This window comes from Phaseolus vulgaris, chromosome 1 (assembly GCF_000499845.2).
Source record: "Phaseolus vulgaris cultivar G19833 chromosome 1, P. vulgaris v2.0, whole genome shotgun sequence".
Classification (NCBI taxonomy): domain Eukaryota; kingdom Viridiplantae; phylum Streptophyta; class Magnoliopsida; order Fabales; family Fabaceae; genus Phaseolus; species Phaseolus vulgaris.
Genome location: NC_023759.2, coordinates 2,815,811 through 2,876,758, shown reverse-complemented (window position 1 = coordinate 2,876,758; position 60,948 = coordinate 2,815,811). Strand labels below are relative to the sequence as shown.

General features: G+C 30.8%; 4 protein-coding genes across 5 annotated transcripts; 1 reads left to right on the top strand and 3 right to left on the bottom strand.

Moving 5' to 3' along the window:
* Window positions 1-9,092: 9,092 nt before the first annotated feature.
* Window positions 9,093-9,545, bottom strand: LOC137815344 (uncharacterized). The gene has a single exon (XM_068618489.1). The coding sequence runs from the start codon at window positions 9,543-9,545 to the stop codon at window positions 9,093-9,095; it is 453 nt and encodes a 150-aa protein (XP_068474590.1).
* Window positions 9,546-22,209: 12,664 nt separating this feature from the next.
* Window positions 22,210-27,088, top strand: LOC137816590 (uncharacterized). 2 transcript variants are annotated; one of them, XR_011081829.1, is made up of 5 exons: window positions 22,210-22,479; window positions 22,572-22,767; window positions 23,486-23,572; window positions 24,086-24,357; window positions 25,702-27,088. XR_011081829.1 is itself a non-coding variant. In XM_068619788.1 (4 exons), exons 1-4 carry the CDS (start codon window positions 22,238-22,240, stop codon window positions 24,236-24,238), a joined length of 678 nt encoding a protein of 225 aa, XP_068475889.1. In that variant the 5' UTR covers window positions 22,210-22,237; the 3' UTR covers window positions 24,239-24,410. The 2 variants fall into 2 exon arrangements, 1 of the variants encoding a protein (XP_068475889.1); XM_068619788.1 differs by lacking the exon at window positions 25,702-27,088 and having other exon boundaries at window positions 24,086-24,410.
* Window positions 27,089-28,362: 1,274 nt separating this feature from the next.
* Window positions 28,363-29,958, bottom strand: LOC137816589 (protein PELPK1-like). The gene has a single exon (XM_068619787.1). It carries the CDS (start codon window positions 29,852-29,854, stop codon window positions 28,763-28,765), a length of 1,092 nt encoding a protein of 363 aa, XP_068475888.1. The 5' UTR covers window positions 29,855-29,958; the 3' UTR covers window positions 28,363-28,762.
* Window positions 29,959-31,999: 2,041 nt separating this feature from the next.
* On the bottom strand, window positions 32,000-36,608 carry LOC137816588 (transcription factor bHLH74). The gene is made up of 8 exons (XM_068619786.1): window positions 34,462-36,608; window positions 33,924-34,157; window positions 33,759-33,824; window positions 33,577-33,645; window positions 33,363-33,434; window positions 33,135-33,275; window positions 32,771-32,852; window positions 32,000-32,675 (listed from the first exon to the last, which is right to left on the bottom strand). The coding sequence occupies exons 1-8, from the start codon at window positions 35,062-35,064 to the stop codon at window positions 32,653-32,655; spliced, it is 1,290 nt and encodes a 429-aa protein (XP_068475887.1). The 5' UTR covers window positions 35,065-36,608; the 3' UTR covers window positions 32,000-32,652.
* Window positions 36,609-60,948: the final 24,340 nt, after the last annotated feature.

The window sequence follows — 60,948 nt, the reverse complement described above, 5'->3', positions numbered from 1 at the left end:
TTCACTCGTTGTCTTCTACTGCCAATGATGGAAATGTTCATAGTCATAGAGCTTTCCAACAATAAATACATAAAGGTACTATGATGATTCATCTAAAAAAATTGAAATATTATGTTTTTTATAAGAAAAAATGTAATAAGAAGCAGTATGATTCATGTAAAAAATTAGTATAATTAATTTACTGGTATATAAATACATGAATTAATGAAAAAATAACATCACAAAATAAAAATATGTTAATACAATTTTTGTTTTAATTTTGAAACGAAAAAATGTATAAAAAATAAAATTAAATAAATTGAATACGCAGGTAGCAGATTTTTCAATCTTAGATGCAATGATTATGTAAGAAGAATAATCACACAAAGATTTATATTGGTTCACTCAATATTGAGCTACATCCATCCCATTTCACACCAAGATGGATTCCACTAAAACACAACAATCTTTTACAAAAGATTACAAACAAACCAGTTCTTGAACCCTTCAAGAACCAATGATACAAGCTGAAAAACTCTATTTCAGCAAAAATTTTACTTCAAGAAACTCTATAAAAAAGCATATGAATGCACTTTTACAAAGAAATGAGTTTAAGGAAAGAAAACACCGTGTTATGCAGACTTTAGAAACTCAAACCGGATCTCCACAATTGCAACAATTTGATGAAACTTCTAATCTCAAGCCAATGTGAAAACAACACAGGAACTTTCAAAAGCTTTTAAAAAAAACTTTAAAAAACAGAACTCACTTAAGAACCTCACAAGAAAACTCTTGAAATTAATAAGCAAATTGTAGGAATGATTTGAATTGTGATATAACTATCCTTTTTATAGGACTCAAATCAAAACAGATTTCTCAAAACAATTTTGAAAACGGTTATAAAACAATACGTTAAAGCTTAAAATATAAGGTTGTATTTTGAAAATGCACTTGATGTTAACATAACCAACCTTTGGTTATTTAAAAATAGAATATGTGAACAAAACTGAATTTTGGATACAAAACAAATTTTTAAAAAATCAAAAACAGTTTTAGTAACAAGTAACAGGTAGGAAGTAACAAATAACAGATATCAGGTAGCATGTAACATGTTTAATTTCATATGTCGGGCTAAAGAAATCTTTGTGACAATTCCACTCTCATTTTGTGTTGAGATGAGTTGTGATTTCAAACTACAAGTTTCAAGTAAATAGAATTTTAACTTAATAATAGATATAAGAAATTAAACATTTCATCGTGTATAAAGTTCAAATTGTTCACTCCTATAAAACCTTTCACTCTAATTTTTTAAATTTGTTACTTTTACTTTTTTTTTATCATGTGAGTTTTTATATTATAAAATAATGTGATGAAGAAAATATATGATAGATAGAATCATGCAAGTAAATATAAAAACATAAGCCTAAATTTATCTTTGGTCAACATTTTTGTAATATAAAAACTCACATTATTATTACTAGCTGCAACTAATAATAACAACTGTTCTTACAAAAAGGGACCAAGAACACTCGAACTAAAATAAGATGGCCTTTTACACAAATCTTCTGATTTCGGGCTATACTCTCGGGTTTCTATTGGGCTGGATTACTTCTTGGGCTGGACTCTCAACTGGGCTAGGCTCGCGATTGTTCCTCTCGGCTGCTTCTCTTGGCTATTCATCTCGGCTGCTCTTCTCGGCTGCACCACTCGGCTACTCCTCTCGGTTGGTATTCATCACAGGTGGGGGGATGTACCTGCAAGTCGCTCCGATGCCAAAGTCAGAAACAATGTAATGGTTTTTCAGATAAAATCACTCTTACCTTTTTCTTGTGCTGACCTCCTATTTATAGAGTTTCGTTGATGGGCCTTCTACAGTACTTTTGGACTTTCTTATCACACCTTTTTATTACTTTTACACCCCCTTGTGCAAGTTCCTTATTTAAATTGGGCTTTATTATGATTTTTATTATCCTTTCAGGTTTCGGTCCAGACCTTTCGGTTCTAATTTATCACTTTGATTATTGGACATGTAGTTCTCGGCCTATACCTCTCGGTTTTAGGCTACCAGTACACTGGCCCCCGAGACAAAAATAATTGATTTAGATTGAAATGATTTGTGTCTTAATATAATATAATAGTTTTGTGTGTTGATTTGATTTGGTATTTAATGCCTTGGTTTTCGTAATATACTTTTCTGAAAATACATGATTTGACATGAGATGTCCATTTTAACCGTTAGATCATATATATTTTTGAATAATTTTGTGCGATCATAACGTTTCAAATTCTAGGGTTCGCGTGGGTTATAAATAGGTTCCTTTCTGAGTCTTTTTATGATTGTGAAACTTATCGCTATTAACAGAAGCTCATTTTTCATCTTCAGTTGATTCTGGAAAGGTAATGTCTCTTTCAAGCTTTTCTGCTAGTGATGATTGTTCGAGCGCGGGTGGTGAATCAACTGGGCGAGTGGTTCGGGAAGAGGATCATCCAGACTCAAAGTCTTCATCTGCTACCCCTTCTTGCATGAATGATTCTAATGGAGCTCCTACTGTTGATGTTCCTCAAGAAGTCGATTTTATGTTGCCTCGGAAAAACCTTCGTCCAGGTTATCAGTGGGTTAACCCTAGGGTTCGGGAATATTTTTCGAAGTATCGTTCTGCTACCGAACTTCGTAGTTTTCTTTCTCATTCTCAGATTTATTATTCTGATATTAAAAACGATATTATTTCCTTTCGGCGTGTTGGGGATGTTGATAATGTTTGCCATGACCGAGAAGATGATAGTTATGAATTTTTCTATTTTTATGCTTGCTTTTTTAGAGACCTTCATATTCGATTGTCTTTGAACAACTTTCAAATAGGCGTTCTTAATTTTCTTAATGTTGCCCCTACTCAGCTTCACCCTAATGGTTGGGCTGCCATGCAAGCTTTTAGTATTTTGTGTAAATTACTGTCGCTTTCTCCTAGTCCAGCTTCGTTCCTGTATTATTATAGTTCTCGGCCTGGTAAACGACCAGGATGGCTTTCTCTTATTAGTAAATCCAACGTTTGCTTCCTTAAACCTTTTACATCATCTTATAAGGATTTTAAGGGAGGTTTTTTCAAAATTCTAATAGAGCCGATAGGGAAAGAGTATTTTTTCAATGGAGAGTCTCCAAAATTTCCTCTTTACTGGACAAGAGATCCGGTGAAGTTTAATTCAATATCTTTTCACTCAATGGGGGCGGCCGATTGTCATGTTATTGAAGTTTTCAGTCACCTCTCGTACCAAGTTCCCACTCGCGCCTTGCTACAATTGTACACTTCGTCCCATCCACGAGAAGATCTTATTGGTAGGTGGTTGTTCTTCATGTACTTGTTTGATAGGATGTGTTTTTTAACTTTGCTAAGTTTTTTATTGATTTTCAGCTTTGATGGCAAGCACAAATCCGAAAGCTCGGTCTTATTTTTCGAAGCTGCTAAACAAAGTAGGTGATGTAACTCCTCGACGCGAAAATGTGGTGAATCCTGTTGTTGAAACGGAAGAAGCAGAGCGTGTTGCACCTGTTGAAGTGGTTGAAGTTGCGCATCATGTTGATGTTGCTGGGCCTTCGAAAAAATCAAAGAAACGAGATAGAAGCAGCAAGAGATCACACTCTTCTTCTCGGCGTCATCGTCGTGTTGAGAATGTGTCATCGGAACCACTTTCTGAAACCATTTTTTGTGCATCAACTAAGTATGCGAAGTTTGTCCAAACTTCTTTTAATGAATCGTCTTACAATATGTTGAAAAATATGGATGCTGCTTCATTGGCTGATTCGATTATTGAATTGTCGAGTAGAAGTTTGTTGATTGGAAAAATGATGAAGGAGAAAAATGGAAATTGTGTGTCTTTATCTGAATTTGAGAAATTGAGGACTGACCTTGCTGAATACAAGGAGAAAACGAGCTCTTTGTTCGAGCAACTAGAAGAAATGAAGAAACAAAAAGGTGAACAAGAAGTTGCAAAGGAAGAGTTTAAAAAAGAAATTGTTGAATTGAAGAATGAAAGCTCGAGGTCAAGTGAAGAAAACGCTCAACTCCGTAAAGAGAATCAACTGCTGAATGAGAAGGTGTTAGCGTTATTGTCTACGAACGAAGCCGACAAAAATGCCATCAAACTCATGGATGAAGAGATAAGTCAGCTGAGGACCAACGTTTTTGAAGCCGAAAGCTTTATATTTGAACAACATCAACTTGGTTTTGAGAAAGCGCTTCAACAAGCCAAATATTTTTATAAGATTCCACTTGATGAAGGCAACTTTGATGTTAAAAAGGATTTTTACAAGGGTGAATTGGTGCCGGCTAATGAAATCCCAGACACAGATGCTGAAGATGTCAATATTGAGAGCTAGAAAGGCGTAGGTGTGCTTGCCGAAAGTAGATTTATTTTGAACTACAAATCCATGTATGGATGCTTTTTGATATGCTAATCCATGTGGGGGGATTCGTTTTGTTAAATGTACTGTCTTTTTGAAAGTCTTAATACATATAAAGTTTGTTAGATTGTCAACTGTTATATTGTTTTGCATTATTGGTCGTATTCTACATAATTGTCACCTACCGAGTTAATTGTACTATTTTTAATGCGATGATGTTTTGTTCATACGCCGAGTATCTGTCGGTTTTTATCCGAAAGTGGTTTCGAAATAACGGATTCTTTGCGGATTTTGTAATCTATGAACACATGAAATCAAATTTATGTAAAATATCATAATGGGTATTGATTCATAATTTATTAGTGGTTTTATCCAATTTATTATCAACAAAAGTATGGTATGCGAGTGAATTTTTTATTGGAAATGGAAGCGTTCGAGATCACAAGTTTTTATGAATATACGAATTTTCGGGTGGATTTTCTCTTAGAGTGAAATCATCTAAAGCCGAAAGTTTTATGAATACATTGCTTTTCGGGTGGGTTTTCACTTAGAGTGAAATCATCTAAAGCCGAAAGTTTTATGAATACGTTTCTTTTCGGGTGGGTTTTCACTTAGAGTGAAATCATCCAAGACCGAAAGTTTTATGAATACGTTTCTTTTCGGGTGGGTTTTCACTTAGAGTGAAATCATCCAAGACCGAAAGTTTTATGAATACGTTACTTTTCGGATGGGTTTTCACTTAGAGTGAAATCATCCAAGACCGAAATTTTTATGAATACGTTTCTTTTCGGGTGGGTTTTCACTTAGAGTGAAATCATCCAAGACCGAAATTTTTATGAATACGTTTCTTTTCGGGTGGGTTTTCACTTAGAGTGAAATCATCCAAGACCGAAAGTTTTATGAATACGTTTCTTTTCGGGTGGGTTTTCACTTAGAGTGAAATCATCCAAGATCGAAAGTTTTATGAATACGTTTCTTTTCGGGTGGGTTTTCACTTAGAGTGAAATCATCCAAGACCGAAATTTTTATGAATACGTTTCTTTTCGGGTGAGTTTTCACTTAGAGTGAAATCATCCAAGACCGAAATTTTTATGAATACGTTTCTTTTCGGGTGGGTTTTCACTTAGAGTGAAATCATCCAAGACCGAAAGTTTTATGAATACGTTTCTTTTCGGGTGGGTTTTCACTTAGAGTGAAATCATCCAAGACCGAAATTTTTATGAATACGTTTCTTTTCGGGTGGGTTTTCACTTAGAGTGAAATCATCCAAGACCGAAAGATTTATGAATACGTTTCTTTTCGGGTGGGTTTTCACTTAGAGTGAAATCATCCAAGACCGAAAGTTATGTAAATGAACGACACATTGTTAATGGATAATGCTTCTTCATTGATGGATAGATATATATACAACCTTCTTTGTACATCTTCGAATTTCAACTAAAATAAAACTTTAAATGACTTGTATTCCATGTTCTCGGTACTATTTTTTCTTCTAGAGTTTCTAATCTGTATGCTCCATTTTGCAAATTTTCGAGTATCCTGAATGGACCTTCCCAATTAGAGGCCAATTTTCCATGTCGCGGATCTTTTCGTGCATCAGTTCGCATTCTCCATACTAAGTCCCCCTCCTTAAAATCTCTGAATTTTACTTTCGCATTGAACATTTTCATTGCTCTTCTTTTTACTGCTGCCTCTTTTATCTTTGCTCGTTCTCTAAGTTCTTCAATGAGATCAAGGTCGGTTCTCAAGCATTCATTGTTAATATTCCAGTCTTCTATCTGCCTTCGTAACGTTGGTTCATTCACTTCTACAGGTAACATTGCATCCGTCCCATATGTGAGGTTGAATGGTGTTTCACCAGTTGAAGTTTGTGGTGTACATCTATATGCCCATAAGATCTCTGGTAACTTCTCTGCCCACAAACCTTTGGCATTTCCTAACCTCTTCTTCAATTGTCCCAAAATAACTTTGTTTGCAGCCTCCGCTTGTCCATTCGTCTGCGGATGTTCAACTGAAGTACTTGTTGACTTGATTCCCAAATCTGCATAAAATTCCATAAGTTTTTTGTCAATGAATTGTCGGCCATTATCAGTTATTATGGTGTGTGGGATTCCAAATCGACATATTATATTTTTCCATATAAATGTTTGAACTTGCTGAGCTGTTATCTTAGTCAGTGCTTCTGCTTCTATCCATTTTGTAAAGTAATCTACAGCGACTATCATGAATTTAGTTTGTCCTCGGCCAAGTGGAAATGGACCGAGTATATCAATTCCCCATTTTGCAAAGGGCCATGGAGAAGTAATTCCTTGTAACGCCTGTGCTGGTATATGGTTCAAACTTCCAAATTCTTGACACTTCTTGCATGTTTTAACATAAATTTCACAATCTTCTCGGAGTGTTGGCCAATAATATCCAGCTCTGCAAACTTTTGTTGCCATTGTTCGGGCTCCACAATGTAAGCCACATATTCCTTCATGAATTTCTTTCACTACATACTGAGCTTGCTCTTTTGAGAGACATTTCAACAAAGGTATCGAATATCCGCGTTTGTAGAGTTCATCTCCAATTAACACAAAACTAGCTATTTTTTTGGTCATTTTTGTATCCAATTGAACACCTTGCTCTTGATTCTTTATGGCTTCCAAATATGTTTCTATCCATTCATTTGTTGTTGTGGTGACGTTGCAACATTCCTCGAAACCGACTGTCGGGTGACTGAGGGTTTGTTGTATAACCGAATTGTGTTGGAGTTGCCGCTGTTGACTTGCCAATTTGGATAATGAATCTGCTTTCATGTTTAGCTCTCTCGGAATATATTTTATTTCAGCTTGTTTGAAACATTGCATGACATTTAATACCTTATGATAATATTGCATCAATAATGGATCTTTTACTTGATAATCTCCTCGTACCTGTCCCACTGAGAGCTGAGAATCACTTTTGCAAATGACGTTTTCAACTCCCATGTCTCTCGCCAGTAGTAGTCCTGCAATAAGAGCTTCGTATTCGGCCTGGTTGTTGGATGTTCTGAACTCGAATCTCAATGCCATCTCTATTTGGAAGTTGTCTGGTCCTTCAAGTACTATCCCTGCTCCGCTTCCTTTTTTGCTTGACGCGCCATCTACATACAATATCCACTGCTCCTGCTGTGCTGTTGTCGGCATCTGGATGATGAAATCTGCAAGGGCTTGAGCTTTGATTGGTCCTCTCGGTTCATACTTGATTCCATATTCGGAAAGCTCCATTGACCATGTCACCATCCTACCTGCAAGTTCTGGTTTTCTTAAGATTTTTTATATTGGATAATTTGTCCTCACAATTATCTGATGATTCTGAAAGTATGGCCGAAGACGTCTTGCGGCGTACACCAAGGTTAAGGCGACTTTTTCTACTTTGGGATATCTGGTTTCAGCATTTTGGAGGGATCTACTTACAAAGTATATTGGTTTCTAGTCTGGATTCTCTTGGATTAACGCTGCTCCTATGGCTTCATTGGAAGTTGCTAAGTAAACTATGATGGGTTGGGTCAACTCAGGTTTGATTAGGATTGGTGGTTCAGCTACCATGCTTTTGATTTGAGAGAAGGCTTGCTCACATTTTTCATTCCACTCAAAGGTTTCAGATTTTTTTAACAGGCTTATTATCGGTTTAGTTTTTTCGGCTAAGATCGGTAAAAACCTTGACAATGAATTTAGCTTTCCCACTAACCTCTGCACCTCTTTCAGGTTTTTCGGGTTCCCCATCTTCATAATTGCTTCACATTTATCAGGATTAGCCTCAATCCCTCTGTTGGTCAACATAAAGCCTAGAAATTTTCCACCTTTGAGGCCGAATACACATTTTTCTGGGTTGAGACGTATATTGTACTCTCTTATGCGTGAAAACACCTCCTCAAGATCTCCCAAATGTTTCTCCACTTTCTCTGACTTCACAACCATATCGTCCACATATACTTCCATGTTTCTTCCAATTTGATCTTTGAACACCTTATCCATCAATCTCTGATACGTTGCTCCGGCATTCTTTAAGCCGAAAGGCATGACTTTGTAACAATAATTTGTCGTATCTGTGGTAAAAGCTGTTTTGGGCACATCTGGCTCATACATCTGTATTTGGTTATACCCTGAATAAGCATCAAGAAAACTCATCATTTCTTGTCCAGACGCCCCATCTACCAATTGGTCAATGTTGGGCAATGGATATGTATCTTTCGGACAAGCCTTATTTAAGTCTGTATAATCTGTACACATTCTCCACGTTTTTTGACGAGCACCACATTGGACAACCATGTCGTATATTGAGCTTCCTTAATGAAACCGGCTTGCATTAACTTCTCAGTTTCTTCCATTGCTGCCTTTCTTCTCTCTTCACCCAACTTTCTTCGTTTCTGAGATATCGGTCTTGCTTCTCGGCATACCGACAACTTATGACAAATTACCTTTGGATCAATTCCAGGTATATCAGACGGTGTCCAAGCGAACAAGTCTTTGTTGTCGCGTAACAATGTGACAAGTTTGTTTAACAATTCTTCGGGCAAACTTCCACTTATATAAGTGCATTGCTTCTCATCCCGGCCTAATACCACGACTGTAGTCTCTTCTTTCGGTTCCAACCTTTCATCATTTAATCTCGGGTCCAAATCCGCCATTGCCACCATTCTTTCGGTATCTTTGTGTGTTTTTAAATTCATCTTTAGACCGGCTGCATAACATTCTCAAGCATCTCTTTGATTAACATAAACTGTTGTTATCTCCCCCTTTTCTGTTGGAAATTTCATTGCTAGATGTGGCGTTGAAACTATTGCTCCCAACTTATTCAAAGAAGAACGTCCTAACAACACATTATACGACGTAGAAGCATCCACCACCAAATATCTGATTTTAATCTTTTTAGTCTTACTTCCTCTTCCGAACGTAGTCATCAAATCCACATACCCTTTCGTGCTGACTCTCTCCCCTGAAAAACCAATGATTTGTTCTCGGAAAGGTACAATGTCTTCTTCTTTCAGATGCAGTCTTTTGAAAGTATCCCAAAACAGAATATCAACTGAGCTGCCTTGATCAACCAAGGTTTTCATGACGGCATATTCGGCTATTTCAACTGTTATCACCATAGGATCGTCGTGATCGGGATCAATTTCTTGGAAATCTTCATCTGTAAAAAGCATTGGTGGCAAAGTTCTTCTTTTAAAAATGTGGTTAATGGTCCTTATACTTCTCTAATGTTGTTTCCTTGCTGATGATGATTCTTTTCCAGAGAAACCACCTGAAATAGTGTTTATAAACCCCCTGACAGGTCTCCCCAAGCTTCGTTCCCTACTTCTCCTTACTGATTGTGTGTTTTGATAAACCCTGTCATTTCTTCCTTCTGATCTTCCACCTCTTCTATCATCTCTTTTTTCTATTCTTTTTTCTCTTTCAAATCTGTCTGCCCTTCTTCCCCCTGTTTCAATTCCTTTCAATCTTCTCTCCGGACTGGTCCTCAGTCTAACATTTCCTCCTTGAACAAAACGCTTCAACTGCCCAGCCTGAATCAATTCTTCTATTCTATCTTTCAACCCGACACACTCCTCTGTATGGTGGCCATGATTCTTATGATATTCACAATGTTTGGTGTGGTCGGCCCTTTCCGGTGTTCGCACTTTTCTAGTTGGTGGTATTATCTCTGCCGCCATGGCTTCTTGTAAGACTCTTGTTCTGTTTGTATTTAAGGGTGTGTATTGCTGGAACTTTCGGCTTCTGAATTCTTCCCTGGCTCTTCTAGCCATAGGTCCACTTTCTTTTTCTATCACCTTTTTTTCACCTCCATCCATCCTTGCCTGGTTCCGGAACTCTCTCAGTTCTTCCATTTGCATGAACTTTGACGCTCGTTGTCTACTAGTCGCAGGTTTCTTGCAGAGACTATCAGCAAACGGTCCCGGCTTTAGTGCTGTTATCATATGATGCATGGTAACCTCTGGGCTGAGGTTTCGAATTCCCAGGGCAACCTTCCCAAAGCGTTCCATGAACATTCTTAACGACTCTCCCTTTTCTTGCCTTATATTCACCAAAGCAATCGAAGTTAAACGATGGGGACGACTAGTTGCGAACTGAGCTCCAAACTTTTCCACCAATGTATCAAAACAATCTATGCTCAAAGGCGGAAGGCGTGTGAACCAACTTAACGCTGTCCCTTTTAACGTTGTAGGGAACACTCTGCACATAATAGCATCGTTCCACGTATATAGACTGATCTGCGTGGTGTATACCGCAACATGTTCATCAGGGTCTGTGCTTCCGTCATACTTGTCAATAGTTAAACTTCTCCAATTGTCAGGCAATGGAGTATCAACTATAACATCACAGAAGGGATGTTTTCTTGAAGATGCTCCTGCAAAAACTTCAGAATCTCCAAGGAATCTTCTTTTCGTTTGGGAACTTTCATTATGATAAATCCTCTCATTGACTTGTGCTCTTGGCTGAACAGTTTCAAATGATGCATTCAAAACTGTCTCCTCTTGTAGTTTTCTCCTCATGCGTGCATTTTCGGCTCTTAACATACTCAGCTCTTCTTCATTACTCTTTTTTAACGTCTCGAACTCTTTTTGCAGCTGCATCAACATTGTCATTGGCATACTGACGTTATCTACTTGCTCTCCTTGTCCTTCTCTCTGATCCATCTTGTCTCCTACCTTTCTTTCTAACTAGTTCTCGGCCCCACGGTGGGCGCCAAAATGTTCTTACAAAAAGGGACTAAGAACACTCGAACTAAAACAAGATGGCCTTTTACACAAATCTTCTGATTTCGGGCTATACTCTCGGGTTTCTATTGGGCTGGATTACTTCTTGGGCTGGATTACTTCTTGGGCTGGACTCTCAACTGGACTAGGCTCGCGGTTGTTCCTCTCGGCTGCTTCTCTCGGCTATTCATCTCGGCTGCTCTTCTCGGCTGCACCACTCGGCTACTCCTCTCGGTTGGTATTCATCACAGGTGGGGGGATGTACCTGCAAGTCGCTCTTATGCCAAAGTCAGAAACAATGTAATGGTTTTTCAGATAAAATCACTCTTACCTTTTTCTTGTGCTGACCTCCTATTTATAGAGTTTCGTTGATGGGCCTTCTACAGTACTTTTGGACTTTCTTATCACACCTTTTTATTACTTTTACACCCCCTTGTGCAAGTTCCTTATTTAAATTGGGTTTTATTATGATTTTTATTATCCTTTCAGGTTTCGCCAGACCTTTCGGTTCTAATTTATCACTTTGATTATTGGACATGTAGTTCTCGGCCTATACCTCTCGGTTTTAGGCTACCAGTATAACAACAATAATAATAATGATTTTTTTATTAGATATTGACGTGTATATTGATTTTTAATTATAATAATTTATTTTTTCCCGTTTGCATTTTTTATTAGATAAGAGATTAAGTTTATTATTATTATTATTATTATTATTATTATTATTATTATTATTATTATTATTTTATTCTCTGATAGAGGTTTTAAAAGTAGAAATTGTAAGATTATTGTTTTAACCATTAGGTCACATTCGACTATAAGTTTTTATCTTTTACAATATTAAAAGTATCTTTCAATTCCTGATCAATAATACGTAACTCCTTCGATAAATCACTAAAATGGTTTTATCTTTATCAATAATTTTTTATACTCAAAATAAAAAAAGGTCAAATCCTACTCAACATACTTCGAGCATGCATACCAATGAAGCGGGGCATGTTGATTACTTGTGTGCATGTTCTTACGTAGTTAATTTGTTGTCTTTGTTAATGTACCTTTGAAGAGTTACGTTAAAGAAAACGACACGAGAGCTTATAATAAAATGGAAAATTCCATTGGATCCATTCATAATAATAAAATCTACTCTTAATATATGGAAATAAATTTGATGTGGACCATTCAAATACATATTAATATTTTATGAAAATTCTTGATAACTTTTTTAAAGGTACAAGTAGAGCATGTACAACATCAGCATCGATATTATAGTAATTTAACTTACACTAGATACGACCATACATATTTAAAGACAAACGTGATTAAAATTTATTTTTAAAGTTTTTAGTGTATAAGAGAAATTTTAAAATGTTCCATGAATTAGTAAAAGTATTTAACATATTAATAAAATAAAATTTTATTGTGTTATTTGATATCTAATTTTTTCAAAATATTAAATAGTCATAGCAAACATTGGTTACTTGATTTCTCGAAGGAGTTTTTTTTTTGGGTTGATCTCGCGTTCTGCGTGCAAAGCGTGGCTTATTCTTTAATTTCTAATTTCTCCCATGCGTTTAGATTTGTTGGTTGTTGCATTTAATAAATAATAATAACAATAATAGCAAATAATCTATACCATATAAAAAAATAATTAATTTTGATAATAAGTTTTTGGTGTACATAAATTTTTTTTGATTTTATCTTTATTTAATATATTTCATTTTTATTTCAATGAAGTATATTGTAATTATTTAAAAGATAAAACTAGTTTTTAAACTTTTTAAATAATATTAAGGGTCAATTTTTATATACAAACTAATGCTTCACTCTTTCTTTAATTTCCTATTTTAAGATAATAATAGAAAAAAAGAAAGAGTATAGTTTCACACTCATTTGCTTCCCACACTAATTTTCATGTATCAAATAAATAAACTTCATTTTCAATCACTTTATCTATTTCATTTCAAGCAATTGAATTTTTTGGTAAAATCATTAATTTTTTTTATCTATCATCAAGTGAATCATAACTTTAATGTGAACTTTATCACACACTCCAATCTCAAAACCACAAATAGAATAAGAAAAACTTGAACAATAAGAAAAGCCAAAAAAAAAAGTTAATTAATTTATCATTTATATATATATATATATTAGTTTTTTATTATAACAAAAGTTTTACAGAAGAGAAAAATAACAAACAGAGGCCGCAAATCAAGGGGCTGCGTGTACCACCGAAAAATAGTGAAACCAAGGGGCTGCATAGATCCAGCTAACATACCTTTTACCAGGTACAAAAGGATCGACAAATAATAAATAATATTTTTTTCCAATAATGAGGATTTAAAAACAAAGACAATTTTTAAACCATATTGAATACTTATTATTTGTCATATGTTATTAGCATCTTCAAACATCATATAAAGTGATATGAAAAATATAACAACTTATTCATGTTTAAGTGAAAAAAAAATTAAGATGGTTACACATTATTTTCAACTGGAATTCTCAACTTTCTCTGTTCACTTGCTAAAAGAATGAAATTTTAAAAATGGTGAAACGCCTCATTACAGTAAAAAAAAAAAAAAAAAAATCAATTTTAAAATTCATAAGAATATTAGAATGATTAAATTTCAGTTTATAACTTCATTGTTTCGTTAATAAAGTTTTGTATCTTTTAAACAAGAAAATTCGCTATCTTTTATCACCGTTTAAGAAAAAATATTATTTAAACAAGTAAATAGATTGAGCTTAAAACAACAAACTCGTATTTTATCTTCCTTATAACAAGAAATCTTGTGAATTAATTAAATACCAATATATAAACATTTATCATTATAAAAACTAATATAAAAATTAATAATTTTTTTAGTTTATAAAATAGTTTTTAATTTAGTAATATAACAATTAATTATTTTTTATCTTTAAAATTAGTATATTTTTTGTGTAGATGTATTTTTAGAAGTCATTTTAAATATGAAAAAGAGAATAAAAATTACAAAAATAGAAGAAAAAAATGAATATATTTTGCAGTTTTAACCTTATAAGTCTAAATGATTATTTCATTGGTTATTTTACTGAATTCTGAAACAGCTATCAATTATTTTATAAGTGTAAGAAACAAAAATACAACCCGTATGTGAAATGCAACTTTGCTAAATAGCACGAACCCTTTTTTACTAAAAAAACAATCGTCAATGAAATGTTTGCGAATTTGTTTTATTGAATATTTCAATTTGAAGATAGAAAAAAATAAAAAATGACATTTGAAAGAAATAATGGTGGATAATGTAAAGATTCCTCAAATTTAGTTTGCTAATATTTATAAATTTCTAAAATGAAAAATATTTTCAACTTGCAAAACCAACATGCCCACGTTCTCATAACTCCAAACACAAGCAATTTAATGATAAAGTAAACTCATTCATATCTCTATTTTTCTTTAAAATGCTAACGATTGAATAAGAATGATCATGAATGATAAAAAAAACTCTCTTTTAAATCTTCAAAGCAATTATAGTAGAGATTTAAACTTACCAAAGCAAGATGATTGAGATAAAATCTCCATTAAGTAATTTTCTGGTTTATAGATTAGCTGTCTAATTTTGATTTATTCAAACCGATAATTTCTTATTCTTATTTTTTATTTATTTAAATGGACCAACTAAGTAGTTAGTCTAGTTTTCAAATGTTTTATGTAAACATCTAAGAAATGACATTGAAATTTAGTATATCTAAGAATGGTGCATCAATCAACCAACAAGGTTTGGATTTATAACCTGACATAGAAATTTTTGTTAGCATAATTTATGGCTTATATCATTCATGGTGATCACTATGAGGGTCCATTTTTCTTGAATTATGTGCAATGTGTGGTCCTTATTGTGTTAATACATAAGGTTATGGTCCACTTTTCTTAGAATATATGGAACATTTGTGTGTAAGGGTAAAAGTGTGGTCCTTACTCTTGTGTTAATGCATAAGGTTAGGGTTGGAAGGGGACCATATTTCACCAATGGGAATGAATGGTACAAAATCTAAATAATTGAACATTAAAATACTTAAATAGTTAATATATAAGGTACAATTTTTATCAATTTTAAATTGGTGTTATAATTTTGTCGTTAACACAAAATTAAAGTTATCTTCAAATAATAAATAAACCAAGTAACTAAAATATATTTAAAACTAGATATTGTTTTTTTTAGGATTAACTTAACTTATTTAATTAATTAATGTGTATAAATTAGATTTTAGAAAGTTAATTTAATCAGAATCCCTTTTAAATATATTAATGATGCATATTTGGTTTACTCTAGTTAATTATTAGTATTTTCTATTATCTTAAATATATGCTCATTATTTTCTTTCTTTCGTTCTTACATGTTTTTTTTTATTGTGATAAAATCAATATGGTATTAAAAGGATATTACTCTCACTCTTAAATTTTTGTCTCAGTTGCGTTATCTCTTTTCTCCTTCCATTATTGTTTGTTATGCTTTTGCTTTCTTTATTATTCCATAATTGACATATCCAACCCTAGATCCCACTTATTTCCTTTTTCTTCATCATTTCAATGATCTTAGTCTTATTCTCATCTTTTAGTTGCTTGATCACAAAAATTACACTACTTGGAGTCGTGTTATGTTGGTCACTCTATCCCTGAAGAACAAAATCTTGTTTGTTGTTGGTTTTCTTTTGAAACTAGTCGTGGATGATCCTACATATGCAACAAGGGACTGATGATGTAAGAACATATTGTACCAAGTTGAAGCTCATTTGGAGAGAGTTACCAGGATACAAACCTCATTTTCCTTGCACATGTGGTGACTTACAACATCTTCAAGACTATAACGAATCACAATATCTTATGTCCTTCTTGACGGGATTTAATGATTTGTTTTCCCAAATTTGATGCCAAATTCTTTTATCAGATCCCTTACCTCCAATTAGTAATGTCTTTTCCTTGGTTCTTCAAGAAGAAGCACAAAGTGAAATTGGTTTTGGTCTTCCTCCTACTTCCTCAATAAACTCCAATAGTAAACTAACAATTTTTTTTGTTATTGATCATAATAAACACAACAAAATGGAACTTTGGTTGACTGATAAAAGTATATTTACTTGGATTTTTTTTATTAAAAAAGAATTTTAATTGTGATGGTGTCATACCTTAATTATCTCATGTATTGAAACTTAATTAAATAAGACTATTAAAAAATTTAGATTTGACAATGCTAAGGAACTTGTCTTCATTGATTTATTTTATAGGAAATGTATCATTCATCAATATTCATCTGCAAATAGACCACAACAAAATATTGTGGTTGAAAGGAAACATTTGCACATCCTTAATATTGCTCGTGTCTTAATGTTCAATCTAGTGTTCCTTTCAAGTTTTGGGGTGAATGTGTCAAAATTGATGTGTTTCTCATGAATAGAACTTCCATTTTAGTTATGCAATCTAAGTTTTTTTTTTAAAAAATTATATGACAAGATACTTAACTATGTTGATTTCAGGGTTTTTAGTTCTTTATGTTATGCATCTACTTTATTATTTAGCTGACACAATTCACCCACTCGTAAGACTATTGTTGCCATTTTTCTTAGTTAACCCAAGGGATATAAAATTACAGACTTCTTGACCTTTCCACCAATAAGATCTTTATTTCTAAAGATATATTTTTATGTAATATCTTTTAGATTTACATACGAATATTCCGGTATGTAATTACATCCAGATTTTGAATGCGTATGTCATAATTACCTACAACAGTTTTACATATGAATTTTTGTCCATATATAATCCGTATGTAACTATGTTTTACATACAAATTTAATGTCTTACATCAGTTTCTCAACATTGACATCTAGCTACTAGATATCAATAATGCTTTTTTAAATGGTAACCTTGAGAAATATATTTATATGCAATTTCCTCAAGGATATAAACTCACTGTCATAAGAACTTCTCTTACTCCTATTGTTGTAAACTTAATAAGTTTATATCTTATCTTAAACAAGCTTCAAGGAGTTGGTTTACCAAATTAAGTATTTCATAATTATAAACAATCTAAATCTAATTATTATTATTTACGAAAGGAATCAATTCGCATTTTGTTGTTGTCTTAGTTTATGTGAATAATATTATTATTGTTATACCCAAAAATGATGTTATCTAAAAAAAATACTATTCTTCATAAACATTTTAGGTTAAAAGATCTTGAAAATCTTAAATTCTTCCTTGGAATATAATTATCTAGGTAAAAAAAATGAATATTTATGTGTCAAAGGCACTATATTATGTCTATCTTGAAAGATTGTGGTATGTTGTGATGCAAAACTTTGTCTATCGCTATGGAATCTAACATAAAGTTCATTGTTGAGTATGACACCAAATTAACTTATCCTAGAAAATACCAAAGGCTTATTTGGAGGCTTTTATCAACTAAATCCAAGCCTGGCATATATAAAATTAGTTAATTTATTTCTATTATTTATACTAATCATATTAATGTTGTTATTACTCTGCTTGGTACCTCAAACATATTATTGGACAAAACATCCTCTTTATAATTAATTCTAATACTCAGTTACATGCTTATGTTGATGCTTTTTTGGGACTTTTATCATGATAGTAGAAAATCCACCACATGATTTTGTATTTTTTTGGAAAATTATTTAGTCTTTTGGAAATCCAAAAAACAAGAAAAACCTATACCTTAAACCCCAAACTCTCAATAAATCTTCTGTTCATATAGAATATAAGGCACTATCAATTGTTTCAAGTGAAATAACTTGATTAAGAAACATTTTATCTGACTTCAATAATAACACTCCTATGATTATAAAGTTATCATTCAAATTACCTCAAATCCTACTTTTTTTTTTTACGAGGAAATTAAATAAATGAAAATTCACCTTCATTTCATTAGAATAAAGTTATAATTTTTTTTTGAAACTCATTCATGTCAAGAAATATCATTGCATATGTTTTGATTAAAGTCTTACTTATAACTATTTTTCTCAACATAATTTTTAAGATGGTCATTGACAATATTTTTCTTACCATCTTGAGAGGTCTATTGGGTTTATTGATGTTAGTGTTTATTCTATTAGTGTTAGTATTTTCTGTTGGACTTTTTTTTTTCTACTTCCTTATAATTTCAATAAACATATTTGCTTTGTATGAAAAATTTCTATTATCTTACATATATGTTTGTTATTTCCTTTCTCTTCATATTATAAAGGAGTTTTTAAAAAAGTTATCTTATTTCATTCACACTTTCCAATAATTTTTTTACAATATCCATATTTTAAGTTTGAGATATTTATATTGAAAATACTCTAAAGCATGAAAATCTCACACCACAAAAGACGTTAAAGAAAAAATTTCACTCTCCATTTTTTTCCTTTTCCTTCTTTCCTTTTCAAAATTTTTTCTACTTGTTTTTTTTTTTGTCTTGTTCTATATTTGCGTATCGTTTTCTGATTCAGGGGTATTTCAAATGTTCACAACATTTAACAATTGTACCATTCATTTGCACTGTTTATATTACAAATGGGTACCATAAAAAGGCAAGTTTACGCGTTAATATTTTAAAATTAACCACACAAATAGTATTGAAATTGTAAAAATGGTGTTTGAAAAATCTGCACTATGACTTCATTATTTTCAAGCAGGAAAAAAAAAAATCCAATTTGTCGTGAAAGTGTGCAATCCAAGTTCTAAAACATACAATTTTAAAGGAATATTTACACGTGAGAAAGAAACAACGCATAGTACAAATCTCAATTACAAAACCAAAAATTAGTTTATAAATTTTATTAATAATAGAAACTATTTTAAATATTAATAATTATTTCAATCTTTAAAATAATATCTAATTTAATTAATATAATAATGAATTATTTTTTATTTTTTAAATTAATTTTTATTTAATAATTTTGTTATAGTAATAAATATACTCAAAATTTATTACTATAACAAAATTATCAGGGTTGAAAATCATGTATCACACGAAATTTCTAAAAGTTAGATCCTAATACACTGAAAACTTGAAGTCCTTTTTAGTTAATTTAGCACTAGATTATTTTTTGAGAAAAAAAAGAGAGAGGAATCCTAATCTTGAAATGCTCCAAACGCATGATGAATAAAGATAAAATATGAGTTGTTTCTTATGAATCACTTTTCTTGAATGTACAAGGTGTTGACTTTGACTACTTTGGTCTATTTACATATAAAATAATTTAATTTCTATATTGAAGGCTTGAATATCCATACGTAGTTGATAAGCAACGATAGTGGAGTTTGAGACATTGTAATTTTTTCTCTCTTGAATTTTTGTAGAGCTATATTTTCACAATTGACCATTGATGAATGGATCCTTCATTGAAAGGTCAATAATATTCAAAAAAAGATTTTTTTTCTTCTATACTTAACTTTTATCTTGCGAAAAATCCAGAGGAGAAATTCGATCACTTTTATTTAAGATGTATAAAAAAATTACGATTCAAACTATGAGTATGTTTATAACAATAATTTGTTATTATATCTTTGAAAGATTAATGAATTTATTGTATTATTACGCCTAATTATAATCTTATTATATTATGATGGTTGGTCGATTAGTTTGATGATGACAAAATGGAGTAAGTTGGGCCTATTATTTGTGATCTACTAAGAACAACGCGGGGTTGACTGTCTATTCCAATTCGTTTGTGGGGTTGACTTTCTATTCCAATCTGCTAGTCCGCTTAGGTTCGTCTTGCATAACCTGTAGTTCACATGAGGGCAGATTCTCCTTGCACCCAACACATTTTAACTGGCACCCAATCACATATAAGAAAAAGACAAAATTACCCTTAATGAATTTCAGAATACTTTAAGTGTGATATGCATCCAACCATATTCTTCTTCTTCTCCCTTTGTGCGTGAAGCAGCCACCGTGAGCCACCTTCTTCTCCATTCGTTTGTAGCCACCGTGACCTTCATTATCGCAGGCAGAGCAGCAGCCGTGACAGAGAGCTTATGAAGTCGGAGAAGGAATCATCATCGAATGAACCATTAAGGTACGACATGCCTACTGGATATTTTTATCCGTAATTCACTATTACGTTCCGCATAAATTTTTCTGTAATTTATTATTGCATTCCGGATATTTTTATCTGTAGGTGATTAGTGGCTTCCAGATTTTTTTATCCGTAATGAAGTTTTTACTTGCGGATATTTTTATCCGTAATACACTTTTGACTTGCGGATATTTTTACCCGTAATAGACTTATGTATTGAAAATTTGACTTCTGGATATTAATATCCATAGTGAAGAAAACAGACTTCCAGATTCCGATGTCCGGGACCAGCTGAGCTCGAACAAAAACCAGAAACGACAGAAAATGGATTACTTGTCTCATTAACTTGGCAAGCGAAGCTTACACTGAATGTCCGTGCACAACAATGAATGTAACCTCCTCTTTTGCAGCTCAAAGCAAAGCTTCACACAACAATGAACTTCCTCTACCTCACCATACAATATTTTTCAAAGTGAAGAAGACAAGGGCATGATGGGATTTTAAAAAGTTCGTCGGGTGCCAGTCACAATTGATCGGATACAGGAAGCAATTGTCTCACATGAGTTAAGTGTGGGGTGGTGCGGGCTGACCCGCATAACTTACAAATCTATAAATTTCTTTATGCAATCCCATATTTTCTTCACGCATTCTTGTTTTAAAAAATTCTAAGATTATCCATTTCAAATTATACAAATTTTAATTTCCAGATTCTATAACTCCAAAAGTCTTTTTTTTTGGATTTCAAATTCCAAAAATTTAATTCATATTTTTATTAAGCATGTGTTGTAATAATAATATTGTCAAATCATTTAACTAACTCATATAAATAAATAAAAAATTAAATTTATTCATAATTTAGATTTAAAATTTTATTTTTTATGAATTTTTTTAAAAAATATTTTTTATGCGAATTGGTTCACACAGGTCTGCTGACCAACCCTTATGCGGAGTGGACCAATAAAATTAGCCCACATAATTGACGCAAGACAAACTAATTCAATCCAAATTTTATAGACCAAATACAAAACAGACCTATACGAAATGAAATAACCCACATAGTTATCTCTATTTAATAGCAAGTTCAATCATAATTAAACATTTCATTTTACACCTAAAAAATTATCCGAGGAAGTGAAAAATATAATGCGATTACAAAAGAAAAGAAAATTGTTTATTGTTTTCAGATAACACAAGTTCATAATTTTAAATTATGTACCCATCTTTTTACTTATTGATAAATTAATTTAGATATAACAAATATTCTTTAAATTATTTCACACATTTTCTAATAATTGAGTATAAAAATTGCTTAAAAATAAAACATTTTTAATTAAATAAATTTAATGTAAAAATAGTTTTATATCATTAGTGTATGTTTGGGAAAATTAGTCAATAAAACAGTTAACAATTAAACTACGATATCAGTTTGTTAATTAAATTGAAAAGGGTGGTCAAATTCGATACAAATAAAATAGCTAAATATATAAAATAACATAGAAAGACATAATTAGTTACTTTCTACAAACATGCAGTAGAATGTTTTTATTTACTTATCAGAATGAAAAAGTCTAATTTAGCTTTAAGTGTATAAAACAGTACAAATTGGTTGGTCAACTTTACAAATTGCACCTTAAAATATATAATATAACTTAATGTTAAATTAACCTTCAAATATTATAACTTAACAATAAATTATTTTTACAAAAACTTAAGAACAACACGCTGTTGTTTCATGTATTTTTAATTGATTTTTCATTAACTTTCTTTTTTATTTTCATCTTATTATTGTGTATTAAAAATATATTTTATTTTTATTTAAATATTATCATTTAGTTAGTGCTACTTTCTTATTTTTATCGATCAACCTGCTCAAATTCTATTTAATATTTTTCAATTTGTTAGTTTTTTTTTAAGAGAGAAGAAAAGATAAGAGTTCTGGGACGAGTTGGAAATATAAAGATAAAATTAATTATTATACCATTTCTTTAAAAAATAAAAAATATTTTAAATATAAAAATTTAATATAAAGTATCAGATCATGGTGGAGGGAAGTAGCGACAGTGAGAGTTTTGGTGGGAATGGATTTTGAATGTTCAGAAGTGAGCGTGTGGAAGGAAGCACTCTCTGCATACCAATCTCGAATTCAAACACTCTCTCTCACCAAAGCCAAAACCAAAACCAAACCCAATTTGGTTTCTCTTGATGAATTCTACTGCAACGAACTCCCTTCTCTCCTTCGCCAACGAAACCCTAACCCCTTTCTCACCACTTCAGAACTCTCCAATCTCATGCAATGGAAGCTCACGCGCGGCAAGTGGAGGTCACTACTCTCTCTCTCTCTCTCTCTCTCTCTCTGTGTATGATACGATGGTGATTGTTTGAGCACGTTTTTGGTTTGATTGAGTTTTTCAGGCCGCGTCTGTTGGATTTCGTTTCGTCCCTAGACGATGCCGTTGTGAAGTCCGCTTCTGAGAAGGCATTTAAGAGCCTTCCCGATGTATCCAAAGCCGTCGCTGAACTCACTGTCTTGAAGGGCGTTGGTCCCGCCACGGCCTCCGCCGTTTTGGCTGCTTTCTCTCCTCACTTAACCCCTTTCATGTCTGATGAGGTCCATTACTGTTCTAACTTGTTCATTAAACTACCATTCTAGTCATTCAAATGATCAAAATATCAAATGAATAACTAATCTCTCACATCTACAGCTTACTGTAATTGTAATCCATTCTATAACTTACCACTGTAGTTATTTGTCTTTTTTATAATTTAAAAGACTACTACTAGAAAACCTTCCACAATTTTAATGATTAAACTGGTACTCTACACTTAATTTATTAGTGTTATTATTAATAGAGTAAATAATCTATGCATCAAATTAAGTTCACTTCTACAATAATACTAATAATAATACTAATACTACTACTAATAATAAATAATAAAAAAAATATTTTAGCGAAGTTCAAGTTGGAACACAGGCAGGCACCATCTTTAGAGAGAAAAAGGATAGTTCAATAGTGAACATTCATAACCCATAGTTCTTTATTGATACAGCTAAAAGTTTTACATTGTTTTTAGAATTGAGGTCAAAGATGGGTTATATACCTTCTCTCTAAACCCATTCATATACTTTTTAAGAATTTGAATGCGTATAATACCTCATGTATGTTAATTGACTCCAACGAGTCTATCATAGTGGATTTGAGATTGAAACAAATAATAATAATTTGTATCCTTACAACTATGATTGGTTAATGTGTAAAATTATATTGATAAGATATAAAAAGTAAGTTTTTATTTTTAGTTGTGATTACTAATGGAGTGCACTGCAGGCTATGGAGGCAGCTCTTGGAAACTCGAAAGATTATTCGCTGAAGCAATATCTAAAGTTCGTGGATAAGTTGCAGATGAAAGCGAAGGTATTATTCTGTGCCTTACAGTGTGAGGATTCTTGCTTTTTGTTTTACGTTTTAATGTAGGAAGGTGGGAATTGGTTGATTGTAAACTATTTTGTTGATTGTAAAAGAAGGGAATGTTATGCTGATGAAAATAATTTTATCTACAGAATTGAAAAAGTACTCTTTGTTCCAAAGAGGGCTGTGATTACCAAGATATTATCCAAGGTTTTAGTTGAAGTTGTGTCGTGATTATTGATAGTGTAAAAATATAAACAAACGTTGTTAAAGATTGTAGCCGTAATGCAGTTGTGGAGACTCCAAAAACTTCTATGCTGTAACTGCAATGGAGACCAGTTTTAGACACTTGATATTATCTCTCTTTTGGGTTTGATTTTGGCATCAATTTGGTGCAGTGTGACAGTCATGATTTATTTTAATGCGGAAAATCTTTTGTCATAAGGTGTGTACTAGAACTATAGATGCAGTTGCTATACCCCACTTACATGCTAGGAATTTGGCTGTTGTAATTTGCAGGAACTAAGTTCAGAAGGGGACTCCTTTACTCCATCTGATGTAGAAAGGGCATTGTGGAGTTATGCTGTGGGACAGTCATCGTCGGCACCCCAATCAAATCAGGACCCTAAGAGCAAACCAAGCAGGACCTCTAAAAGGAAGAGAAAAAATTGACATTAGTAGCAGAGCAACAAATGAATTTACAATATATGTTCTTATTAGAGTCTGATAGTTATCGCCTGTTGGGGTTTGTCCTTCTACATTAGACAGTACTAATCACTAATCATTATCAGGTATTTTCGTTTTAAATTATGGCCAAATTAAAGTTTCATGTTTTCTGCTGACATTCTCTTGCATATAGAATAGTTATGCTGTGCTGACACAATCAGGTAGAGATGGTGTGCGTTTTGGTTAGTGTATGTAGATTGATATTAAAACTTAATATAAATGTTTTGATTCAAAATATCCAAATTTGCTTCAACTCAAAATTAATTTTAGTAAAGATCAATTTCTCGACATGAAATAAAAAGGCAGAATATTTACTTAAAATTACGTTAGTTGATATTTCATCATAATTTGATTGATTAAATGAGAATCCAAACACGCTCACCAGTATATAGCCCCTCATGTTAGTTAATATGCTTGGTTTTCTTGTATTCTGACTTATAAATTCCATAATATATGAAGAGCACCCTGCCATAATATAGGTGTTACTTATATTGAAATGTAGGGTGCACAGTAAAAACGTTATTAAGTTTCATGTCGTTAATGATTTATTATCATTATTGTTATTGTTATTATTATTAGTAATTTAGCATGAATTCTTTTTTAAACTTTTATTTGATATATCTTCAAATTTCTGTACGAATCAAATCTCAGTCATGTAACATTAAGACTTTGTTAATATTGGAACCACCTAAAACATGATAGCCAACAATCTGCAGCTATGTAATGTACCAAAACAGAGAAAAACTATCTATCATCTTTTTAGTTAGAGTAGCCATGTATGTATCTGATTATAGTGTGTGAACAAATTCCATGTAACTAAAGATGAGAAAAGTTTGTTGGGAAGATTAGAACTAATTCTCCCTTTCTGGTGTAGATACAAAATGGGCATTTGCCAAAACAATAAGCAGATAATAGAAAAATAGAGCAAAATAGAATAATGACATCGAGGATTTTTAACGTAGGAAAACTTTCTTAACTTGAGAAATAAAAATCCACGAGACCTAGTCCAGAAAATGCCTCCACTATGAAAGTAAGATTACAATATTTGTTTTTTTCACTTTGTGAGAATAACACTCAATCTCACCCATTTTTCATGTTGAGAAAGTTTTCTCACGTTAAAAATTCTTCGTGTCATTATTCTATTTTTCTATTATCTGCTTATTGCTTCCGCAAGTGCTCATTTTGTATCTACACCAAAGAGGGAGAATTAGTTCTGATTTTCCCATGTGTGATCCAAATTAATAATTTTCATTTCTTAGTTCTACAAATTCAGTAAATAGTTATCAATCATTGCATAGCAATAACAAACTTTCATTTGCTGCTTTAATTCCCTAAAATGTATGGCATGACCTGATTCAGTTTCCATCTACTCATATCTTTTACCCTTGCTTTTTTGAATTCTGATGCAGTTCATCCTATAGAGAATGAACTCAAATATCCTTCCCAAATGAAGGCCATACTCCGGACATCACTCTTACTATGCTCGTCTGTGTACGTAGCAGCCACTCTTAGCATTCTCCTTCCCCTCAACCTAGATGGTCTTTTGTTTCCACATGCCATTCCTCTTGCCTATGACGCCAAGAGATTATATTTTGTAAGCACAGTTATCATGGCTTTCATTTTTGCTGGAGCAATTTTGTTCCCAGCATCTGGGATGCCTTCCAGTTCATTGGAGCCACAGCTGCTGTTTCTGCTGAATACACACAGCTGCTATTGCTCTTAGGTAAGTTAACAACGTCTAAGGATATGATTGGAAAAATTCTTTCGCATACAAGAGAAAAAGATAAGTATAATATAATAATGCATTGAGTTTCTTCATAGACTAAAATCAACTGCGAATGAGAGAGTTGACATAAGTGGTTAAAGATCCTTTCGCTTTATGTTCATATTTTCCCATAAATATATTTGAAAAAGTTTATCCAAACATAATTTAACTATGCCATGAAATTGATAATGTGATATTGTAATGATAACTGAGAGAGAGAGAGGAAGAAACAAGAGAAAGAAACACCTTATACAATAGCTCTCATATATGATATTATACAGTGAGAGGGCGCTTACATAAAGGCAATGCATAAAAACAGAAATTTGGGTTTGCATGTATACTACGTAAACTTATGAAGAAAAAGACATTATTGATATCAATATGATGGAGATTGACCACTTTGTTGATGTAGCTTTGGTGAACGCAATGCAAATAATGGATGATTTAACAATAGGACCAAAGGGGTCAGTGTAATCAAAACCTTCAGTTTGATGAAAACCCTTTTCAACTACTAATAGCTTTGTGATGCTGGAACTACCATCTGCATTGTAGTTGTTCTTAAAGACCCACTTGACTAATCTGGATTGGTCATAGCTTGTTTTAAAGTGGTAGAGGAGAAGCAATGGTAATCTTCAATTTAAAAGGTCGAGTAATCGATGAATATTGTTGATAAAAGGTGGAGTACAAATATTTGAGTTATCTACCGAAGAGGGTGAGGAACAAGAAACAACTTAATCATGCATAGAACTAGTATCATGAATATTAGAAAAAACAAGAATAACAAAGAGAGGAAGAAAAGAAATAAGAGAAATAACCAGCATATACAATAACTCTCATATATGATATTATCCACTGGGAGGTCTTTTATATTATATAAAGGCAATGCAGAAAAACATTATGTAACAGATACATCTCTACATCTTCACCATTGTGCTCAATCTTCAATTCCTCGTACATAGTATAAATGTAATTTTGTCATTCAGGGATAGTCGTGTGGTTGCAACAAAGAAAGACAAGTTGTTATTTTGGTTTATGATACTTTTGGCTGTCTCAATTAGCACTGTAGCCACCATCTTTAGTGGTGCTTGCGTTTAAGAGATGCAAAGTTCTATGCAAATTCAACCCTTCAGATTACTCAGTTAATAAAATCTTACGAAAAAATTTCGATTTATTCCATATTTTAAAAAAAATTATATTTTCAAATCTGTACGTGATTATCAAAAAGGAAAAAATATTAGTATTTTAGCTCATATGAGAGAAGCTGGAGAAAAAAGGGTATACACATGATTTGCCCAATGTTAATAAAATGGGATCAGACAATTTCAATGACAGATCTGGGTGACATTAAATTGCTTAAATACTTTAGTTTTGGTTCATTTAATGTATTTATTGTGATGCAAACAAATAAATTCAAATTGATACTTATTCTGATTTATCAAAATAAAAACATTTCTTTCTTTCTAAATTTAAAGTTAAAATTTAGACTTAAATATTTTCTTTATTCAACAAATTTGAACTACTTTTCATTCTTTATAAAATCATATATATATATATATATATATATATATATATATATATATTCAAATGGTTGATAGAAACTTTTTGCTAGTTGCAAGAAGAGTGTGTGAAATCTATAGTATTGAAAGTATATTTCTATTATTTGAAATACTATTTTCTTGATTCAGTATTTAATTTAATTTAATTTTTAAGTCATTATCAACCATGTTAAATTTAATATATTTTTCTTTTCAAGATAAAATAATTTTTAATGCTACTACAAATCAATCTTAATTTAAATTTTAAAATTTGACATATCACAATAAGATTAGTATAAGTTTTCTTTTTCTTTTTCATATACTTAGCTTCTTTTTTTAATATGTCAACATGGGGTTATTTTTTCCTTCTATCTATTATCATAAAAGTTTACTTGAGAGCTAATCAAGTTTCGATTGAATTTGTTTATGTATGATATTTTTTTTCGTTAACAAAAGTATTTCCGTGGAACATGAAGACTAATCTTTATCGGAGAAAGTTTTCTGTATTTCCTAAGAAACGGGAATCAAACACCAATCACTTTTGTTATATGGTATGTCCTATTTCTAATAATAACACCAAACTTGTTATAGTTTTAAATACACATTTTATTTATCATAGATGTGTATATTTCAAAATTTTGAAATGTCTAAAATCTATTTATTAGTAAAAGTAACTTAATCACCTTTTTCATAGCTTAATTAGAGTTGTATATTGTGTTAAAACAAGAAAAAAAAAGCATAATCGACGAAGAAACATAATATACGAAAAATTATAATAAGCAAATACAATCTTATTAAATTCACAACATTTAACACATGAAGATACGTGTGTTAGTATGTTGTGGTATAAATATAATCGATTTAAACAACATTTTACACCATATATAAAGTACATAGAAATGTTCAAAACACAAATAAACCAAGATACTTAACTCTCAAGTAGTTATGACATATTACACACAAGTGAAATTTAATATGAATCGCATCACTTCCATCTTAGAGTAAAAATTGGGCACTATAATGCATCCAATTATCACCTAAGGACAAGACAACAAAAGACATGATTCAAGCTCAAAGAATGGTTGAAAATATTTTAGGAACTTTAGGCTTACTAGATATTGAAGACAACTATGGCTTAGAAAGTTCAGGAACCTTAAGCATCTAAGGCATTTAATGTTTTGGTATTTCTGGTATTTTAGGCAACTCAGGCTTAGGAATTTCAGGTACTTTAGGCAACTCTGGTTTAGACAATTCGGGAATTTTAGGCAAGTCGAATTTAGGCAATTCAGGAACTTTGGGCAACTCAGACTTTGGTACTTCAGGGACTTTAGGTAACTCAGGTACTTTGGGCAACTCAGACTTAGGTACTTCAGGGACTTTAGATAACTCAGGTACTTTGGGCAACTCAGACTTAGGCACTTCAGGGACTTTAGGTAACTCAGGTACTTTGGGCAACTCAGACTTAGGCACTTCAGGGACTTTAGGTAACTCAGGTACTTTGGGCAACTCAGACTTAGACACTTCAGGGACTTTAGGTAACTCAGGTACTTTGGGCAACTCAGACTTAGGCACTTCAGGGACTTTAGGTAACTCAGGTACTTTGGGCAACTCAGACTTAGGCACTTCAGGGACTTTAGGTAACTCAGGTACTTTGGGCAACTCAGACTTAGGCACTTCAGGGACTTTAGGTAACTCAGGTACTTTGGGCAACTCAGACTTAGGCACTTCTGAGAATTTAGGCAACTCAGGTACTTTAGTCAACTCTGGCTTAGGCACTTCAGGGACTTTAGTCAACTCTGGCTTAGGTAATTCAGGGATCTTAGGCAGTTCAGGAACTTTAGGCAATTCTGGTTTAGGTAGTTCAGGGACTTTAGGCAATTCTGGTTTAGGCAATTCAGGGACTTTAGGCAACTCTGGTTTAGGTAGTTCAGGGACTTTAGGCAACTCTGGTTTAGGCAGTTCAGGGACTTTAGGCAACTCTGGTTTAGGCAGTTCAGAGACTTTAGGCAATTCTGGTTTAGGCAGTTCAGGGACTTTAGACAACTCTGGTTTAGGCAGTTCAGGAACTTTAGACAACTCTGGTTTTGGGAGCAACTCAGGAATCTTAGGGAGCTCAGGTTTGGGAAGTTGTGGCACTTCTGGTTTTGACAATGTTGATTCCAAAAGATCACGTGCTCCAAGAACCATTGTGTGACTGCTTGCTGACAATAACACTAGAAACACAAATGAGAAAATCACTCTAGACAAACTGCATGTAGCCATGGTTGAATCCAAGAACTTCAGAAGAATCGATATCACAAGAGTTTAGTTTAGGAATGCTCAATGAATGCACACTGCTGATTTGCATTGCATTGCATATTGGGACTTTTATAGAAGAAACTAACTCTGATTTGGTGGTAATGAGATGGTGCAAGTATTGTTAGCTCAACTTCTTAACCACACAGTATCCCTCGATCTCATACCAAACTTCAATCAGAACCGTTGTTGGTCACCTAATCTACATTGGAAGCAGATGAAGACATTTTAGTCACCTTTGAGTAGATAAAATTGTTAAACAGATTCATTATTTCTCCACAAAAGTCAATGTTGTAACCTCAAAAGATACCAAAAATCCAAGGATCAATGACATTTTTGCCAATGAAAATAGTTTCTTGCAAGCTTTCTTTCTCTGTGATAATTAACAACTCATTATTATCTTTGAAACGTGCTGCAGTGAATCACAGGTCTGCAACAGAAAAACCAACCTCATAGCATTAAAAACTTGGATGACCAACAATTAACCATTCGCCACACGTTTCACATCTATAAACCTTATATTTTTACATATTTATTTGTTTTTCTTCCTCTAATATTTGTGATGTTTATTATACCATAAAAATATAAGTTGTTACACGATCCAACATTGTGAATTTCGCATTAATAGTAGTTTTCTTAAATGCATTATAACCTTTGTTTTTCTAGAGTACATATTTTTAATTGAATAATTGTATAAATTTTTGTCTATTTTATATTTTAATTTTGTGTTGTTGTGTAAAAGACAAGTATTTAGAATTTCTTTTAAAACTAAGTTACCTGTATTTTTACTGAAAAGGGACATTGATAAGAAAAACACAATAACAAAGTTAATTTTATGATAACATTTTTAATATAAAAATAAATAAATGAATGATTAAAAATATTAACTTATTAAAAATATAATTTTTTAAAAATAAATACAGTAAATATTATTATATCAAAAATATGTTGAGAATATTTGCTTATCTTTTTTATTTAAATTAGATTTTGGGAATTTTTTTAGTTTTTTTATAATATTTTTACATAAAGATAAAAGTATATTTACTTATTATTTAAATTGAGATATTGTAAATACTTGATATTCTCTTACATTTTGCTCTATTTGATGGCAAAAATGACAAATCAAAATGTAAAAAGATAAAAAAGGCAAAATCATGTTTGTTTTTTATGTTTCCCAAATGATTCTCCCTAATATCATAATTCTAAAGTCACTCAAAGATTGAGATGTTTTAAAAGAAAAATATAAAGGAAACAAGAAAATTTAAGGCATGAAAATATTAAAAATAAAAAACAATTAAGAAATACTTAAACAAATTATTGAGTATTGCTAACAAGTTAAAATTATTAAGTAAACAAATTTCGGATTTCAAACTCGTTAGAGAAAATTCTAGTAATAATACTGGAGAGATATGAAACACTTATTACTTAAAAACACAAAATATTATTTACAATTATTTTGAAAAAAGTGATATATACTTAAGATCATGCACTTGAAGGTGTTTTACTTCATACGAAAGTGTTTTCAAAGTGAACTACAAAAGAAGGAAATAAAACCACAACAACACATCAGTTTTTTCATCTTGCCCTTGTTGTAAGATAAGTAATCATTAAGTATACTACAAACGTGATCAATTGAGGCATGTAAAAAAAAATGCAAATCCCATATAATAGATAAAAAAGAATAAGCTTTGTTTAAAAATATGTCAAAAGATGTGAGTGTAATTTCTCTAGTCCATACATTGGACGATAGATTTTGGTCAATTTTGATAGATATAAAATATTTCGATTTTTTTTTAATAAAGTTTAATGAGCACAAAACCTTATAAGTTTTTTTAATACTATCAATTAATTAGAAATCAAGTTTATCTTTTTTTTATTCATGGAAATTGATGACTTTTAAGAGAGTTCAAAACAATGCATGTAAGATGTTCAACCAACTGAACCAGAGTACTAGACAATTAGAAATGAAGTTTGACATCACTTTAGAGAATAAGAATCAACAAACTTATCATACCTGTGAATAAATGTCTGTAAAAACATTCTAGATTTTCAGTATTTTTTCTTTAACAAGTTGGATTAGTGAAGAACACATCATGTTATATAAGAACACCATAAAATGAAAAAAATACCAATATTTGAAGCACTGTTCTACATAAACAATCTCTCACCATCATACAAGTTGCAGCATTTTCACCCTTGTAGATAGATGTATGCACTAAGAAGCTCCTCTCATTAGTTACATTTTCTTTTGAAAAGAAAAACACAAGAACATCCATAAATCCTTGCACAAATACACACACTATCAAATCTGCAACACTGTTGAAATTTGAAAACAATGTGCTTCAAAAATCTGAACCCGGCAACTCTATACATAATAATAATAATAGTAATTCAACAAAAGTAATGATAGTTGCACACACTTTACTCGCATGCTCCACAAAATACTGCTCTCCATGACATTAAACAAGACCATTTGCAACTTGTTCTACATCATCACCTAGATTCCACACACCATAATGTGTAACTCCTTTTTTCCAATTGATAAATCTAACAAGTCATGTTCTGCTAAAAATCATCTTCTGCTAAAAATTCGAAGAGCCAACAGTTAGGTATTAAAGACCCTATACAACTAAACCCTTTATTCTCTCTCTCTCTCCCTCTCTCTATTGTTCCTCCTTTTTCAACCTTCAGTTAAATTGTGCAGTCAACAAGAATTTCCAAAGTCTTTGTTGTTGTAGTAACATGGCTATATAACAATCCACACACTATAACTCTGTTTTCAACCGCCCTGTTCAATTTAACAATGAATTACAAAGAATCAGACACTTTATATTGATTGTGCAAACAACACCAAAACTAAACTGAGATTCTGTCTACTATTACCATTGGGTCCCAAGTTGTCAAGTGCTGTATTAGAATCGTATCCAATTCCATAGAAGCTTTGGAACTCATGGTCCAAAACATTCTGCATGTAAAAGTATAAGTATTTTTCAAAATTGAGAACAAAAGGGTATGTATTAGAGTAGAGTAAATAGAATATGCACCTAAAGAGTAAAGGGTTTTAACAATATCATCCAATTACAAGTAGTCATGTAAAGTTAAGTCTGATAACTTTAACTAACTATCTTAAAAATGATACCAATGATGATTTCTGATTGATTGACAGTGTGCATTTTTTTTTACTTTGAGAATGCATAGAAAATTAACTCATTAGAGTAACACGTTAAGAGATCTTTAGTCTTTTCACCTGGGGCAAAGGAGGGAATTGTGATGATGTACTAGGCATGCCAGCCAATGTTCCATGGAAATTTCCACTGGGGAATGTGTGAGAGGAATTGATACCAGGACCATATGCACCAATTCCATGTCCTATGCGTGATTGAAGAATCTAAGTGAAAGAGAAGTGAAATCATTTTAATTCAATCTGTTAATAAATAGTAAATGGATCAAGAAGGTTATTAAGACCTTCACTCACATCCTTGGATAGAATCCGGTCTACATCAAAGTTTAGTTCGGGGTTCACTGTGGCAAGTTTCATGGACAAAAACTGCAAAATATCCCTTTTATAAGTTCACTGACTAATCACAAAACCATAATAATTGAACAGCCAATCATAGAATATCTCTTACTATGCACTATTCAATTTTAAATGGCAAATTGAAATCATAAGGATGGCACTACTTTCATACCTCAACCTGTTGCTGAAGTGATTGCACGTAGTTTATTATCTCATCCAGCATTACGGCTTTGCCAGTTATCTAAGAGAAACCAAAGACACCATCATGGTTTAACCAAAGATAAAAGTAGTATGCAGAGACATCATCATAGTTTCATGAGAAACCATTTAACACAATCATAATATTCAAATCACCTTGTTGCAACCTGGAACAAGTTCTTGAAGCAGCCTCATTCGCTCACTAATCTTTTCTCTCCTCACCTGCAAGCAAAAAGTTGTATAATTAATCAGACAATGAAAAATACATAAAGGGTTTCAAACTTTTTCAAAACAAATATAGTGGTGAGATAGGGATGGTACTCTTTCTGCTAGACTGTGGCTATTTGTGGCTTGTCCTCTTCTAGCTCTCACGTGAATGAAGTTTTCTTTAGGAGCTTCTCCACTTTGAGAACTGTTGTCTTTAGCTTGCTTCGCTGATTGCTTGCCACGCAAATCTGCACTATTGTTCTGCTCAACTTTTGGCTTCTTTTCATGTTCTTTTGGACCATCACAGGCCCTCCCCGGAGAATCTTTCACAGTTTCACTCTCAGCATTCTAATCCAAGCTCATAAAGCGTTTTGTTCATTAGCTCTCACAACCACATAAAACAACACCAATGAAACATTCCAAAAGTCCCAAATAAGATAGGATGTGGACAAAACATATATACACTTGCTTAGATACTTTTGACATTGTTCTCTACTTAAAATTAGAATTTCACTCTGATAATGAATGTTAATCTTTTTGTGTGGAGAGTTGAAGTAAAACTCTAATTAGATGGGAAAACAACACACAGAAAATACTTAAGAAAGTACATATAAGTTTTGTCCTTGGAGATATTACATTCAACTCAACAAACCTTATTTGGGCTGAAGGTAGAATTATGATCAAGCCCTCTCTTTCTTCTATTCCCACTAGGAGCAGATCCTGGTGCTTCCTCTTCAGGAATTGAGTCCTCAACCTGAGATTGTTCACCATTAATCTGAGCCTCCTTGATCGGATTATAATGTGGTGGATACCCTGTGTTAGCCACATCACCAGAGCCATGTTGGCCAAAAGAGGCAGCACCAACCATTTCTGAGAAGCCTCTACTTGCATAGGAATGAACCTTGGGGACCATGCCCACCAGATTTGAGTCAGACATGTACTGAACAAGGTGGGAAGTGTTGCTTATTCCTTGGTTTTCCAGAACAAGAGGGTAAGAAGAGTTGGCATTGGCAAAGTCGGCATGAGAAACCATTGAGGAGCCTCCAAAAGTTTGGGCCTGACTCAAGGAAACAAGTGGATCCCAAGCGGAAGAAGCAAGAAAAGGGTTAGCTACATCTGAAGGCTTGGCCATAGACACAGAACTAATAGCCATTTCTGAAACATTAACATTGGCACCACTGAGAGCTGAAGATGGACAAGTCAGAATGTTCTCATTTCCGTGTTGAAACCCCATGGCATTTTCCTGACCCCCCATCTGAACAAACTCAATAGTCCCTAAACAGTCACAACTGAGAAAGTAACCTATTTATATATATACACACAACACAATTCACCAATCAATCAGACTCAAACAGTTTGATCACATCAGGGCTGCATCTAGAAATAAACAATAGCATATGATTAAAGGGTAAAGTGAATTTTGACTAAGTTGGCTCGAGAGATATCTTGCAGGACTAAACAAGGAACAAATAACTTGGCAGCTTTATAGGACTGAGAGGAAGTTAAAGTAAAAGAAAACCCTCATTGTAGCCTTAGATAAATGAAAAACAAAAGAAAAGGTAAATGGAAGAATATAATCTCCCAGTCAGTCACCAGTTTGGTTTTTTACCTGTTCCTTCAAAAACCCTAAGATCAAATCTACTGCTTCAGTGCTCAGTAAAAGGGAGAAAATGCTTCCCCTCAGACAAGAAAGTGAACCTTTCAGTCTTCAGAGCATAAAGCGGACATAGACAGTGAGATTAGCTAACAGCTCATCAAAACTACAAGTAAAGCAGATTCCCTTTTCTCCTCTGTCCTCACAACAACATCTAAAACCCCCCATTCCATCAAAAACATTGGTGCTAAGCAAGATTAGCACTGTCACTAGATGAATTCTTTGTTGTTGGTGGTGTTTTCTTGCTTGGTTGAAAGTGGAAACACACTTCTAATTAAGAAGCTCCAACATGAGTGAACAAAACAATGAGTATCTATCTTTTTTATTTCTTTGATTTAAAAGATAGGACATGAGGGGTTGTTGAAACTCTTGCAATTAAATTCTGGGATGAGAATCCAAGAACAAGGCACGACCAAGGGCATCAAATTCTACTCAAATCCTGCGATGACTGAAAGAGACAGAATTTAGCAGAGTTCCCTTTACTGGGGTGTCTCTGACGGGAGCATCAAATGCTAGCTAGACCAATTTCACCAATTGGGTACTGAGCATAAACATCAAAATGTAGCATAAATATCTAACTTTAATAGATCACAACAAAACACAACACCACCAGGAGCTACTACTACTTGCTATTACCAAGCTAGAAAGATAAAGACACATAGAAGAGAGAGAAAGAAAGAAAGTGTGTTTATGAGTGAGAGGGAGAGAGTGCTTTGTGTACCTGCCCAAGCTATGAGGTGACATGTATCATTTTAAAAGACACACTAACTACTGCCAACTGCTCCTGTTGGTAAATTATTGCAGAACCACAACCTAATCACTCTTTTCTCTTCCCACACTTGTAATCATTTTCAGCTTCTGTTTACCCTCAATTAATAATTATTTTCATCAACCCATATATATATTTTTTATATTCCAACCATGTTCATCACAGCAAAACAATTTCATTTCAACTCCAACCAAAAACTACTACATACATGACAAAAGTTCACTGCTTTTTTGAATGTGGTTCATACCCAAGTTTAGTGATTATATTAAAATGATCCCATTTATATAATATTTGAAGTAGAAATCTTCTTCTTTTCAGGGCGTGTGAGATTTGTTTGCAAAGTGTGGAAAGATGGAGTTGGAGAGGTTCTTCTCTTGAAGGCCAAGCTTGCCCCCTATGTATTCATTAACAAACATACTTCTTTAGTATTTTTATTCATTTCTCTTTTTTTTACTGACACATTTGCCAACTGTTCTAAGTAACATAACACACATATAAGTATATAAAAAAACCTTGTATGTGTCTTTCTCTCTCTCTCTCTTTGCTGTTACACACTCATTTTACTCAGTGCCAACTAACCTCTTTCATTTCTTTTTAGAATCCTCAATCATATGCACCTAACCTCCATCATCCTTCATCAACCTGAGGCACTGTTCATCATGGTTCCTCAAGTGTGGACCCCACCAAATCTTCCTTCCAAACCATCCAACCTGTGAGGAGGGGGGACCACAGGGGACACGTGTAGGCTCATGATTCAGATGGGTGAGAGAGTAGGTGTGGAGGCAGTGCAGGGTATGATATCTTTTGTTGTTGTGTCTCTACTTTAAGAAAGATCATTTTTTTATGTAATAATATTGTAATAAAAATGGTGAAGCAGAAAGCTTTTGTTTATTTATATTATTATTATTATGATTATTATTTGTATTTATATTTTATCTTTGTGGGGGTGAGGAACATAGGGAATAATGGAATCTAATGATCAATTTTACCTTGTTGTCCTGCTCCTACGTTTTCCAGCTGTAGCCTCTGAAGCCTTGTCCTTCAACCAATCCAGTCAAACCAAAATTATCTAGTCAAATATTGGCATCCTTGTGTTGTGATCTTGCTGGAAAACCCCCCAAAAATAAATAAATAAATAATAATAATAATAACAATAATAAAATTTAAAAAAAAATGCGAAATCAACGGCTTATTTTCTCGACAGTCATCATCAGATCAAGAATGAGACGCTGCATAGTGTCAAATAAAATTATATAATTGCTTATACCTGAAAAAAATAATATATAATATGCATGGGACCAAGTGTTTTTCTTTTCTTTATCATTTGTTTTGGTTATAGGAATATAGGATTGGTAGGAGTGTGTGTGAGATCTGTATTTTTATTTATGCTTTGTTTCATGATAGTAGATTTTGAAAAGAAAAGAAGGTAGAAGAGAGAAAAAATGAATTGCTGAGTTTTGCATTAAAACCATTATTCATGCAGTTTTTATTATAATTCTTATGAAATTTATTTTTAATTTATGTTTGGATGTCTGTTAAATAAATATATATTATTTTGTGATTCTAGTCATGGCCTCCACATCCCTCTCTTCCACCTTAAACTCTAAAAAAAATTCTTCCTCGAATGCTTTTCTTTTCTTCCTCACACGTTTAACACACCCATTTCCCTTAAGTTTGATGTTGAAAACTTCTTAATCTACACAAATTATGGAAAAAGTTAAAGGTCTCAAGCTTGTTCAATATTTAGAAAATCAAGATTATTCTTTGAAGTTCAACTCACATCATGCAATCAATAATAACATCAATTAATAACATCAATTACTTGTTGTTTGATTTATTGCTTCAATGTCCACGCTTATTATTAAAGGATACGGATATGAGAGTTATAGAAGGATCCTAATATTAATTGGGTGTCTTTTCTAATTATCAGTTGTTTCTCTTTATAGAGGTGAATAACCTTTATTTTGTCTGTCTTGTGTGTTATGATTCTAGTATTTAATTATTGATTCTTTTCTTCTTTAGTTAAACCTAGAATGAGTGTACTACTTGTATATATTCAGACCATTTGTTTTGAAAGAAAAATTCATGTGTACCTCGAATAGTCATCTACTATGGTCAAGAAATATTTATGACCATGAATTGATGGTATTGAGTATGGTCCCCAAATATCTACATGAATCAAATCAAAACATTTTTCCGATTTAGATGTACTAATAGGAAAAGAAAGTCTTTTTTGCTTTGCAAAATGACAAACATCACAAACATAAGATTTGTTATATTTAACAAAAGGAAATTTATTCTTGATAACATCAATACATTTATTTGAAATATGACCTAATCGAAAATGCCAAAGGGTTTCTAGATCACTAGCACTGACATTAACAGTATTGATGATGTGTGTAAATTCAAGGGGTTTAATTTGAAATTTCTGGTAAGATGGGATCCTGAGTATATAAAGTCTATCTTGCATCTTAGCAGAACCAATTATTTTCAAGGAGTTTTTGTCTTGAATGTGACAACCATTAGAATCAAAGGTAAGAACACAAGATAGTCTATCAACCAATTTTGTTACTGAAAGAAGATTAAAAGTGAAGCAAGGAATATACAAAACATTGTCTATGACATGATTTTGATTGAGAAAAACACTTCCAGAATAATTGGCAATGACTTGATTTCCATTTGGTAATTTGACATAAATAGGATCAATTTGACGATACGAAGTGAAGTAAGTTAAGGATGAACAAATGTGATCAGTAGCACCACTATCAATAATCTAAGAACTAGAAGAAGAAATAGAATTATTACCAGTTTGTGTTGTCATGTTGGAAGGAATAACATGGTCATTTATTAGATGTAGCAAGAGCTCTTATGATACAATCTCATTTACCCAAAATTTATTGGTCATATTCTGTGATACATGTTGCGCGTATTATAAACATGCTTCCCACACCTGTTTTAAACTATTCTTCCCCTCATGAAATGCTTTTCAAAACTGATGCAGATTTTAATGGATTAAAGGTGTTTGGTTCTTTATGTTATGCTAGCACTTTGTCAACAAATAGAAGAAAATTTGATCCAAGAGCATCAAAATGTGTTTTTATTGGTTGTCCAAGGTGGACAAAAGGATATATTTTGTTGAATATTCAATCAAGAGAAATTTTTGTGTCTAGGGATGTTGTCTTTTATGAACATGTTTTTCCATACCAAGGGGGGTGTGTTGGAGATCCCACATCGACTAGAGATTAGGACATTTCATTGTATATAAGTGGGTGCAAACCTCAACCCTATGAGCTAGTTTTATGGGGTTGAGTTAGGCTTAAAGTCCACTTCGTAATATGGTATCAGAGCAAACAAAAGGCATTGACTACCTTGATACTTTCTCTCCAGTAGCAAAGATGACCACCATAAGGTTGCTTCTTTCTTTAGCTTCTATTTATAATTGGGAATTGAAACCATTAGACATAAACAATGCCTTTTTACATGGAGATTTGAAAGAAGATGTATACATGGTTGTTCCTCCTGGATTGACTTCTATTCCACCAGGAAAAGTTTGTAAACTAAAAAAGGCTTTATATGGTCTTAAGCAAGCTAGCAAAGAATGGTTTGTCAAACTGTCATCATTTTTGCTTTCTATGGGATATACTTAATCTATGAATGATCATTCCTTGTTCATTAATTCTTCTGAAGGATCTTTTACAGCATTATTGGTATATGTGGATGATATAATATTGACAGGAAATGATAAAGAAGAGATTGCTCGAATCAAACAAGCCTTGAATCAGACATTCAAGATTAAAGATCTTGGGAATTTAAGATATTTTCTTGGTCCAGAAGTAGCAAGAAGTAAGACAGGAATAATGGTAAATCAAAGGAAATATGCATTGGAATTATTAACAGATGCAGGTCTTTTAGCCTGCAAACCTGCACCCACTCCTATTGATAATCATGAGAAATTCTCTTCTACTGGAAGTGTTCCTTTCACAGACATTCAAGCCTACAGAAGATTGATCGGAAGACTTATGTATCTCACTAATACTCGACCTGACATAACATTTTCTGTGCAACAACTTTCTCAATTTCTTGCTAAGCCTACAATTGCTCACTACAATGCAGCGATTAGAATTCTCATATATATCAAAGGGACTCCAAGTCTTGGTCTATTTTTCTCTTCCACTACCTCTGTTCATCTGAAAGCCTTTTGTGATAGTGATTGGGGCACATGTAGTGATTCAAGACAATCAGTGACTAGTTTTAGTGTGTATCTTGGAAATTCTCTCATATCTTGGAAATCAAAGAAGCAAAGAACAGTATCAAAGAGTTCTTGTGAAGCTGAATACAGGACAATGGCCACTGTTACATGTGAAATTCAATGGCTAACTTATCTTCTTCAAGATTTCAAAGTTCCTTTTGAGCAACCATCTCTTTTATACTATGACAATGACTCAGCAAGATACATTGCAGCAAATCCAGTGTTTCACGAGCGTACAAAACATATAGAAATAGATTGTCACGTGGTCCGGGAAAAATTAAAGAAGGGTCTCATCCATTTGCTTCCCATTTTCCCCACAGAGCAACTGGCTGATATTTATACCAAAGCTTTAAGTCCTCAATCTTTTAAGAATATTTGTTCCAAGCTGGGTCTCATCAATATTTGCTCCCCAGCTTGTGGTGGGGTATTAAAGGATACGGATACCAGAGTTATAGAAGGATCCTAATATTAATTGGGTGTCTTTTCTAATTATCAGTTGTTTCTCTTTATAGAGGAGAATAATTTGGTGTCTTTTCTAATTATCAGTTGTTTCTCTTTATAGAGGTGAGTAACCTTTATTTTGTCTTATGTGTTATGATTCTAGTATTTAATTATTGATTCTTTTCTTCTTTAGTTAAACCTAGAATGAGTGTACTATTTGTATATATTCAGACCATTGTTTTGATTTGAATAACAAGAAAGAAGAGATATTCATTCTCATATCCTTTGTCTTCAGTTTACTCTTTTGTCCATCTCTGTTCTCTTTTGTTCATCTCTATTCTATTTTGTAATATGGTATCAGAGTCATTTAAAGTCTATCCTAGCGAGTGTTTGTTGGGCCTATTGTGTCACCCGCTATCGGGCCGCTATCGAACCACCCATAATATATAGTCTCACGCACGAGTTGGCAATCTCGGCGTGAGGGGGGTGTGTTGGAGATCCCACATCGACTAGAGATTAGGACATTTCATTGTATATAAGTGGGTGCAAACCTCAACCCTATGAGCCGGTTTTATGGGGTTGAGTTAGGCTTAAAGTTCACTTCGTAATACTTATTCTTACAAAAATAGTTGGTCTTACATATTGTGTTCAAATATGGACGAAACTCTAAGTGTATCATGCTTATCAGAATTGGTCAGTGTTAAGAAATTAAATATTCAACTTCGTGCTCCAAAGAATGATAGATTTGTTGTTGTTTATCTTCTTGATATTAAGAAACATGTTTATTCTTTAGTTGATATCAGTTCTCCCATGTTAAATGATGATCATTTTAAAGCAATTTTGGACGGTCTCTCTGATGAGTTTGATAGTTTTGTTACTTCAATCTTATCAAGGCTTGATCCTTTATATTGTTAAGGAGGTTGGAGCTTTTCTTCTATCCCAAAAGGAATATTTTGACAAATATAGAGTCTTTACTACAACTTTCATTGAAGTTAATATTGTTTTTGGACCTTGGTCTTCAATAATAATCAATCTCACAAGTCAAATTTTAATGGTTCTACTCAGAAATATTAATCAGAACACCTCTCATAATCTCTTATCAAATAAATTTTTTAAATTTCCTCAACAAAACTAATATGATCAATTCAAATTCTTCTACTAAAAAATCACAGTGACAAATTTGAGGCAAGTTTGGTCATATTGTTATTCACTATTGACATATATATGAAATTGATAATCAATCTAATGCTTCTGTACACTCTTAATTATTTAATGTAGATATTGTTGATATTGCTTCATTTATCTTTGGAAAACCCTCCATTATACATGATTCTTTATGGTATACGGATAATGGAGCTTCTCATCACATAACAAATGATTCTAGTAATCTCTCACACAAGATTACTCACATAGGCAATGACACAGTCAAAATAGGCAATGGTACATGTATGCAAATTCAAAATATTGACTCTGCTTTTTTGTTTTGTTTCATACAATAATTCGCCTCTACTTCTGAATAATTTGTTGCATCCCCAAAAATCTATTGAGTGTTTCCAAGTTTACTTAGAATAATAATGTCTATTTTAAATTTTATGTTAACTTTTGTTATGTTAAACATCAGAATAAAAAAGAGATAATCCTTAAAAGTGTTCTAAACGATGGCTTATATGTCTTTCCACAATTTTTTACTTCATCTGTGTATTATGATAACATGTTTTCTATTAATTTTTTTTACCTTCTTTAGACATATGGCATTCAAGAATTTGTCATGCTTCTTTTAATATTGTTAAAAAAGTCTTAGGATTTTGTAAAATACCATATAAAAATCTTCAAAATAAATTTGTGATATGTGTGTTAAAGCCAAATTACATCAATTGTCTTCCACTAAATCAAACATCATGTATATTAGTTTTGATATTAATCCTACTTGGCTTAAAGCTATGGAGCTAGAATATAATGTTCTTCTTTTACAAATAATATTTAGACTCTCACTAATCTACCTCCTGATTCTGATATCTTCTTTGCACTCATGTTTTCCTTTAAAAGACCTTGATCACTTACATTATTTTCTTGGTATTGAGACTACGTGAAATACATGTGTCACTCTACATCTTTCTTATACCAAGTACATATCTCAACTTTTACAAAAGTCAATATGCATGAAGCCAGGACTCAACCAACACCAATGATCATGTCTTTGCACATAGCTAAAGATGTCTTTGTTGCCTTTCAAGACCCTACTCTATTCATATTCCATTGTGGGTGCTCTCCAATATATTTTTATTACTCGATAAAAATTATCCTTTTCTATCAACATCTCTAAGTACATGAATTAACCACAAGATCATCACTGGAAAGCTTTAAAAAAAATCATCTACTACCATGTTGTAACTCTTCAACATGGACTTCTACTTTAACCATCAACTACTTCATCTATTATTGGCATTGCAGATATGGACTAGAGCTCGGACCTTGATGATGAAAAATCTACCACTGATTTTTTCATATATCTAGAGAGGAATATTGTTTATTGGGGGATCTCATAAGGAGTGTGTCGTCTCCTGTAGTACCATAGAAGTTGAATACAAGAGCATAGTATTGTGCTAACTAAAATAACATGGATCTTTTCTCTTCTACGTGAGTTGCGCATTGATGTGGATATTCCTATAGTCTACTCTTATAACTTAAGAGTTGTCTTGCTTGTTGTTATTCCAGTTTTACATTCTTACTCAAAACATTTTGAACTTGACATTCATTTTGTGCGTAATCATGTTCAATAAAAGTTAGTTCATCTTCTACATCTTCAAAATCTTCTATGAAGATTTCAAGTAGTTGATATCCTCACCAAGCCCTTGTCAGGATATTTCTTCAAAACATTTAGAGATACACTTATAATAATTATTAAACTCATCATAAGTTCACAGGAGATGATAATGTATCTAATAGAATAATACTTCTTCCTTCTCATATTCTAACTTTCTCTTCCTTTCATAACAATAAAAAAAATAATACTATCAATATATTCGTAAAAATCCACAATCCACACCATATATAGAATTTGATTTGTTTAATAAATTTGAATTATCAATGAATTTCACAAGTGTAATGACTTTTTATCATTATTATAAAAGTAAAATAAATATAAATAAACATTCAAATAAGTATATTTACTTAACATTGTCAATGCATAAGCAAATACAGTTACATGTCCATACAGATTTATAAAATTAATTTGATACATATTTTAAAAGATGAAATTAAAAAAATTCTAAAACATATAACATGGTATGTTACTATTGTTGTTCTTAAGTCTATTCTAGATATGCACTATTGTATGCTCACCCGTCAATAAATGACTTTTGTACTTACAAAGCAATCACAAACAAATCATCTTAAGCTACTAATAATAATAAAATAAGTCATATCAATTATAACAATTATGTAATAATAATGAAATGCATTTATTGTGAACCAAAAAAACACATAAAACTGAATATTGAAACTAATACTTCTCATATATCCAAGTTTATATGGTCATAAATTGTCTTTTAATTGTTATCTCATTTAGTAACTCACATGATAGGACAACTTAATTCTTGGTGAGTCTTCTTCAGAGTTCTTAATAGACATATTAATTTATTTCTCAATATACAATACCTTCATTTTACATGGTTCAGATTTAAATGAAAATTTGAATATCTCATCAACATATTTCATAACTCAATACTTATAATAAATACACCACAAAGACATTACTCTCCATTAAATATTTTAATAATCATTAATTTATTAAATATAGTTTTAATCTATAACATATCTTGTTTTCGTAGAACAAAACAATTGAAATTATAAAAGATAACATTTATATACATATTCGTATGAATATTAAAATAATTTAAAATTGTGTTCAACATAACTCTCTTAAATCCCAATACTAAATAATTAAACTAATTTAAGTTCATTTAAGAATTCTATTCAGCATAATCAAAATTTCATTTTCATAGAAAACTTTATATCTCAGTTCGTCCTATGAAAATATTTTTGGAGAACAGAATTTAAACCATTACAGAATGTTTCTATTTCGCTTATCGAAATTCATTTCTCTAGACGAAATTTATATAAATAGAAACCAAGAGCATACTAAAAGAACCAATAAAATTCATCTCATATTTAAATTTAGTATAAAATTATAAATTAAGTAAACATGGCATAAAAAATTATTGTTTAAGTGGTTTAAAATGCAAATTGTTACCTTTTTTATAAATAGATTTTCATTTAATAATTCATTATATTTTTTAAATAATTTAAATTAGATGAAACTTTATATTTTAAAATACTATATTTTTATCTATTGGAGATCCTCAACTAGAGATAAGACATTTTATTGTATATAATTGGATGCAAATCTTATCTTATAATATGTTTTTATGAGATCGAGTTAGGTTTAACATCAACATTTTAATATAGTATCAAAGTCCTTTAGAATTTATCATAACGAGAATTTTGTTGGATTTATCGAACCACTCGCTCTCAGACCACTCATTATATAATCTCACGCACGAGTTGACAGCCTCAGCATGAGGGAGATGTGTTCGAGATCTCAGATTGACTAGAGATAATGACCTTTCATAGTATATTAGTGGCTGCAAATTTCGGCTTATAAGCCAGTTTTATAAGGTTGAGTTAGACTTAGAATTCACTTTTTAATATTTTCTCTTTTTGTTTAGTTTTTAAATGTGAAATGACTCACTAAACTTATGGATGATGTGAGATTAATGCAAATTTACAGCCTGTTTAGAGTGCAAGTTTAGCAAAAAGGAATTCCAATGGCAGCTTTTACAAATGGTGAGTTTTTGCAAGCCAAGTTGTGAAGGAAAGGGTAGCCACAAAATTATTTAATACATATTGTATTATAAAAATAAATAGATAAAAATGTTGAAGTGACTATGGGAAGAAGTGATGGACCTACTTGAAAATGTAGCACATGCACATTAATGTGTTCGTACACCATCGTATTCAACCAATCTAACACTTCTCGGTACACTAATTCTAAAATATAGTACATATCATCACGCTTGCACTTTAGCTTATAACTTTTATTTTTCTAATTATTAATTAGTTTTATGTTACATCAGAGTTTATCTTCTTCACCTTAATCATGTATCTCCAATGTCCCTACTTTGGTTCCATCAAAATTTGCTTTCAACAGTGTTGGCTGCCAATTACTTCTTAATCTATCCTATAATTGGAAGGCACTTTGAACCTATAGCATGAGGTGTACTTTGTTTATATATATATATATATATATATATATATATATATATATATATATATATATATATATATATATATTATGAATTTTAACTTATATTTTAATTCTTAATCATCTCTCTTAAATGGGTTTTACATTTTCTCTTCATTTATATGTTTTAATGATGATCTTATTTGTACTATTGTTTACAATAAATGTTGACATCAACACCGAACACGACACAATATGAAAATATGACACCTATGATCTTCAAAAATGTAAGCCATCAATTATTATTATGAATTGTTTAAATTTATTTATATATTTAAAATCTTCTATGAAAAAATTAGTAAAATACAACCATATGAATATAATGTTGTTTAATATAAAAATAATCTAATTCTCTTATTTAAAGTTCAAAAGATGAAAAGGTGAGTTATTTCATTAAAACATTTCATCCCTTCCTTCGTTGTTAAAAAATACACTCTAACTTAATTTATTTAAAGACAAAGACTTTCACAATATATAAAGATATAGTATATGATCTCTTTATGTCTATAATTATACTATTCTTTATTATACTAATTTTGAGGAGGTTATTAAGATAAATCATAAACTTTAATGTGATTTATTAAATTTTAAAAAAAAACATTGAAAAATCAAGACATCATTCTCAACCTAAAAATTTATATATTATTAATACTATTCATTTATCAAACTAAAAATTATATCATCAATAGAATAAGGTTTCCCACATAAAAGAAATTATACATAAGTTATTTTATTTAGTATGTGTAACCATATTATGTGTAATCACTACGTGAACTTACTGAATTTGAATAAATACTTGTGAATTTTATACTTTATTCTATAATATAAGTATGTTGTACATACTCAGAAAAGTCATACGTTTTTTTTTCACTACAATCATATTCCATAATCCCATGTTTATTATTTTATAGCAATGTCGTGCATGATCTTCGCTACCTACATGTAATTTTTAAAGAGATAATAAATAAGTTTTTTTTTTCAATAGTAATTATTTGTCCTGTATTATTATATTTGTACTGACTGTACGAGTGAATTTAATATTTTTTTTTCTGGGTCGTAAATGTTTTGATATATTTAACAAAGAAAATATGATTCCCTTGAGATTCAGCACAGTAGGTACAAAATAATTCATAAATTACTGTGATCTCAGTTGAACTTACCAAAATAAAATATGTGGGCCATTTTATTACGATCGTTCATTCGATAATATCTTTTTTGGGCAGACAACTAGTTACATGGAAAACGACTGCAATAAATATTAGAGACAGAAGAGAAAAATACGAGTGATGTTACCAATATAATTTAAATAATAATCTTAACACTTAATCATATTTTTATATTATTAAAACTCTTTAAAATATCTAACATATACCTACAATTTAGAGGTCTACGTACCTTTCTTTTACTTAAAGTCTTAAATATATATATATATATATATATATATATTTATTTTATTTTATTTATTTTATGTGTAAGACTAAGCATCACCGATAAATAGGTCTTGGATAGTCTTCTCAACTAAAGATTCATGCAAAATATTGAGAGTAATTAAGTATATCTCTAATTATTTGACTTATGAATATTTTGAAATTGGAAATGTTATTAGATATATTAAAAGAGAGATCCTACCCACTAAGAAATAGTTTCCATAATTTTGTAATATTATCTTAAATTTGATAACATTTTGCATTAGTCTCAAAGTACAAGAAAATAGTCACAAAAACACACCATAATTAAGTATATACCTAAAGAATCACTAAATGGTTTGAACTCAAATTACACCAAATTTAAAGTTAGACTGATAAAATGTACATAATAACAAAGTATAAAAAATAATTTTGCCAAATTGTAAGATTTAATACAAATGATTAATATTTAATCATTTATACTAAATGGAAACTAAAATTTCTGCTCACTATAGGCATGAAAATAAAATTAAAATAAATTAAATTATTGCATTGAAAACAAGGTCGATCAAGCACACCACAATAAATTTTATTTTGATCTAAACTAATATTTTTCTATAAAATTTAATCTCTAAAGTTTTAAACAATTTAACAACTAAAATTTAGTCACTCTAAGGACTAAAATAATTAATTAGTCTCTATAATTAATTTTGCTATTACTAAAGTCTAAATTACAATTTTAAATAACTTATAATATTTACTGTTTCAGAAACTAATAATTTTAATATTTTTAAATTAAAAAACTAAATAACGCATTGTTGACTTTATGAGAATCTAAATTTAAGAGAAAAGGTGAATTGCACTTAGACCAATTTTTACAAATGAACTTTTAAACAATTCTAATTGTAAAATAACAGTTTTTTTTATTTATAAAAATAACATATTCAAATTTCTCAATTAAAAGGCAACTTCAGAATAACAACTGATTAGCAACACACATTTCAAATTTAAAAATCAAAATTCAATATTGATATTAACAACAATCCAATAAAGTTATTCATACACTTTTATTGAAATTCTTAAAAAATCAAGATTTTAATTACAATATTAAAATAAAAATGCGCAATATCAACCTCAATTATTTCGATTCACTAATGTGATTAGAGAAAAATCTTCACAAATGCATAGTTGAAATGCAAAGATACCACTTACAATAAAGAATAGGCAAAACTGCTCTCACCATTGAAGGAGGAAGAAAAAACAACAACTTAGTTCGTACACCATAATTATGACAAAAATAAAAATGTTATGCAAGTTAAAATAGATTTTTACATTAGACATCTTGATTATAAAACTTCATAAAGACGGATGTTAGTGTCACAAATGCATATTTTTTCATTAAACTTAAAGTAATTAACATAAAATTCAAAAAATTACAAAAATGTTACCACTGATTTTTTATTTTTTTTATATAAAAACTTTCATGTTAGGTATCACTATGTTACTCCACATCTCAGCTAGACTGACACTCAAGTAACAACAATTATTTGTCATCACATGGAAAAAATATTATTAAAAAAAAATTAAAAAAAATACAAAAATATGGGGAACTAGACCAAAACTCATATGTTAACAAAAACGATACATTGGTAGATTATACCTATTAATAAAGAATTCTAATAACAGACTAGATGGAAGTCTATTATACCAATGAAAGGATTTTTTATGAATAAATCATAAATTAGTCAACACCACTGATTTATTTTTAAATCCAACAAAATTGACACATTTTTCGATAATAAAATTAAAATTATAATCATCTAATTTAAACCCTTATTCCTTCCACTTTGATATTACCTCCTTCTTTTTCCTTTCTTAAAAAAAATATTTTTTTAGTGTATGCTTCTCTTCTATTGCTATTCATGACAATTTGATATAATGAATGGGTGATCTCAAAATCTTACCGATCACACTTCTCAATCCATTTGTTACTTCACGTTTTTCCATTTACATCATCATTTCACATTATACCTTCTATATTAATTATCATATAATACAAACACAATTCTCCTTATTTATGAGAATTAACATAATCCATTAATACCACATAATTTTTTTATTAAATATTTAACAAAAAAATATAAAGAAACTAAAAGCAAACCAAAAAAAGGCTGAGACTAAAATCGTTTGACCAAAAAACACACATGTAAATGAATTTTGGGGACATTTAAGAGAAAATGCCATAAAAAATGAAACATGATAATAAATCATTTAGTCATGAAATTCAATGGATGATTCAAATATTACAATAACTTTTAAAATTAAAACAAATTAGTCCAAATACGTACTATTAAGCATTAATCATTAATTATGCTGTCATTTGCCATTACAGTTTTCAGGTTTTGTCTCCATATATCACAATTATTACAATAACATTATTTTAATTTAAGAAATTAAAGGAAAGTTGACAAAATATGAGGGAGACGTATTTATTGTTGGCTGTTTATTGTTCGATTCACACTATCTTATCTCTCTCTTTAATAAAACTGTACAAATATTAGAATAAAAGTGACAAAAAAAAACCTTTGATAAAATTAGAAAAAAGAACTGATAAAATTATAAAAAAAATCAAATTACTCTAAATCTTCACTCTTCACCCCTATAAACCAATACAATAAGATTGTAAATTTCCTAAAAAAAACAGAAGAAGTGTGTGTGTGAGAGAGAGTTTTAATTTTTTTTATTAGAAGAGAATTATTATAATTAAGTAATGGTTTTGGGAGAGAAAGAAAAAAAAAAGAAAAAGAAAAAGAAGGAATCACGCGTGCGTATGCATCCTCTATGGTCCACAAAGTGTGGTCCTGCCTAATTAGCAATGATGGGTTTATGCCTAATTAAGAGAATAATTAATATATATTTTAACGTTTCCCTTGTTACTTCTACTTCCTAAAACCTAATTACACCTTTTCCTCTTCTCTCATCATAATCAAATTCATATCATTTTTTTTTAATTTAATTAAATTCATTACTTTAATTAGTTGTGATTTTGGTTAAATACTATATTTATGCACTATAAAAGCGATTTATATAATAGAAAAATATTTTTTTAATGAAACTTTTATTACTAAAACCTCATAACTAAATAAATAATTAATAAAAAAATTGCCTTCCACATAGATAAAACAAAAATGATATAAAAAAATAAAATAAAATAAGATCTAAAACCCGATTCTAAAACCTCATAATAGAAAAATATGTTTGATTTTTATTTAGTTGTGATTTTGGTTAAATACTATATTTATGCACTATAAAAGCGATTTATATAATAGAAAAATATTTTTTAATGAAACTTTTATTGAGTAAAACTTCATAACTCAATGAATAATTAAAAAAAAATTCAGACTTCCACATAAAGATAAAAAAAATTATATAAAAAATAAAGTAAAACTAGATCTAAAACCCAATTCTAAAACCTCGTAATAGAAAAATATGTTTAATTTTTAGTATGTATATATAAATTTGATAACAATCAAATAAGATTATTCATTAAACCAATGAACTGAAGAAACATAACAAAAAAATCATCATATATACATAAAATTGACCAATCAATTTCGTAATTTATTAATTGAGATGATAAATTTTAATGTAGAATGTGTTATTAAATATTATACCTAATATATGTTGAAATAATTTTATTAATATATTTAAATATGTTACGTATGACAATCCTCTATATTTATAGATTTATATCTATTTTCAGTCTATATCTAAATTTTAATGTATAATATGTTACTAAATATTATACCCAATATATGTTGAAATAATTTTATTAATATATCAAAACATGTTACGTATGACAATCTATGTATGTATTGATCTATATCTATTTTCAGTCTATATCTAAATTTTAACGTAGAGTGTGTTATTAAATATTATACTTAATATAGAAATAATTTCATTAATATATCCAAACATGTTGCGTTTGTCAATCCTCTTTATCTATAGATCTATATTTATTTTCAGTCTATATCTACATTTTAATGTAGAATGTGTTATTAAATATTATACCTAATATATGTTGAAATAATTTCATTAATATATTCAAATATATTGCGTGTTAAATCCTCTATATCTATTTTCAGTCTATATCTATATACATATAAATAAAATTATTATTAACATTTTGTTACCCGAGAAAATCAAATACATGTCTCATAAGTATATATATAGAATTTTTAATCACCGCACTAACACTAACAAAGTTAATAAAATTGATAATCTTTTATATATTTTTTTCACTTTTATTATTATTTTATTTTATTATTTAATAGACATTCGAACCCAAATTTCTTGAGAACTTGATTACTCAATTCCATTCTAATATGATTACATGTTTTCAATTATTTGATTTTATGTTAATTTTTTCATGCATAGTTATTAGAATTATATCACGTGATTTAACGCACCGATTTGTGATTAAACTTTTGACTAAATCATAATGTTAGGTTTAGAGTTTTGATTACTTTTTAACTTTTATTTTTTAGAAATTCTTAATAGTAAGACTATATCTTATAAGCCGATTAGGTAAGATTGAGTTAAGATTAAAATTCATTTCTTAATATAGTATCATAATCATTTTAGAGTATATCTTAACGACAGTTTGTTAGGCTTATCAGGTCACCCACTATCGAACTGATATTAGACCACCCATAATATACAGTCTTACACACGAGTTAGTCGTATCGGCGTGAGAAATGTGTTAGAAATTTCACATCGACTACAGATAAAGACATTTTATAATATATAAGTGAGTGAGTATAAACCTTATCTTATAAACCGATTTTGTAAGATTGAGTTAGATTTAAATTTCATTTCTTAAAATTCTAAACCAGTTTTTTTATGTGAAAAAAAAATGAAATAAGAAAAAAAATGTTTTACTCCTATGCTTTTTTATTTAATCTGACCGACATCACTACACTTCTATGTGATGAATTTAGTTTTTGAAGTTAAAAAAAACACAGTTTTTTCTCAAAGGATCTATTATATTCTTCTTTTAAAGTTAAAACAGAATATAAATAATCTACGCATTCTTTAAGAACCAATTTTTTCAACACGAAAGAATACACCAAACTTGATAAAAAAAATATAACTTTTTTTTCTATACTATTTTAACAACATTGTTTTCAATTAACCAACTTTATTTATTAGATTTCTCCTTTTCTTTCTTTTCTTCCTCTTTTTTTTTTTTCTTATTTCTTTCTCCTAATGAAGCATTAAGTATACCATAGTATTATCGTCATCTTCCTCAACAACACACAACTATCTTGTTATGAAATCCCTTTATAAAAACAAAAACACTATAATAGACTAATAAAAAACAAAATAATTTAATAATGAAAGTGATGGATGTTGTTATGTTCTCTCTATTTCTTAGTCTTTTGATGGCAGGAGAAGCAGCAACACCATTTGTGAAATCTTGTTCTAAAGAAGCTTTTCTCTTCTTTTCCATCTTTTCTTTACATAAAGTTGTGAAATGCCATACCTCACTCACTCACTTTTCCTATTAGACAAGACTTCTCGTGGATATAACCCAACACTCAATTGCTCCATCAATCAATATAATAACACTCGATTAGAGAATCTAATGAGAACACACATAGTACATCTCTTAACCCTAATTACACAATTAATTAATTGGTTAATTAATAAAGGTGTGTTGTGTGTATACCTTTATGGTGATTATGGAAAAGATTGAAGGAAGCATGCGATGAAGGGTTGGTTGGTTGGAGAAGATGCAATCAATGTTCATCATCATTCATATTTAGGGTTTGGTTTCAAACTTAATATCAAAAGGCTGCTATTATTGTTTATTAAATCTCTCCTCTTCTCTTCTTCATCTCACCAAAACTATCAAACCAACTTCACAAATACCAATCATTTGAACCCATTCATAGTTTTCACTTAACAAATGTTGTGTTAGTTCCACTCATTTATGTTTCTTTTTCTACACCTTTTATTTAATTTTTCAAAATATATTTCTTCTATTTTCTTTAATAAATGACTATTTTAAAGGATCAAATATATCCAAGAATATTAGCATAATTCAAGACTATAAAATAGGTAGAAAAATTAGACTAATTAAAGAAATTTACAAAAAAATTTATATATTTTATGGGTAATTTAGTTTATGAAATAATGATTTTTTATTCCTTTAGTTTTGGATTTAATGAAATTCAAAATTTTGCTGTAATATATGAGTTGACAGTGTTTTTTAAATATCAAAATAGACATTCCAATTGTTAAAGAATTGACTTATTTTTTTTATTGTTTCGATTTTCTATTTGTGATTTTTTGTCTCGTTTTTAAGATTTGAATAGAAAGGAGAATATTCAAGAACAAATGTTAAAATCATATGTAGTATTGTTATATATTTAAACTGTTGTGTATAAACATATTTATCCTCTATGTTTACATAGTAAAATAGAAATTATGTTGAAAATAAACTCATACAATTTATTAAATAAGTAAGCATATAAAATTAGACTGGAAACTTTTTGAGAGTACTGGTTTTGCCCGGGATTAGTCTACATCTAAAATATATAAAATAAATAAATTCATTAATTCTATAAAAATAAAAGCCAACACAACAGAAACAAGTTAGCCCAAGTAAAAATTCATTTGAATTAATTAGCTTAAATTTAAAAATAAAGTTTTGTAAATAAAAATAAATTGATAAGATATTCTTTTACTAAAATGATTATCTAAGTATTTTCCTTAAATAGTTATCATCACGTTTAGTAAATACTTCACGTTAGTAACATGATTAAAGCAATACTATCATAATTTTTTTTCTCTATTTGTTTTCGTTATTTTATTGTTTTGGATAAGTATTATACCATCACAGCAGAAGGGCAATTGTTTTTTGCACCAAATCACTGCACCCAATTACAGGAAAAAAGACAAAAATACCCTTTAAAAAGTATATATAAAATTACATTTGGGATTTCTTGGAACACAATAATCTCTTATGGATAAATTTTTCTGGAATGTATTATTTTTAATTTTAGATTTCTTTATTTGAAATAGGATTTTGATTTTTTTTTCTGGATTTTTATATCCAAAACACAATATTTTTCCGTAATGCAATATTTTTAATTCTGGATTTTAATTTTCGGAATAAAGGGCAGTTTCAGAATTTTGAAATTGTGTTGGGTGCAGGAAGCAATTGGCCAGCAGAAGCTGTGAAAATGGGCCTTGGATCTATCAGTTTGAATTTCAAGCCCTGCCTTACTTGTATACTCTAGGGCCTGAATTGTTTATGGCCCAGGTATAATTTTTGGGCCTAACTTTTACTCTGTAAACTCTTTGGCCCACTCATTTTAATTCAAAATGGGTATTTAAAAATGAAAAAATAAAACTCCTGCCCATGACGGGCCTGTAATTTTAACTGATCCAAAAGTCAAAGAAGGCAACACTCACTCTATGATTAACATGTTGGAAAACAGAGTAGTGTTTTGGGTCATGAAAATCAGGCAGTTACATTCTGCACCTCCATATTTTCAAGCTGCACCTTCCTAAAATATTAGATTCCAATTTTTACCTTCTGAAAATAAATTATCGATTGTGGACATGTTTCAGAATATACAACTCGATGATCTTTTCGATTGTAGATTACAGAGTGTTAAAAATTAAATTTTTATTTTATTACATACAACTTGAAATACAAAATTTGTATTTTAGAATGAAAAATACATATTTTATATTTTAGATTATATATTTTGAAATAAATATTTCTATTTTAGATTGTATTTCAGAATGTACAACTTAAAATATATTAATTCATTTTTGGAATATAATACATTTTAGATTGTGTATTATATAATGTATTTTTAGATATAATGTATGGAGGAACATTTATAAAATACACAGGAACCTCAAATTATGTTATAGAATACTTTTTGTCTTTTAAATTGTAAATTCCAAAATATTAGTTTTGGAAAGGTAAAATTGGAATTTCAAATTTTATGGGACTATGACTTCAAAATATGGGAGTGCAGAGTGCAATGGCCTGAAACAGATCATGTCAATTCAAGGAAAGTCCTTTAAAATTTTAACGGGCTAACAAAAACACAGAGGCCCAGCAAAAATATTATACACGCTTCGTAAGATTTGAAAAGAAATGTAAATTCGTTAGAAGAAATAATGTAATAATTTATATGCTTTACTTAATTAAATACAAGAGCATGTTCATGTTAATCATGAAGACTGAAGTCATATCACATTTTCTCTTTATTTCTAGTAAATCCAAAAAAAAAAATATTTTCTCTTCTTATAAATTCATCGTTCTTTCTTATGCTGTGAGTTTTTATATTTAAATCATTAAATTAATAAATATATAGTTATTTAAATGAAGCATATTGTTCATAGTTTTATTAAGCAATGTTTTATTGTATGATAAATTATTTTTAGAAACTATATATATAAACATTAATGTATTATATATATATCACGGTTTTCTATTAACTATTTTCTTACTTAAAATTTACACTAATAGAGTTGATTAATCGATGTTATTTTAATTTTGTTCAAAACTCACAAAATTTCACTCAAAATTACAAAGTAAAGTCCCTCCATTTTTCAAGTCCTAATCTTACATCCAATCTTTCAAACATCACAAAAATTTCAATTAATTTTATATGTTAAATTCATCATAAATACCTAAACATCAAGAGTTTACAGATATTAAAAAAAATCAATATATAGCGACCAAATTTATTCGCTTTCAAAAATAAAATAGAAATCAACTGAAAAACATCAAGAGACCCAAATCTTGGTAGACCTAAAAAGGATTTAGTTCCTTATAGTTTGGTTAATAGGTAAACAAAATTTACCTTTTAGGTTTTATATTTAAAAATATCAATAGATTATTTTTAAAAAAAATGTAGTTCTTACGATAAATTAAAGAAAAAAAATATATGTATAAAGAAAAGAAGTAGAATAATATATAAAAAGGAGGGTTAAAGAAAGAGAGTAAAAAAATGTAGGAGTTACTATTGAATTCAAAATGCTTGACCATTGTGTGTTGTTGTGTCTGTTTGAGAAATGACATTTGGAGAGAAGGTACCATTTTTTCAAATGAAAGAAGGAACAGTTTGAGGACACTGAGAGCAGTTGAAGGACACTTTTCAAAGTTCATGGGCCACTATTGTCCTTTCTCTCCCATTATCTTTCACACTCTTTCAAATTCAACCAAATTTTCTTCTTCCAAAATAAACATAATAGATCATAATAAATAACTAAATATTTTAGAGGGTGGATATTATATACATAGCACCCAAGATGTATTCTCAAATTTCAAATATGAAGAATTTTCTTTAAATACTATCAAAATCAACTTGGTTTAGGCTTAAATTACTTGTAGAATTCTTTTAAATTCTTATTTTTTTAAATTAACTTGATTTTTTCTTATATATATATGTATATATATGTATTAAATGTGTAAAAAAGTGAACTCCATTTAATTGTGGTGAATAGTGGATTGTTATATGTTATGATTGAGTGGTGGTATGATATCAACAAATAATGTCATTCTACATTTTTTTTATCTATCAAGATTTTTTTTATTTATCAATATTTTTTTTATCTATCAACATGTAATGGTAGTTAATGGTTCAATGTCACTAATAAAAAAATTGTATTATCCTTCTACGGGTTGAAATGATTTGACTATATCTATTTTTAATGTAACAAATAATCATAGTGGTGTGATGCAATTCTTAAGGTTTGGAGTGAACAATGTTCTCATGTATTGATAATTGATATATATTTTTTAAAATTGACACAATTGTCCCCGTTGTTGATCAATAGTAGCTTACTCTCAACATTTTGGTGGACACTGATCTTCTTCCAAAGTAAAATCCAAACACAGTATGAGACTCTTTCTAAGTTGATATATAAATTATATTTTAACTTAGTTATTTATTTTTAATAGCCCTTTAAACTTTTTTCTATAAATTTCTTTGATTCCTTTTAAATTTTTTGGAATTGATTCTTATCCTTATTCGGTCAAATATCGTCCTAAATTATTAGGTATCAAAGTAAAGATCAATTCTAACAAATTATTTATGCTCTAAAATATCTTACGGTTTTTTATGAGTATGAGTTGAAGTCTTGGATTCTCACAAGTTTTATGAGATGAGAAATGATGTTTCATAAAGATCAACCTTTTGATTTTCGATATTTTGGATGTTTTTTTAGGTAATTGGAACTCTTATAAGCAATTTCTTGATTTTTCTTCTTCTTTAGACTTGGAAGGTAAGCTTTTATTAGGTAAAGGAAGCTATTATTATAATAATATTGGATTTTAGACTTGTTTATGAACTAGACAGCTATTGAAATGATATCTTTCTAATTTGATATTAGAGATTTGATCTTCTAATTTGAGATTAGAGATTTGATTGAGTTGGTAAATTCTTTAAGAAAAATTATTTATCTCAAATTCAAATTCAAATTCATGTTTTTATTTTTGGATTTTAAGTTTAATCCATTTAATTGGATATGAATTAGATATAGAATAAATATATTTTTGGATTATTCAGAATAGATTTTAGGTTAGATTTTGACTTGGTCGGGTCTAGGTTGAGTCAAGTCAATCCGGGCCCAGGTCGAGCAAAGTTGGTCCGAGTCGGTTTGGGTCAGAACCGAACCGAGTTTATCCGAGCTCACGTCAACTCTAGTTGGCCTAGGTCAAAGTCGAAACGAATCAGACCAGGCCAGAGTTGAGCCGAGTCAACCCAAACCCAATTCGAGTCGACTCGGGCCCATCTCGAGCCAAGTTGACCCGAGCCCATGTCGAGTCGATTCAACCCAAGCGGATAGAGTTGAGTTAATCTGGGCCGATGTCGAGCCGAGTCGACTCGGGCCCATGTCAATCTGAGTCGGCCCAAGTCCTGCTGAGCCTTGTCGGTCTGGGCCGATGGCGAGAAGAGTCAGCTAAGGCCGATATCGAGCCGAGTCGGCCCGAGCGGATGTCGAGCTGAGTCGGTTCGAGCTAATGTCGAGCCGAGTCGGCCCAGGTAGATGTGAAGCTGAGTTGGTATAGGCCAATGTTGAGTGGAGTCGGTTCTGGTCGATGTCGAGCATAGTTGGCCCATGCCGATGTCGAGCATAGTTGGCCCATGCCGATGTCGAGCATAATTGGCCCATGCCGATGTCGAGCATAGTTGGCCCATGCCCATGTCGAGCTGAGTCGATCCGAACCCAAGTCGAGTCGACACTGGACCCATGTCGAGTCAAGTGGAGCCGAGTCGGCCCCACATATGTCATGCCGAGTCGACCGAGGCCCATGTCGATCCGAGTTGGCCCGGACCAAAGTAGGTCTGAGTTGGCCTAAGAACATGTCGAGCCGAGTCGACCTAGGACCATGTCAAGCTGTATGGGCCCAGGCCCATGTCGAGTTGAGATGGGTCATGCCCATGTCAAGTCGAGTGAGCTTGGGTCTATGTCGAGTTGAGTCGCTCAGGGCCAAGGTTGAGTTAATACCGAGCCCATGTAGAGCCAAGTTGACTCAGACCCAGGTCGAGCCAAGTTGACTCAAATCCAGGTTGAGCCAAGTTGACTCAGACCCAGGTCGAGCCGAGTCAGTCCAGGCCAACTTTGTCCCTTGTCGAGCCGAATCGGCTAGGTTCTATGTTGAGCCGAGTGGGCCTTGACCCATGTCGAGTTGATTTGGCCAAGACCCAAATCGAGATAGATTTAATCTAATTGATAATATGGATTTAATCTAATTGACAAAGCCAATTTAATTTAGATTTAATCTATTTTAAATGGATTTGAATACTAATCACCTCAGTGACTTCACCTCATCATTTCATGTCATCTTATTTTTTTTTCAAGTTTCACATATAAAAATATAATAACTAAATAATTACAAAAAAGCTATCAAACTATATTAATTAAAATTAAATAATATTCTATGAAGTATAATGTTATTAAAATTAAAATATGAAATATCAACCTACATTGCATAGTAATATCTAACATGAAAATATTTTTATAAAAAAAATAAATTAAAATATCAAATTCTACGAAGAAGGTGATAGAGAAATGATTAAACATATTTAAACGATTTAACAGATTTGATAAAAAAAACTCTAATTCTCATTTTCTAAATAAATTTTGTTAAAGAGATTTATTTTAATGAGCAAAATTTACACAAAATTAAAGCTCCAACATTATATCTAATTCACTGAGCAAAATCAAAACAATTAAATAATGATTAAGAGGATTATACAAAGTAAATAATATTTAACATTCAAATTCACTATAAAAAAAATCTTTAGTAACTATATGAAGATTATTTTTTAAATATAATTGTAACTATCTACATATATTGAGAACATTCTAATGTTCATCATATCATAATACATACTAATTTCTTGTACCAATAAAGGTTATCTACTATGGCACATTGTTATGTTATTTCAAAAAAACAGTTGTGAATTTAATAAAAACCAGAGTGACAGATATCTGAGTATACTGTGGCAGTTTCCCTGGCTAGGTTTTTACTTTTTTTCCTTAAACCATATGTAATAGTTTTTCTTCCTTATAAAAGTTAGGTATGGTCCACAATGAAGAAAATGGGTTTATGATTTAAAAATCAAATATCATATATTATATACTCAACTATAAATTGATTTTGGTATTCAGAATGATGATTTTTGTAAACATATTAATATTTTATCATAAAAATATATACTTCGTGAAAGTTTTATATATTATAATTTTCTTTTTCTAAACTATAATTTTTTCTTAACTTGGACTACTTATATTTATCTTATAGTCACGTAATTTTCTTTAATTGTGTTGGTGTTTGATTTTTGATAATGATGATTTTCTCTTTAATTACGTTGGTGTTTGATTTTTTACAATGATGGTTTTAAAAGTATTTGTTTAAAAAATTTTGAAGTTAGTTTATAATGATTTTCACCGGATTATTTTTGTCTATGTAAATGGGTTGGATTATCTTTAAATTGATTTTATTATATATATATATATATATTATATAGCTTTATGCTGATAAAAAAAATATGCATGTGATAATATATATATATATATTATTTGAGAATGAGCTATTTAAACCTTTTTACAGTGATTTCTCGTGATGAGTAAACATTTATAATCTGTTTTGTTTTGATGTTAGGTTTTTGAAATGATTTATTGAGTGGATAACTCCAAATAGAAATAGGGTTGAAAGAAGTAGTGGAGCGTAGAGGATTTGGTTCAAATAGCATAGAGAAGTAAGATTCGATTTTAC

What these genes read in the sequence shown, in the direction of transcription:
- LOC137816588 (XM_068619786.1), bottom strand. Translation starts at nt 35,064, where the DNA reads ATGGGGGGTCAGGAAAATGCCATGGGGTTTCAACACGGAAATGAGAAC. An exon ending in CTACCTTCAGCCCAAATAAG is followed by an intron (nt 34,158 to 34,461) that starts GTTTGTTGAGTT and finishes AGCTTGGATTAG; the next exon opens with AATGCTGAGAGTGAAACTGT. An exon ending in GCCACAGTCTAGCAGAAAGA is followed by an intron (nt 33,825 to 33,923) that starts GTACCATCCCTA and finishes TTTTGCTTGCAG; the next exon opens with GTGAGGAGAGAAAAGATTAG.
- LOC137816590 (XM_068619788.1), top strand. Translation starts at nt 22,238, where the DNA reads ATGGATTTTGAATGTTCAGAAGTGAGCGTGTGGAAGGAAGCACTCTCT. An exon ending in CTCACGCGCGGCAAGTGGAG is followed by an intron (nt 22,480 to 22,571) that starts GTCACTACTCTC and finishes TGAGTTTTTCAG; the next exon opens with GCCGCGTCTGTTGGATTTCG. An exon ending in AGTTGCAGATGAAAGCGAAG is followed by an intron (nt 23,573 to 24,085) that starts GTATTATTCTGT and finishes TGTAATTTGCAG; the next exon opens with GAACTAAGTTCAGAAGGGGA.
- LOC137815344 (XM_068618489.1), bottom strand. Translation starts at nt 9,545, where the DNA reads ATGCTTTTTACAGATGAAGATTTCCAAGAAATTGATCCCGATCACGAC.
- LOC137816589 (XM_068619787.1), bottom strand. Translation starts at nt 29,854, where the DNA reads ATGGCTACATGCAGTTTGTCTAGAGTGATTTTCTCATTTGTGTTTCTA.